General features: G+C 44.7%; 1 protein-coding gene across 1 annotated transcript; it reads left to right on the top strand.

Annotated features, from left to right (window-relative positions):
* Window positions 1–15557: 15557 nt before the first annotated feature.
* Window positions 15558–64421, top strand: LOC118794931 (xylosyltransferase 1-like). The gene is made up of 11 exons (XM_036553224.1): window positions 15558–15849; window positions 42067–42556; window positions 45361–45533; window positions 46467–46669; window positions 49829–49909; window positions 50819–51035; window positions 51655–51831; window positions 55048–55310; window positions 58802–58997; window positions 60426–60759; window positions 64099–64421. Exons 1-11 carry the CDS (start codon window positions 15574–15576, stop codon window positions 64419–64421), a joined length of 2733 nt encoding a protein of 910 aa, XP_036409117.1. The 5' UTR covers window positions 15558–15573.
* The last annotated feature ends 7668 nt before the right edge of the window (window positions 64422–72089 follow it).

The following is a 72089-nucleotide window of genomic DNA, read 5'->3' as shown; positions in this document are numbered from 1 at the left end:
CCCCACAATATTCGGTTCAGGGTAATTGCGCGTTTGTCCGAAAATGAAGCGACAAAATTCTCATATGGCAGCCATATTGAAGGACATCGCCGTCTTTGCATTGCTAGTGACCCATTACCTATGCCCAAGGGAGAGGGAATTCCAAGCTCCTTGTGCTTTTAAGGAGTGTTCTGTGGATTCAGCCAATCAGTGTCTTACACATTACTTATACCTTGTATATCACTCACCATGATTATAGTTAAGTTCCTACAGTTTTGCCTCTGTACCAAAAGTGTGAAGAAAAAATGAACTTATTACTGTTGAAGGAGGCTGAAATATTGACAGGAAATCAGAGCAAAGGCCAGACTGTGAGGATTTTTAGGGTAGCTCTCCTTTGTCCCACAACATCCATCACCAGGCCAGAGCACCAAGCACACAGTCACGAAAGAACCCGTGGGTGAAGACAAACAGAACAGGAGACAAGGGCCAGGTCTTGAACCGTTGGAATTTGCCCTTCAGACTTGCTTCAGCCCATCTCGCTGACCCATTATGTAAGAGGACACCCAATGGATGCCAGACTCCTAATAGACCAGCTTCAGGACAAGGAGCCTTTAAGATGTGATTGTAAACAGGAAGCAGGAAGACACCACTCTGTTCTCTGCGCAGCATAATAGCATAGCTGTGAGGTTTCAGCTGAGGTTATGATTATTAGTCCTGCACCAGCTGTGCTGAAAGACAGACGCCTCTGCTTTGCGCAGCCATTCACCGCCACATGTTCTTCCTGCTGAGGGGGAAACAGTCGCGGGTGAGTTAAGCCCACACTGATGAGATTTTAACAGTGCGCTTCAAAGCCACTTGCAGTTGACGGGTTGCACAGATTCTGCACTAAGGATTATTTCGGCCTTACAGGAGGAATAAGAAAAGCACTTATTCCACTACAGATTTTGTCCTGGATAAGCAAAAATCCAAATCATTCATACATTGATTCATCATTTTTTAAAAAAAGAAGCACAAGACACACCAACAGCTATCTTTCTGAAAAAAAGAAAAAAAAAACAACTGACATTTCCTGGAACAACACTGAAAATCAGGATGTTCTATTCCTTGGTCACCATTGATGTGGGATATCTATTAGAACACAGCAGTTGGATTCATTCTACTTCTTCAGTTTTGTTAGACACACATACCACATAGGCACAGACACTTTGGCCCCTTCTTGGAGGAAAGAGGCAGAGGTATAGGCTATGCATGTGGTAGGAAATTAGTTGCTCACACTTTGATCAGAACTAAAAGGGCATTCCCTCTAAGCAGAGGATTGTATAGTGATGCCTACTTTGTAACATCCTGATTCTGGGCAGTGATTGGGTGAGAGGTCTGGGTTGAATGATGAGCTCATCTGCGAATAGGTGACGTAATCCAGCTAGACACTCCAGTTGCCTCTTTTTCACAAATAGCACACCACTTTGTAATGGCAGGAAACTGATTAACCATCAGGCTTCATTGTTCTGGGATTCTATGAAAAATAAAACTCAGGGAAAGTGCTTGGTTGGACATGTCATGCATTTATTTATGCAAGTCAGCCCTGTGAGGGCTGCTGACATGCTCTTGTTCTTGCTGCTCTACACTCAAGCTAAACTTACCACCCTCCCAAGGGTTGATATTCAAACACCTCAACATTTTTTTCCAGGAAACTCAAATGAATTTAAGCACTAATTAGATGTGCTTGTGGAATGATAACTGCACAGTCAGCTGTGTGTAATTTTACAGAGGCCTGCCCGAGGTGCGCTTTAAGTGAGTCATTGCTGAGGTCGTGACTTGGGTAGGGGTCACAGACGGGCATTGGGGCAGATGTGTGACCAAACACAGGACTCAAGGATGGCCTATTACTGGAACTGTCACTGTCCCCTAACATTCCGTCCCTTCCAGGCTTTTTCTTAGTAGTAAAAAAAAAGTTTCGGGAGAGGGGCTTCCAAGTAGCAAGGTTAAGCCCCATTACCTGACATTGGTTTACAGTGAGTAGGGACTCATGGCAGAAGATTAGACTGTCTGTGCTCCACTGAAGATAGGGTTGCGTTTGTGGGAAGGGTGTTCTCGTGTCTTTGCTCTATGCATAGGTTCCCTGTGACTCATCAGTTGCCTATAGACTGCTCAGATGACTTCAGTGGAGCAGTGCAGTGCCCATCCTCCACTGTTGTACAGTGTGGGACTTGTGGTTTGAATGATAGCTATCAGCTGCATACAAAATTATTGGAGTATTGCATTTGCCTCGCTTCTGCACAAGTGTAGAAACTGTTGTGGTGAAACATGTAAACATGCCCCAATATGCAATTTCTGATTCCAAACTGGGGCTGCAAAAACAGGGGGAGAAAATCATCGAAAATGGTCCTGCCCCTTGTGTCTCCCTTACTTTACAAATCAACCCCAACCACAAGGGCTGCCGAGCTTGGACTTCCACTCTCCCACGTGGCAGAATCCCTGTCTGTCTGTTGGCGGACCTGTCGCAAACAGGCCAGTTCCCCTTGCGGCCCCCTCTCTTGGCTCTCAGCCAAACGACGTGCTGAGGCAACAGAGTGCACCGGCAGAGTCTACTCTGTGCCTCCTCAAATTCCAGGCCCTTATGCGTCCCAGTGGTTTAAAGCCGGCCACCTGCTGGTCCCTGACCCACCTCTTTGCCCTGGACAGATAAGGAGCTGCAACCCAATTTGAGCACTGCAAAACGACTAAATTGTATGTCCACAGCCCCCCAGCCACCCACCCCCTGCTCTGACAACAGAGCCTCAATCTATAGCTGCCAAATTACCCACAATCTACTGTATCTATTTTAGCTCAGAGCATAGAATCAGAGAGAGGCTGTGAGCACCACTGTTAAATGCTTTGCTATGACTGCACTGGGGATTTAACTCACAAGCTCCTGGGGTTAAGGCAGACACCCTCATTATAAAACAGCAGGAGTTCCATTTTCCTCAATCCCGGGCGTCTTTTTGGAAAAAACACTGAGAGGTATTATTGCAGCCTTTACTCACTGCACATTCACCCAGATCCAGTCAGAGTCAGAACGGCCTCACTGCACGCTTCCACTGGAACACTGGTGGACCACATTGTCTCCCTCTCCGATTCTAAGCAGGTGTTTAGCAAGTGGCCCTGTGCCTCAGTATACATCACAGGGCACATCCGTCTTTGATCAGGGGTCCTCTGTTTGCCCGTTTGCCACACCTTCACCTTGATCTCCTTTTACCTGTTCACCTGGTTGGGTGAGGATAACTCAACAGTCCAGAGTCTTAAGGAGGAAAGCTTTGGTATGTGAAAACAGATCTCTCTATATCCCCTGAAATCCACGGGACAGGATCTTATTGTGAACAGTGGGCTTATGGACAAAACCCTGAGTGGGGATATTATTCTCCTCATTATTTTTCATATTTTATTAGCAGACATCCTTTTTCAGAGAACTTAACAGGGCCTCAACACCATAGCAAAAAAGCAGCATCAATATTGACACTTGAGGTATATTATGCGCATACATTGAAATACGAGTTCCTCATTGTTTGGAAACTCCTATTTCACCCTGTCTTAAAGTGCGTCCCTTTTCCATGAGGGATCAGAGACAGCTGGAGGCAGTTTTGGAGGAGAATGAGGCATGATGAGTCAGTACAGAGTGGCTCTTGCTGAAGCTTGTACCCCCTGCCCCCCACTCCCCCGAACACCACTGCCTGTCCCAATTTCCACTGCACTGCTCAGTAGGCAGGATGTGCACGCAGCCTCTCTCATCAGGCACAACCTGTGTGTGTGTGTGTGTGTATGTGTGTGTGTGTGGATAGAAGATAGCAAATTGTGTCTCTGTGCCTCCAAACACATAAGATATCCCCTCTACACTTATATTGCAGCCCAGACAGTTATATTGCAGCAAGGTATCGTGGGAAGAGACCTCTGCCCCCGATACCTTCCCCTCTTTCCTTCTCCACGCCTTGCTCTGACCCTTACCCTGCCCTCGCTATACCTCCTCCCACTAATATAATACTTACTTGCCCCTGCTTTAACACCCCCTCCTAATATAATACCCACCCTACCTGCTGCTCTAGACTCCACCTCCTATGTCTTTAGAACTACCCTTCTTCAGGTTCACACCATAGTCACTGAGGCCTCGTTATAATTATTCAAAGTACAATCAATTTGAAACTACAACATTTCTGTAAGGCACTTTCTCCTTACTCCTCTCTAAGTTGCCAGGCAGGCTCCTGTTTGGAATTTTCATGCGTATCCTCTTCATCATAAGTGTGTGAAAATTGTTATCCAAAACACATATCCCTCACAAAAACAGCTTTCAGTCTCAGCCTGAAACTGGGAAAGGAAAATGGCTCAGTTCCAGCATTTCAGCTTTTCTTTTGCAATATACAAGAATATTTTCAGTGCCTCTGGGAAAACCATAACAAATGCAGGGGGTGAACCACAGAGAGGGGGTGTGTCTGGATATTAAAGAATTCATACTCTGTGTTCATAAATTAAAAATACAGTGCATCTGAGGTGCGGATATGTGCGAGTCTGTCTGAATTAAAATCAATGATGCATACTGAATGCAGTGTACATCTATAGTAGTATATAGAACCTGTACTAGTACCTGTAACTACACCACAATCAAAGGGGGGAAAATCGTTCATTAAAGGGGCAAGAATATACCGTCACTTTCATTGGTAATACACATTCTCTCACTGGGGGCATAGTGATTCTCAACCTTGTTCTGTCATTTTTTACGCTGCTCACAGTCAGAAAGTGAGGTTTATGGATTGACAGAGGGCTCTGATTGGCAGGACGAGTGCAGGCATCATGCAGTGCATATTTAATAAGAGTCCCACAAGTCTGTACTACATTGTTTGATGCCATGTGAGTCCTATTATATAAGAATATAGCTGTATGCAGTACATTGTTACTAGACTCTGTTATTATGTTAGGATTATGTGGGTACGTTCCCTCTCAGGTTCGCTGCTAGGCACTGTATATATATACTGCTAAAATAATTATGGGTACCTGCATTACAATAAATGGCCCTAACACCTGCATATTTAAATCATACCTTCTTTGACACTGTTGTGTACCTACATGGTAGGTACAGAATGCATACATCATACGGCTCTTATTCATATCAATGCAGATGCAGCGATGTAATAATTGAATAGGAAGGAGAATAAAATGCAGGTTTATGCTATAATCCTACGAAGGTGTGAAATGAGTAAAATCGATGTGAAAGAGTGGCTACTGGCAAGCCGCCACACAGTCAGTGACTGGAGTGTTGCATGGTGTGGATATGCGGCGAGTCTCTCATAAGTACAACGTACATACACACTGGTAATGGCCAATTAATGTAAAGTGGTACCCGATTATTATTGTTTCAGCACTGTGTTAGATTTATGCTCAATCACTGTGTTGCTGATTGATCTTTTCTCGTGATGTTCCAGCCACATGCATTTACCGGATGATGTATCTCAGCCTAGGGGGCCTTGTAAATTGTTTTGGGCGAGCGCGTCTGCCAAGCAAATAAACGATAATGATATCTACAAGTATCGAGCAATGTGGCTCGGTGATCAGAAACAATTCGGTCTTTTCTCGTTTTTTATTTTTTTAAATTTTGGAACAATTGAAAAGCGTCATCGTTAAGTTCTTCCAGATGAGAGAGGCGCCGCGTTTCCCTCCACCCCCTCCCAACCCCAACCGCCCCGTGGGCTCCGGTGTCATTCAGCTTCCCGTTCCTCGGTGCTCTGGCTGCTCAGCGACAACAGGGCTGTCTGTGTCCGCCAGAATCGCGCAGATCACGCAGACGGTTCCAGCTCCGCGCTGGTCGTCCCCCACACGCGCGCGGGAGGTGACGTGAAACGCGAAACAGCCCGCAGCGCCATCTGTTCCGCAGGTGAGAGAGAGAGAGAGTTAGGGAGAGGGAGGGAGACAAAGTGAGTCATTCAGATTTGCGTTTGACCGTTGACATTTTTTGACCAAATCTAATTGCCATTACACGTTTGATGTAAATTTTAAAATAGTTTTGAAACGATAACATGCACTGTTTGTGTCACACACGCACGCACAGAGACAAGCCCCCCGCCACACACACAGAAAAAGATGTTTTGGTTTCAAAGATGTTATGTTATTTGAAAGTTGTTAACATTTTTCTTATGCATGTGTGTGTAACCATAAGGATGTTCTTCTATGTTACAACATCCCATTTCATTCATTTTCCACCTTCTCTCACAGTACTTTAACAACTAAACAAAACATAGTAGCCTAATTGGAAGAAAGGTGTTTCTAGAACATGTGGGTGATTGAAGGATAATCAGATATCCCAGTACTATAATTACTGGTGTTTGTGTTTGGCAACTATTTTGTTGAATGAATGCTTGAAATCTGTATATTTGCTCAGAATTGCTAAGCATAAGATATCTTTAAAATGGAATCTTTCTTGTGTCTGTCGTTTTCACCCAAGTGGATAATAATTTTCATCTGATGTGAGGATCCTGATGGATGCCATTAAGCTGTCATGTTAGGTGATGTTCCATCGAACCACAGGTCCTAAATAATGTCCTCCTAATTCTTTGCACCTGTGCGGCAAGCCCTAGTCTTTCTGTAACACTGAAAAGATATTTGTAATATTTATATCTTTACTACATGCTAATCTACTGTCTGTCTCTATTAATGTTACTTTCACATGGAGTTTTTAATATCTATGTACATGTTACACCATTTGTGTATTGTATACTTTATACAATGTAGTTTATGGCACTGGTGCACATAAAAGCTAATGTATTACATAAATAAATGTAAACTCAATTTGCTGATTGAATGTAGTCAGAAATGTTTCTACCCACTCAAACAGAAATGTCTTTGTGTGAATATGGTGATATTCGTGGTGATATGTGAGGGGGGTGCTGGTGTGGCACGGAGGCACTTGTTTTGATGGAGTTTGGGGTAAAAGCTGCTGCTGGTAAACCCCTCTCCTGAAAGCTGGAGTGGTTGGTTCCCCTCACATTGCATCAGTCAGCGCTCTTCACTAGGCTACAACAAGGATGGAGTCTCCTGTAAACATATCTATGCCAAAATGCCTCCCCTCGGAGAGGAGGTAAACACACGGTCCCAAGCAACAACAACCCAAAAAATGTGAAAACAAGGAGAGGAAGCTAACTGAGCCAGTCAGAGAGAGCTGAGCCCAGAGGACAAAGCAGAGTTGGATATACAAACTACATGGAGTCCATGCATGTCAATGAATCTGTACAGCGGGAAGAGAAGCCTACACTATATGGCTCTGCTCTATCACACAAAGGGTTTCCTATACAGGTGTCATCCTTCTCACCTCTCGCATTTTGTCCCCCCGCAACTCCTTTCTAATTTGAATTGTTGATCCAGACAATGGCAGAACCCATGCATAATTTTTTGTTTCTCTGTTTTTGTCCACATACTGTATTCCACATGAATCTTTGTCCACAGGAATTCAACCTCCTCTTGAAATCCCTGGTGTGTCACGCAATGTGAGCAGCAGTGCTTTCTCATTTGCCTTTATCTGGTTTGTTTGGGAAATCCTTTTTTACCTTTACCTGACAATTTTAACTGCATGGGTATAAAATTCTGTTTGTGAAGTTTGTTTCTTTCAAATTAAACATTGTGTGATGAACACCATGGAAGCAATCATCACGGGAATGCCTGTCCATCAAACTCTCATTTAAATCATGATTGGCCAGTGGCTCTTCCTCCTCACTGGCCAGCACCTGCAGCCTCTATCCATTGCCACACAGACACTGACTTCAAAGAAAAATGGCACTGATCTGTGATTTGTAGATAAAGTGGATGCACCTGGAGCTGTGGAGTGTGTACAGGAACATACATAACTACTAAGTGGTGGGAAGGAGTGGGAGTGTAGGAGACATTGACTGCCAGATGGCCTTCCCTACTCCTTCATTACCATCCACAACACAGTGGGTCTGTATACAGCAATCCTGTCCATGGCCATAAGGAGACAGTTATTGACTCGTCTACAAAGAAGTCTCGTTGCTGGATGGAGCCAGCTTTTACTGAGGGCATCGATCTGGTTTTTTTTCCTCCCAAACAACATGGCCTAATAAAAAGTGTAATTACTTCCACCTGGTAAACTTATCCCACCTCCCCCATACACAGCACGGCAATGGCAGGAAGCGAACCGGAGGTCTTTCCGCCGTGAGGGCACACCGTGCCTGGACCCCTTCCAGTGGCAGTTGCCGCCATCCTGCCAAAAGGGAAAACGCACAAGTGCCTCAGTCCTGCTGGGTTTAAAGACTGAGGGCTGAGCACGGCCAAAACTTTACTACATCGTGTACTTTCTTAGCAGACCCACTTATCCGAGGCATTATACAGTTATGCACTGCTGAACGTTCAGAACTCCGTTTATGTAGTTATATTCTTTACTGCCACTATCAAGGTTATGTACCTTGGCTACCTACATCTTAGTGCATATATGCATATATTGCATTATTTATTATACCATTTATGATTAGTCATTTATATTGATGCAACTGAGGTAAAGTATTGTACCTTCCACAAGTGCTCAGCAGCAAATGGCCCATCTGGGACTCCTGTCCACAATGTAAAAACTTACCAGCACTGAGGCAACATTTTCTCAATCCATTTCTACCTCATCCACCAGCTGTTCTAGCCTACTCAAGAGGCAATAACTGGGAGGCAATTAACCCCAAAGGGTTGCCATTTTTCTTGAATTTTACCCATGCACACACTAAGTGTAACATGCTGTGGTGACAAGCTGTCACCCCTAGAGAACGCAGAGGTGTCCCCTGCGTGCTCCAGCAGCATGGTGCAAGCTACTGCCGGCAAGCTACAGAAATGGGAGAGGGTTTACCCTTATTTCAAAGTTTCTCAGGAGCTGTTCTTGATGTTTTGCATAAGTAACAAGCATACAGGCACATTAACAATATGGCAGTTTGAATCACAATCTCTCATTAGCAGTTGATTCATTATTCTTCCCCTTGATGGTATCTGCAATAGATTTCCCAGAAAGGTACTGTAATTCTACTCCATTAGACACAATTACATAGACAGGAATCAGCTGCTGAAAGAGAATTCATACTTAAACTGGCAAGCTTGTTAATTATGAAAAATAATCAACAAAAAAGGTTCACAATAAATAACACATTTAAACAGAGCTCTCTGTCTCCCCTGAATTTTGCTAATGTGCCACCACAGCATAGTGTCCATTGCTGGCACGGGTCAACAGCCCCACAGCCAGCTCCACGGACACCTGAAATGTTCTCAGACACTGCCACCTCTTGGTGTGGAGGCCAGAGACATGAATATGATGGTCAACTGAAGAAATCTGATGACTGGTTTTGAAGACAAAAAAATTGAACATGACAACAGAAAGTGAAATAAATTGCTTACAAAAAAATAAATGCATAAACAATGTGGCTCCAACATGTTCATAATGTGAAGACAAGAAGCACCATGAGATAAAAAGCATGCATAATTACTGCCCCTAGAGGCCTTTGAGAGTCATCAGCAGAGATAGTTCATGGTTTCTTAATTGGTCTAATCTGCTTTGTTGAAGTGCGTACTTGGCTGACAAAGTGGCTTTGTCCCAGACCCCCCCTTCCCTCCCCTCGAACCCCACACTATGTTCCACGCTTCCATTTTTGTGCATTTAACGAGGGTCGGTCACGGGCTCCGTGAAGCGGGGCGATGAGGCTGTGGTTGCAAAAAACATTTAAAAATTCCTTTGTGAAAGAATATAGATTATATATGTTCAGAAATGTGTGACCACCCTCATGCATGTAATTATATGCACACAATGCTTGTTTACGCTGTTTGGAGCCATTTGAACCCCATGATATAACCATGTTGCTATGTACAGTGCAACATGTATATGTTGCTGAATGCATGAATATGAATATATGAATGCTAAACTGTATTTAAACACACACACACACACACACACACACACACACACACACACACACACACACATATATGTGTGGGAGCAACAAGTGGTCTCTTCTCTTGCACGGACTGAGCCTCTTTGAAGGGAGCAGGCCAGCCAGGAAATGATGAAAGGCTCCAATCCAATTTCTATCTTACATAAACTATATGTAAGATAGAAACACCTTTTTCTAATTACATAACAGGATTCACATGTTGTACAGTGTAATATACATATATATACATATATATGTGTATTACACTGTATGTGTATTACACTGCTGTTACCTTGAATAGAGAAAACAAATAATAATAAAAACAGAGTGAGATAAATGTTGATATTGGTCTCTTAGAGGGCCATTATGGAACACACTATGACTTTAATTCCATGATCACTACAAAATCTAATGACTTAAGTGTTACACCCACCCCTAGAGGAGATGGCAGGGCAGAATCTGTCAGCTGGTACTCTGCTAACTTTCTCTTTTTTGTTGTTCTTGGTTTTACGGCTTAGATTTCAAAGAAACTCTACCGGTAATCGTAGCGCTTAAGTGACATTGAACAGAAGCCATGTCCTTGTTGTCATGCAAACTACGTTTGTGTATGATGGTGTACATAGTACATTCACACACATGTCTGACTTCGTCTGAGTCCCCACACGTGTCACACAGCAACACACCATTTCTTTTAAACTTGACTGTAAGCACTAATGAGGAAAAACTTGTACGAGGGTGGCGTCATCACGGCGAGCACAGAGAAAGGTCGCCCGGGTAGGCCCTGGGCCCAGCGTCCCCACTGTGATGTGGAACCCTACTACTCCACATATTCCTTCAGACAGCAGGTACTGAGGCCTGCTTTCCACTCTTTTAGTGCTAACGTTATTGTCAGCAACAATGTGTGTTTGACATATTTCTACTGCTATTGGTTCTGCTGTTTGAAGTAGGGCTTATAGAGAGAAGAATGGGTTGTTTCAGTATTTGGGAGGATGGGGGTGTTTTGTAGGGGGATGCAGGGGAAGGTCTGTTATTAACCCTGGTTAGGCTGAGTGGTGACTGTTACATAAGGAGCAAAGGAACATTTCAGAAAAAATCAGAAGTTCTCTTTCTTATACCACTGAGGAAGTTCTGTTTCTTTTTGCTGCCATGAGCAGAAACAGCAGTGCTGTCAACACAGTTTTATGTGCGGGGGGGCTGGTATTGTCACTTTCACTCAAGGACTTGAGGGGATGTGACAGAAAAGCTGTCTCCTGGAAAAAAAATCACTCAAAGGTCACCAATGGTGAATAATATGTGAAAAAATAAAACCCTGGGAAAGTACACTGTGTATTTGCTTCGTAGAGTATGTTTGTCTAAACACTTTCCCTGGGGTTCATTGTCAAACACCACAGCGGCTGACTATTTCCAGAACACTGTAAATCAATTTCAAGGTGGAAATGTTAAATGGTAGTTGCAAAGTAAGCTTTTATTTTATTTATTTATTTAAAAAAAAATAGAATTCACTCCTCAGTTCTTGTATCAACACTCTGATTGGATTGTTACATTACCTTACATTTGTTTGGTGGATGCTCTTATCCAGAGCTTTTCATTTTTACCTTCTCTGTTTATACGGCTGGGGAGTTTCTTGAGGCAATTCAGGTTAAGTAGCTTGCACACAATGGCCGCCCTGAGAATTGCCCCAGCGCTGTTTGAGTTTAAGGCCGTACTCCTTACCACTAAACTGCTGCCCACGTTGAAGTGTGGGATTGTACTACCTGCTTCCATGTAGACTACAATTGAGGTGAACTTGAATGGGTGTAAGTCTGCCCTCCATTTTTGGAGAAACTTGAGGGGATATTTGCCCTTGGGGCCCCCCACCCCCTACAGCCTGTGGCCTAGTGCAGTGAGGCAGCTGTGTGGTATCATGGCTGTGGAGCTTTGCTTGTGACCTGAAGGTTGCCCAGATCCACTCCAACCCAGAGCAGTGCCATCACATCCTGTAGCACCGGATTCGTCTCAAATTACTGAGGTAGAATATGCAGCTGTATAAATGGAGAATATTTGGAAGTGCACGTAGCATAAGATGCTGTGGTTAAGAACATCTGCTTAACAATAATAATAATACCAGCAAAAATATCTAAACAGTATCTAAAAAATTCTGTCCAAACCTGTCACCATTTACCCCCACATGGCCCCCATAATGGAGTCTGTTATCCAAAACAGAGGATTCAACTGGTGAACAGTGTTTTATCGCAGCACAACACAGAACCAACACTGGCAGGCAAGGTGAGCTCTCTTGTTCAGTCTGATTGTTGGATCTTAGTGCACAGCTCTGAACAGTGACAAACAATGGCAGCAAGGCTGCTTTGTGTTTAATGGGGCCAGTGCTGAGGACAAAGTGATATGAGAGCATAACTTCACCTGAAATATCGCCAGTAACACCGAGTGCTGCTTCCTGATTACTTATCTTAATTAACTTTAACTTATCTAGGAATCTTTCCTGAATCAATGGGTGTCAGAAATAAATTAAGACTCAAGTCAATCAATTGATCAAACTTCATTAATTATAGTACTCATTAAAATGTAAATTACTGCAGAGCACCTCACATTTGGTATCAAATTTAACTTCTAAAATAGTGGGGTGTTTAAAATGACAAAACAGCATGTATGTTAGCTCCATGGAAGTAATCACATTGACAGGATTTAGGTCATACTTTCTAAAAAAAAATGTACAGACTCATGAACATGTTTACACGTTAAACTATCTGGTAATTAAACTCAGATTAAATGACTAAATGCAATGCAACAATGTGATGTAATAATTAAATGCACTAATGTAACACCCCTCATGAACAGAGTGTGTAGTTTGCCCAAAAAGGAATTAAAGTACATATAAATCTTACCCCCGAAAACTGAAATCCACAACAGAGGCGCTCCTCTGTGAGTCCTGCAACAGTTCTGGTCCTTATGTGTCATCAGGCTTGCTTGGAGGAACATATTCAATTACATTCACCTACTGTATATTCATTAGCTTCATTACACTCTAAGAGATGAGCTACTGCTGAGGGCTACTCAGGACATCTGTGTGCAAGGCATGCTGGGGGAATAATTAGGACCTGTATATGCTGTTAGAATATGGTTAGTAAATAGGCTATCACTTGGTAACTGAATACAAATTCTTCTCTAAACTTTCCTCTACTGTGACATACAAGGAGATGCAATTAGCTTGAACTCAAATTGAAATGAAGGCCTCACGAGAGCAGTTCATACTCGTCATGGCCCTGGCAGGTGATGTCACCTTTCGTAGCGGATGTTCATAAGCGATAGAGGCACTGTAAACTTTTGATGGGTGGAGCTACCACATCCTATTAATGACTCCCTGATTTGAGTCAATCATGATGTTTTGCTTTAGTGGATAGAATCTTTTGATTGGAGCATTCTGCATTATTGGAAGCAAGCATAACTGTCACTCTCAGTGGTAGCAGGCCGTCACAAATTTGCTGATGATAATGAAGTCGGCCTCATGAGGTACAGTATTTATTAAGCTCAGATAGCAAGATTTCCATTTTCATTCTTTGTTGAATACATAAGTGGTAGATTAATTCATTCCTAACTATAATTAAGCATAGCATTACATAAGTCTGACTAGAGCATGTTACTTGTTACTACTGTCGCTAGAACTACTTCTGTGTCACATACAATACATACATGTGCACGTAAACTGTATGTAAATGTCTTTAGAATGTCTTAGAATGTAATTTAAATAGAGCAATGTCCTCTGTACAAAATATTCCGGACAGGCAAGCCTTAAAGCCGGCCCCGGAGGATGGAAGAGAATAAGCCGCTGTGTTTGTCAGCCGGGATATCGCCTTACTAACTGCAGTAATGTCTAATATGAAGCGGCGTGAAACTTTTCTGAATCGGGCCCGCGCAGCGATTAAAAAAAAAACATAGAGGTTTTCCGAAAAAGCGAGGGCCCTCGGTTCCCGAACAGTCCCTTGCGGAGCATTTTGTAAACCAAGGCGTCTTTATGAAATCACCCCTGCTGCGCCCAAACAGCATTCAACACACTACACACCACAGGAAGGCTTGTCAAATGAACTAGAAAGCATTGTCATCTGTGCCGCTGACCCACACTAATCTAATACAGCCGTCCTCTGCGCGGAATTCAAAACTTTGTTGAGTTTTGATTAAAAGCTTCATTCACGCACCAGAAAAAAGTTTATGTTTTTTTTTAAACCCAAATCAACAAACATTGCAGACATCCGGAACGTCGAAGATGTCTTGCAGGAAGTATTTTGAAAACTAAAAGTCTGTCGTTTTAATGTTACCATTACGTTGTCTTTTACAGTGTTCTGCCTTGTCAACAGTAGATTTGTTTGTGATGCTTACAAAGCCTGCTAAATTTCCATTTGGATTAGCTCCCTCGATATACACTAGAAACATGCGAATTCTTTTTTATATTATCGTTATTATTTTACTCTGATTATTACTGAAGTTCGCTTTCTCACAGTACTTTCCATTCGCTAACAAGTTGCGAAATTCCCTCAACTAACCTCCCCAAAGCGCTGACCAAACCAGAATACTGGGGAGTGTTTCTTTCATGCAGCTCTTACTCTTGGTCCAGTAATGCACATGTGCCTTGTGCAGGCAATAAACAAATGAAGCAGACTGGCCTCTGTTAATATTTTATGTCGAAAGCGTGTAGAGTTTCTGGGTCTGTATTTTGTTACACAAGTTGTTTAAACTGATCGAAAAGAAATACAATTTGTGCCAAAAGATGAAATTCAAAATGCATTTGGCAAAACCCCAGAGTCAATCGTTGCGTTTTAGTTTGAATATGAAAGTGTACAGTATCAGGATGTCTTGCGACATTAATTACGGAAACTAAAGATTATATGCAAAAATATGTGTAAATACAACAATGATGTCAGGTTTAGCTATCATTTGCGTGAGGAGAAGTCTGGCTCGCGCTGAAAGATAGCGGCACTGATGGAGCCGATCAATGACAGACGTTTAAAGAGGCTGGAGATTCAGAACATTTTAATTGCCAAAAGAAGTAACAAGAGGAGCAAATTGGGTCAAGAGCAAACAGGTTTCAGTTTCAAGGTTGACAAATACGTCTACGGAATAGGGGTAGGAAGGGGGGTCACAGATATCGTTCCGTCCAGACGCGGAAGGCAAGAGTAAAGTGGCCTGGAGTATGTCTGAGAACACAATTTAAACCAGCCAGAACTGAAAATAAATTTGGTTCAGTTTGACAGCTTTGTTCATTGCACTAGGTCTACTGAACTGTGCTGTTTGGTACTGCGCAATAATTTTGGTTTGTCTAACAGGACGTCAAGATGACACGTTGGAGAAGGTCTTCGACTTTTAAATTCCCAACATTTAACGTTTAAGAGTAGAACTACATATTATTTTTAAATTGCAATTTACGAAATGCGATAATCCATCATATTGGGTCAGGTGCGTTGATTAGAGGTTTGTGGCGTTACAGTTTACAGGAGTCATCCTCAGCTTTTCCGAGCGTCACCACAGGGGGGCTCTGTACCCTACTCGCTCCTGCTCTGCTGTGGTTTCTGCGAGCTCTCAGCAGCCACCCCTCTCAACGACACACTCCTATCGCAGAGCCACCAAGCCAAATGTAGAGACTCGACAGTGGCTCTTCGCAGCTGCAGTGTGAAAGATGGTTGGCGGTCCGTGCGCCCGCAAGCTGGCTCGCCGCTCACGGTCCGCCTTGATAGCGGCGCTCACCGTCTTGCTGGTGCAAACGCTCATCGTGTGGAACTTCAGCAGCCTAGACACGGGAGAGGAGAGGGGGAACGTCGGTTCCAATAGCAGAGAAAAGAGAGACAGGATAGGTTTCCTCAAAGCCGACAGAGGGTATCCGAAAAACGGGCTGCGGAGGCAACATCATCAGCCTCCAGTTGAAAAGGGGGCCGTTTGGCAGAAACAGCAGCCGGTAAGACTACTGTAACTGTCTGTCATTTAAGCACTTAAAGATCACAAGATTTTTAATACCGTTATACAGGGGCTGTATGTTAAAGAGAGGACGTTGACTGTTTTCTTCTTATTATTTTAATGACAGATTTTGATGCATTTTTTTCTTTACTGGGAGCGAGCGGTCTGTCAAATCAGTGAATCGATGGCAATGCACATAGCTAGCCTACTACCTTAATGAGCGATGCGTTTACAGCATAAAGCATTTACCTCTTTTAACGGTGAGGCGCACAAGTAACTAAGCCTTAATTATACATGATGCTGTGCATCTTGTGTAAGCAATTCACCACTCACTCTCCATGTGACTGCTGCTGGCCGTGTTTTAATGCTTGTCTCTACAACATTTAGCCCGCTGTCTTTGACGGTAGTTGCCCGAAACATGGACACCCTAGCAAACTTTAAAGATACTGCACACATATTAACACATAGGAATTTTTACAGTTATGTGTCACTGTAACAGTCGAAAATGTTATGCGGGATTAGACAAATAAGGAACCTATGCATGCCAACGTAAACCACCCCTGAATCGTATTGGTCTGATTTGCTGATTGGCTAAATGTTTTCTCATACTGGGTCAGGGCTGAGTAGCTGTGCGTGTGGTAATTGGTTGCATTTTAACGCCAGCCACACTACAAGTAGCTAATGAGTTTTACATGTAAATGCCTCCCTTTGCTACCTGCTCTGAGAAGACTGTTTATTGGTGTAAGGGTGTGGTTTAGAAATGTTTAAAATATGAAATAGGCTAATTCTCCCCGGGAAAGCCACATTAACTGGCTTTAGCAGAAACGTGTACAGAACTCTTGGGTGTTTTATAAGGCTGTTGTAATTTAACCTAGAAATTTATGTCTGAAAGAGTAAAATTAGCGTTTTTGTTATAGTTAGGTTGCACATCTTCCATAAATTTGTTTAAATTTCTGTGGTAAGATCTTGAAATGGCTCTGTGAGGAGACAGATTTTTTTCCTATCGATTGTGTATACGTGAGTATTTGATTTTTTCTTTGGCGTTCATTTGAAAACATTCACATCACATGGATATATGGTGGGAGTGTGCAGCATAAGACTTGCCAAGCAAAATGCCAAGGATGGGAAAGCTTATGACAGAACAGGATTGTCGTTACTGCAGAAACATTTTTGCAGTGACTTTGAACTGAACCGGGGGCAACAGACAGGATCAATAAGAATGTCCAGGCTTGCTTCCATGCCTAAGGCCAATTACACGGGCAGCTTGTACTGGCCACATTTAATTCTCTCTTTGGAACTGGCAGGACCGCCTGACTAGTGATGACAGAGTGAGGCTTCATGAACTTAAGAATCTGCAGAGCTGTCATTTTAGGACCGATCACAGTGATCTGCTGTGAAGAGCAGAGTGATTTTATTGATTGAAATAAGTCAGTGGTGGACAGTACCTGGTAGTTCCAGCCCACTTTTGTGGTTCAGATGGTAGTAATCTTCTGCTGTTGACATAATGAGCTTGGAAGACTGGCAAAATGCTAATATATGCTGGATATAAACTACTGGTCAAAAGTTTTAGAAAACCTCCATTTTTCCAATTTATTGAAATTTAAGCAGTAAGTCCAGTGAATGACCTGAAATGGAACAAAAGGAAGCGGTAAATTGCCAGAAGTTAAAAAAAGTTTAGGTTACCAAAAACCGAAAAATAATGTAAATTTCAGCGTTATAAAAAAATCTTTTTTCAGGGAACAAGTAATGGGTTAACAACTAACACCTTTTCTGCAGCAATGGAAGTAAATTAAGCCTTGAAAGTTGATGCAAACAATTTATACAGGTGTCCCGACTTTTGTTGATTACTTACAAACTCTCTGTCTGTATAAAAGCAGTGTTAGACCAGACTGTGTTACTACACCTTCTGAGGCATTTTTTGGACAATATTGCACTGCAGGAAGTAGTATATTGCTTATCATAATGGTGAGAAAAATGCAATTAACAAAGGAAGACAGACAGACCATTATAACCCTTAAAAGTGTAGGTCTTTCCCTTACAGAAATGGGGAGTGTTCTAAAACTTTTGACCGGTAGTGTCATTACATTATTTATTACAATTATAAAATGATTTATTCATGCAGCAGACACTCTTACCCTGGGTGACCTGAACAGCTCTGCGCATAAAAGATTGCATGCAATCCCCCTGGACATCAAACCTAATGTAGCTACTGTGATGTTACTGACTGCTGTGCAGGATTGTTCTAATGTAGACAACTGTTCACTTGCAGTTTCACAGTGCTGCTCAAATGCAATGAAAATTGCCCCGCTGAAAGTTCAATACAATATTTAGCACCTCTGCCTTAATCTGTATCAACATCACTTTTTGAACCATGTTCTATATGTATATTTGGTGAGTGTGGAGCAGCAGGCTAACACTTCTCACAAGAAACAAACTGAAAGCAAAAACTTACTAAAAAACAATAATTTATTAAAAAAAAAAATCAGTTAACAAACTACTCCTGCTCTCTGGCCACATGCCTGTATTTAATATGCCTTCAAGTAGGGTGTGGCTAGTTAACTAATGGTTGTCTGACAGACACAGTCAATGAAATATTTACAATTACCTGATTTAGATGCCATTGATCAGCTCAATCATCAATAAAGTTGTAAATTGAATGTTAAGGATCCTTACACACGTTTAATTAAAGTTTTGTGGGGACAGGTGAAGGTTGTCCTCATAATGAGCAATTCATCTTCATCCTCCACATTTTTGTTATGTCATAAAATGGTCATAATTATATTGTATTCAATGGAAGTGTGGTGTGTGGAGGTGTGTGATTGAGTTTGACTTTTGTGAGTGGTTTCAGACAAGTGCTTGCACATGGATCATTACTCTACTAAATTTTATTATTATTTAGCAGATGCTCTTATCCATCTAATACATCTAATAAAGTGGTATGAAAAGTTGCACAAACAGGACACCACTGACCACACTTGAAGGAGCACCAGCCAGTGCCAGACACAGTGCTAAGATCACAAATATGTGCCTTGATTGGCATGTAAGTGCAAAGCAATATGTACAACTTAATGACTATACCATTACAAGTATACCACATACCACATGCATGCAAGTAAACCTCCACATATCCAATGCCATAAAAGTCATAACTTCATATAATTACACATAGGAGGGACAAAAGATCATGATTGGGTAGGGGGGGGTTAAGATGTAAGCTGAAGAGGGGGGTCTTCAGTGTGCAAAGCAAGATGGCCAGTGTTTCAGCTGTTCTGAGCAAAACAAGAGGCTTGTTCCACCGTATAGGTACCAAGACAGCCAGTGATCACATCCCTGGTGCTGTATTTCTTAGGCAAATGTTCTTGAATGTGTCTTCACTGTGGATTGAAGCAGATATTCCATGGTGGGGTTGATGAGGTTTGGTAAGGATTTGGTGGATCAGATCTGGCAAAGTGGTTTGTGTTGGATGGTGGCTGTGTGGAGTAGTAGCTAAGGGGCTGGGTTTGTAGCTGGAAGTGTATGGGTCATGAATAAGACATTGCTGTTTTGCTTGAAGAATTCAGTGAAATGTCTTAGTGGATACATGGATAACGTGCTAAAAAAGAAGAAAGCTGTACTTGTCTCCCTGGCTCAGGGCATTTATGAAGGCTACAGTGTCTACTCCTGGACTTGGAGATGCATGGTCCAAGAGATGCTCCCCCTATAGAGATGCTTTATAACCAGCAGCTTGTTGACATTGGTAAGAATAGATTCAAGTGACCAAGCCCTGACTCCAGTCAAGCAGCACTAGTGATCCATGTGTGAGGCTATCCGGGCTATCAGTGACTGTCTTGTCTGAGGTGAGGCCACAGTGCTTTGCTGCCGTGATAAAAAGACTTTTGGTTGATTCGTATGACCCAGCTCTATATGGTGGCTCCACCCATTGTGTTATTTACATAATATGTCACTACTGCTCTGGGCGGAATTGGATTTCACTCCTTTCTATGTTGGGGGCCCTGTAATGGTAGGCAGTCCTAGGTGCAGTAACCCCCCCCCAACAGGAAGCTGAGCACTATGGGGGACCCCTGGATATCACAGCCGTGACATGAAATCGGATCCATGATCCACCAACCCCCCCCCCCCCCCCCCCATTTCCACGGCGGGCATTTTGTGCCTGGCTGCTGCAGACACTCCCCTCACCCCGTTTTGGTGTGTGTGTTGCTTTTGTGGGTCATTGCTACGGCAAAGGGGGATGACGACAGATCAAAGGAGGCCTGCAGCTATGCAGTCTCGCTGTCTCTCTCACTGTTTCTCTATCTGTCTGCATCTCTCCTTTTCTCTCTCCCTCTCTCTCTCTCTCTTTCTGTCTTTCTCTTGTTCTCTCTTTCTGTTTCTACAGTATGTCTCTTTCTTTCTCTCTCACTCTCTTTCTTACTGTCTTCTTTTGTTCTGTCTCTCTCTGTCTCTCTCCATCCCCCTTTCTCTCTCTCTCCCTCTCACTCTCTCTCTGTCTCCCTCCATATCTCTCTCTGTCTCTCTCCATCTCTCTCCCTCCATCTCCCTTTCTCTCCGTATCCCTCTCTCTCTCTGTCTGTCTCTCTCTCTCTTCCTCTCACTCTTTCTGTCTCACTCCATATCTCTCTCTCTCTCCATCTCTCTCTCTCTTTCTCTCCGTGCCCCCCCCCCCCTCTCTCTCTCTCTCTCTCTCTCTCTCTCTCTCTCTCACTGTTGCAGTGCTGAGGAGCTCAGGAGGTAGGGACTCTCGAGCGGAGGAGGTGAGACATAGACCTGGGAGGCAGCGGTGTGTCCTGCTGGTTAAGGAGCAGGGCTGGTAATCCTATGAGACACGGTGGCTGATAATTACAAGGTTTCAGGCCTGATTCCTGGGTGGGGCACTGAAGTTGACCCTGTAATCAAAGCACTTAATTTAAATCAAGCCATTTAACCTGATCAGCTTCCTTCACTGTCCAGCTGCATAAATGAGCAGCATGCTTAGTATAATCTTTGTGTGTTGCCTCTGGACAAAGGCATCTCAAATGCAGTTAAACACCTCAGTGAAGGAGAATTTTATTCAAACTTGTAGTTAGGCAGCCCCTGCTCCTGATATCGCTCCCGTTAGTGAAATCCCAAGCACTTTCTGCGCACCGTCACTGTGAACTTGTTTAGTGTCAATAATTGATCAAATTACGTAATGAGGATCTTGGGTGGAGTGGAATCCAGAAACATCTCCAGCCCATGAGGACCAGGGGCTCAGTCTCTGCCCTCGCTGAGGCTAAAGAGGCCAGTTTAGCAGAGGGTAGAAAAGGAGGCAATTGAAGTGTGTGCTGTTTCTGACTGGGGGTGCAAAAAAACCCCAAACATACAAGAACAGTATTTTTCCAAGATGCTCACAGCCCGATGCTCGAAGGAGTTATTTAGTCAAAATGAGAAAAAAGAGCAGAGAGAGAAAAAAACAACCAGTCCTGAGTGTGCCTGTGCCATGAGTGTTGTTGCCGAGCAGATTAAAGGAAATGTCGGCCTTTGATGTTTAACCTCAACGTGTTGCCACACGTCGTATTTTCTGCTGCTTAAAAACTTGGCCCAGAATCAGCCTCAGTGCAGTGTGGCATACCTCTCCTTCGAATAATGAAGGGGGTCTATTTCATACATATAAGTGCACATTTCACCTTCTGTGTGACCTTTTTTTGAAAACATTATTTGTAATAAAAGTTCAGGTTGAGTTTCTAAATTGGCATGAAGTAGGCTTATTTTAGAGGTACAAATTTGCTGTAATTGCAGTCAAAGCTGAATAATTTTTTTCTGTTTTGGTGTACTGGCAACACATGTCCAAAGGGGAATCTCAGTCTCAGCTAAAGCACATTTCAGTCAGATCTCTCTCCAGCTGCCAGCTGAGTATGTCCTGTGCAGGCTTTCAAACCTGTAGGATATACCTACCACCCACCCACAGTGTTGCATCACAGCCAACCAGATGTGGCTGTTTGAATGCAGCACGTATAGTAGGCAGCGCTGATATTCTGACGATCAGATGCTTGTCTTTTCATCCTTATCTTCTGTAGGAGAGTAGAGACACTCATAAACATGAGTTAAAAAAGTAATGTTAGTCAGGAGGAGTTTGTCAGTAAGGAAGAGTACGAAGTCCAAAACAGAGGAATACACTTTATACAGGATGTCAAGGTACCACAGCCTGCTGCATGTTACATTTAAATTTTTGTCCATTCCATGTATGAATTTTCATGCATGCATTGTAGAGTATACTTTGCAGTAGATATCATTTTAACCATGTATTCCAGAATGTATGCATACCTTCACAAATATGAAATTGGTGTTTTTGTCATTTGTATTAAAATGACATTTGGCTTTCATATTTTAACCTAACACACTAATTTATAAGGGATTTGAAACGCTGAGATGCCTGGTGTGTGGTGAAATAGCCACTGTGTCTCATAGGAGTACAGCGCCCCCTGTGTCCCGTGCAGTGCCACTGCATCATGTAGATGGGGTGCTTGCACTCATGTGATCAGGACCAGAGGCAGTTGCTCTGACTGATGTGTGTGTGTGTGTGTGTGTGTTTGTATGTGTGAGCAGGGGCCTTTGTGGTACACACTAGCAGCATTCCTCAGACTGGGCTCCACCCCCTCATAGCCCTGCCCCCTTATCCTCCTCCCCTCTCTGCCAGTCCAACAGCAGTGTGATTCATGCCACTTACCCCCCCACAGAGCCCGTGCTGACTCACTCTCTGCAAGAGCGCGCGCAGTCTGCCCTGGTTTCCAGCACTGAAAGGGGGCCCTCAGAAGCAAAATTTTAAAAGCACCAAACAGTCATTATTCATGATGGCTGCAACTCCTCCTCTGGTCTCTCTGCTCTCTGGTACCTCTGGTGGTGAAATATTGTTACTGTGGTAGCTGCCGATGCCTTTGTTAATTGGGTGAGTGAGTTAAACTGCAGTTTGTAGTCACAGTTGATAAAACCCGTCCAACTGTCGTTAGTGTATTTAGGTGCTCTCAGGAGTCCCCCAGACTTGCTGAAAGTTTAATAAGGCAAAGTAGCAGTGAGTTTCAGCACAAGAAGTGGTAAAATGTGCACACTTGTGTTAAAATCAGTTTGATTTGGAGCCTTAAAGAGAACAGCACAGGCTTGGGGTCCTGTGAGATTCAGTCTTTTATTTAAGGGCTCTGAGGGAGCAAACAGCTTCACCCTGGTGATAAGCTTTGGACACCTCAGGCTGTTCTGTCATTAATGTTTTGTCATTACAGGAAATAGTGTAAAGCACGTGGTGCTGTTCCCTAAAAAATTATCAGTCACTCCTGGTAGACTAGAGGATATCTAATTGCTGCTCTGTTAGTCGATCTGGTCAAACAAAAAACTAATAATTGCAACTGGAATTTAACTGAGAGTTTTCTTGAAAAAATATCAGGGAATCAATATTTGAAAATAAGCCCCAGGGAAAGAGTTCAGCTGCATGTAACAAGGAAGAAAACCATGCCAACAGACCTTTGTGAAGGTGATTTAGGAATGCTTGGGTCTGCCAGCCAGATGCTATCCCTGCGCTGAGCTGTCTCTTGTGGAGCTGTCCCAGCTTCATCCACCATTTTGTTGGCTTTGTTGGCTTTGCCACACTTGCCAGCAGGCAGCATGAGGGTGCATGACAGCACACCGAATCCACCCTAAATAACTGAAGTCACACCCCAGGTTTTCCAGATGTGCCCTGGAGCTCTGTGAGAAAGGAAGCTCTCAGTTGGACTTACAGTGCCAAGAGTATGCAGTTGATCCTGATGGGGGCTGCTGGCCTGTTGTGGAACCTGCTGAGTGCGTCCGACAAAACTGACCTGGGGGGGGTTGTTCACTTTCAAGTACTAAACGACATTTTGCAGACCTCTTCTAAAAGACTGATTCATACACTTGTGGCTTAAAAAAAGATTGATAAGAGTTGGGTAAACGTTGACCTATGTTGCTTTTTTGGAGGAAGAGGCTGAACCTGAAGTGATTTGTGGATAACAACCAGTTCTTCTGCTCCAAGGCAGAATGTGACTCTTTCATGATGTGGTACATGAACCAAACTGGCCCCCAAAGATTTACTAGCCTCTTGGCTTATCCTATAGGTTAAAGATGGCTCATCAGCATGAATTAAAGAGACAGAGCATAGCCCTTTCGTCACAGCATGGCTGTGTCATGCCACATGACCCAAACTAACACCCATTGATCCAATCATGTGGTGGTTTCCCTTGTGCGCACTGTAGCCCTCAGCGCTTACGTGTCAAATAAACCTCTCCGTGATGTGGAACCCGCAATCGATGTGTCACGCTGAGTATCTTCTGTGTTTGTGCGCTTATGTAACGTTGTCTGGGTGGACCATGTGTGGGCACGACCCTTTGTGGACCACTGACAACCTTGGCCACATCAAGTTTGCTTTGTTGTCTTTGTCACTGTACATTTCTGGTAGGCCAACATCCGACATCCATCTGAAACAGACTGGATCTGCTCATGGCTGCATGTGTGACTGTGTTGGCACAATTAGTGAGCTGTGGCTCTAAGGAAGCAGATTAGGTGTATGTTCATTAACTTTTTTTTAGCTGTCAGTACACAGAGTCGAAGGAGTATTCAAAGAGACGGACATAATTTAGCATTGATTGACACTTAATGATTACGTAAGTCAAAAATAAGTGCACAGTATTTTCAATGACCAGTGTGTGTGGTTGTGTGTGTGTGTATGTGATGGCTGTGAGATGTCAGTGATTGTTGTGTGTACACACATGTACACGTGTGTGTGTGTGTGTGTGTGTGTGTGCACACAGCATTGAAGCATCAGTCAGTTTTTGCAGACTGGAGCTGCATGAGGGGGGTTGACCTTTGACCTTTGAAGTCACTGTTGACATACTCTCGCAGTTGCAGTTGGTGCTGACAGACAGGGTTACTCTGTGTGTGTATGTGTGTGTGTGTGTGTGTGTGTGTGTGTGTGCACATTTGTGTGTATGTGTGTGTGTATGTGTGCGTGTGTCTGTGTGTCTGCATGTATGTGTGTGTGAGAGAGAGAGGGATTGAGTGTAGATGTGTGTGTGGATGTGGGTGAGTAAGTGTGTGTGTGAAAACGTGTGTGTGCATGCTCACCCCCCACCCCCAGGATATCCTGGGATATAGACATAAGCAGAGACAGGTGTTCTGCAGTGTGATTTATCCTGCTGCCCGAACCTATTACATCTCCATTAAAGGGCTGCTGTCTCACCTTCACTCAGCAGTGCTTTACGGCCAGAGCTGACTGAAGGAACGCTGGTGCGTGCACTTACATTTGTGCCCTGCTCCAGACTCAACTGTGCCCAGTCCTATAGCTACAGTTACTATACAAACAGGCCCATATTCTCTATTACTGTATATGCACGCATGTGTGCACATACAAAATATACAGTGTGGTCATTTATTTTCTTCCATGACACATTCGTGTTTTGAGTTAAATTTGCCTCTAGAGATATAGGAAGGAATGCATGGAAAGGCAATATATCAGTACTGTACATTTCTGTGTTCTTTTTTACTTTATTTAATGTGAACACAGAGGAAACTTCAGGGCTTAAACGTGGACTTGGCTGTGAATTGAGCCATAGAGGATAGAGTCAGGCACTGTAAATAGCTCTTTGGAGCCCTTTATGTAACCTAGCAGAGGCCATTGGTTCACAGGCTCGAAAAAGGCAAAGGCCCAAGCTGAAAGCCAGCTCTGTGAAGGGCTAGAGCTGTCCACCTCAGTCTGCGTCCGGGAGGATGCCCTGTGATACAGACCTAGAGTAGTGTGAAAGGACCCTGCTGTTCATTCCCTGGCCAGTCAGAAATGCTGAACGCAAACAAACCCGCCGGTGTCATCCAATCATAGAGCCCAAACCGCGTTGTGTGCGTGTGGCTGGTTCCCCAGAGCCGGTCGGTGTAATCTAAACACCTTCACCACACTGCAAAAAAAATCACATTTGAAACATCCAATAAGGAAGATATTTGTCATTGTGTGAAACACCCATTAAAGATATTAATCAGTGGAATGGAATGCAATTCCGAAGGGGCCGTTGAGAACAACCTGCTGGTTTATATTAAAACCAATTACCAGTCAGTTAGCCAGGTGTGTAACACCTCTGTGTCTACCCAGAACCCACTGCAGTAAAGTACTTTTTGAGTACAGGACACAAGTGTGATAAATCAGGCAATGGATCTTTAAGATATGATGTGCCATGTATGAAAAGCAAAACTACATATGGAATGCTTAATTAATTAAGAACAGAGCCGGGATTAAAATGTGTATTTGTATCAACCCTGCAGAAGATGAGCGTTACCCCTCCCCCTCCCCCCCTATAATCTGTGGGGGATCAGTGTCTGATTAGGCAGTTATCTTGCTCATTTTCCCATCATGGGGTCTTAATTACTTAATTGGAGCCACAGGTTTGACACTTAATTGGACAACCATCCACCCATTTTGGGGATGATGATGGATTACTGTTCTCGCACTTAGTGTCAACTAGACATCCACCTATTCCTGCTCTCTTTTTCTTTATTATCAACCTGAGGTCAGTGAATGAATGTTAGCTTTGATCCCCATACTATTTGAAGTTACTGGTGGAAAGGTGTGTCTAAAACACTCTCCCAGTGTGTATGCTTAGCATGATTAGTTAAGTGTTGTCCCTTGGGAACCTTTCTAAATCCTCTTACTTTTTTTTAGAAATCTTCTGACTTCATACACATGTTTAATGACAATTGAAGGGTAAACTGGTCATCTATATTCAGAAACCACTATTAAGTATTCTTTATCAAGCTTTATCTGCACCCATTGCCAGGAAATAAAATTGAGATTGTTTATTCACCAAGATTGTAGCTTACATCTGTTGGAGTTTTGTAATCACACAAACCACAGGGGGGCAGAGGTCACCTGAAGCCATTTCACACCTATTGTCATGGCACAAATTATCATTACTTCCATTTTTGTGAGAAAAAATGAAAATGAAAATGGCAATTGCAGGTGTAGCAGTGTTATGAGAAGCTCCTGCTGTGTTGTTGATGAATGTTCTTCACACCCTGGTCAGGGTTTACCATAACAGCCCCTTCCCAGTATCTCCAGTATCAGATGTACTGGATATTCTTCATGAATTCTCTCTCTGATAAGGAGTTTTCATAAGGGACGGGGGGGGGGGGGGGGGGGGGGGGGGGGGGGGGGGGTGGTGGTGGGGTAAATAGAGAGGGAAGGTGCTGGGATAAGAGGGCTGGTCTGTTGGGGCTGGGGTGGCCAGTGTGGTTTGGTGTTAATTCAGAATGTGTAGGTCTGGTTTCTCATGCTTTCACTGTGATTTGTTGCAGCAGGAGGCCGTTCTGTGATGGCGGTAAAAGAGAGCGATTACAGCTCTTGATGGCGAGTGTGTGAACATGTGTTTGGCTGTGCCAAGCTGGTAAACAAGTGGCCTGGCTCCCTTGGGAGGTGGCCTGGCACTAAACCAAATCAATGGTAGCTTAACACCCCCGGGCAGTGTGGTTCGCAGTTTCACACTTTGACGGTGGACCAGACTGAATGTCCCTTTCCCCTTCTGGAGATCAAAAATGCCTTGTCTAAGCATGTCACAGGCTGCAAACCTTTCTCCTTCAGAAGTTTGTCCCCAGGATGTTGCCTCTATGCAGTCTGAATGGGAAAAATCAGAGCCGTAGTCTCTACTCGCGAGTGAGAGTGCACTGACATTTGTAAGGAATCGGTGGATCGGATCTTTCTAAGTCCCTAAATCCAAAATCTACTCAAATCCTTGGTGTAATCTCCTGCAGTCCCACTAGGTTTGAGGCTGTTTAGGGCAACACTGGTGAGCCTTGCTTTAACTCTTTGTCACTGTGGCACATATCAGGTAAAAGCAGAGGTACAGAGATCAGTGGGGAGGTCTCTCATATGGCCTTGTCTAATGTAGTTTCAGTTCACCAAGATGGAATGGCAGAGTTTAGTTCATAAATTGTTTGGTTTTACTAAACATAGTAAAGGGTTAAAGGGTTGTCTATAAGAGGGTGAAACCCAGGGCAGGTTTTTGGTGGGGTGCAATTAGAGTTATGATTTAGCCAGCTGTTCAGAAATTAGCAGGTGACTGTAAGATGAAGTACTGAGCACTTTTAAAAGAACAGGCCTAGGTGCTTCTAATTTCTTTGCTTTTCATTTTTCCACTCAACATCGTCCTTAGCTGTCACTGCCTTTCTGCCGGTAGAGTCCCTGCTGTCCTGTGACTGCATGAGAGATCTTTATAACATACTGTATAATGGGTGGGTTAGGTCAATGGGACATGCCCAATGCTGTCTGCCACTGGCCCCACCCTGTACCTCCATTAATGCCTCGCTCTACCATCACCAGTAGAGATTTAATAATTTGATTAAAATATCATTTTAATTACATATTATAATTACTTTCCTCTAAAATTGTGTCACAGTAAAAGTAATGTATTCCAAAATGTGTCCATCATGGATGCAATTCTCTGTACATATTGTAGAAATGTATATTATTTATTAAAACAAATTTTACAACCCATGTACAGAAAAAAAATTATACCAGTGTGTATTAGTAATATGTGCAGGTATTCCTCTTTTTGGCATTGCATATTTAAATTTATATTTATATACAGTATGTCCAGCTTGGTTTTCATATGGTTTCATCACCCTAATTTTATTCATCCTATTCTTGCTTCTGAGGTTCCAGTATGATGATTCCCTCTGGCCCTCTATAGTGAACCAGCCTGTGGCTTAGGACTTGGGTAATGAGTCTTGAAGAGGTTTGCTGGGTTAGAATTACATGCCATTACATCGTACTTCAGCTACAGGATAATGATAGATACTGTGCCCCCATTTCCTTTTTTTAAACGTACTTGTGAATCACCAGACCTCTCTGTGATGTCATTTCCCTTTTGGGAAGCGTCGGTCCTTTGGAAAAATGTTGCCATAAGATAATGGCGTGGTATTAAAGATATAAATGGAGTTAAACATACTGTATATGTAAAAATGTCAGGCAGTTGGTCCATATAAGACACAGAGAGAAGGGAATTACCCAATGTATGATTTTTTCCTGCTGCTGGCACAAGCAGTTATTTAACAAAGAGCGCTCACTGTAAGATCGTTGTCGTCAGTGAAACTGGCAATAACCTGGGACAGGTGGTCATTACTATAGAGCCAGCACCATAGCGTTTCAATCCCTTAGATGGAGGCTCATACTCCAGAGTTATTGGGAAAATCACTGACTTCCGATATCCTTGGTTTTTGTAGGTTGTGTTATGATAACGTTGATCTTTTACTCTGTAATGTTTTACACTTTGTCACCTATTAATTTGTCGTAACTTTTCGAACTTTTATTTCCTTAAATTTATTCAGTAATTCAAAATAGCAAACGCAATGTAAGTCCTCCCAAAAATGACATGCGTGTATTATCAGTTAATTTGTATTTATGTGTTTATTTTCGTCTTGCAGTAAAAGTAAAATGAGACTGAGGAGGGAAAGTGACACGCGATGTTAATAACGCTGACGACGAGTGTAAAGATCCGGGCTGTCTGCCCGGTGGTTCATGGGACTGGTCGTGAGCGGATGTAAGTCGGCCGTCGGAGTTATATTCGGGTTATTTTTTGAGCCCGTGAGCAGTCACAGTTGCTGTTTGCTGCAGGTATTTATGAGTCATGGTTGCACGGTCTGTAAAACCCCAGCGCTCTCCAGCTGCGCTGCTAATCGTGCCGGTCTTGTTCCTGTCCACGGAGTTTTTTTTTTTTCTGGCGAGCTCGCACGTTGTGAGGTTTCTGTTGTCGCTGGGACTCACGCCGACGTGGTTTCGCAAACGCGGGGGTGTGAAATGCGTTAACAACGGAACCCTGACTCTTTTAAAGTGCTCTTAGTGCTGTTCACCGGGAGAACGATACCCACTTTAGACTGGTAATCATATTGCAATATGTTTATCTTATATAAATTCCAGATTAACTTGACGTTTGCTGGAAGAAGCTCATGACGGTTCCAAAGGGAAAACCACAGGGAAAGTGCTTAGTTGGACACAAGAAGTAATGGCTGAATGTTTCTTAATGTTTGTCGTTGTCCAGATGGACACCTTTCCTGGATTAAAATCTCATAGAAACACGAGAGTTTCTCTAATAAAGATGAGAGTAGTTCTTTTTTTTTTTAACATATTTTCAGGAGAAATTACACAGCTCACACATTACCCCTTTATTCAGCCTGATATTGACTGAAGCCGTTCAGGTATCTAGCTTCAGTGTGAGCTGGTTATACGCCCAGATTGGTAAACCTTATGCCATACTGCTGCTGTTTTGCTGTACCCAGGGGCCTGATTTTGAGCCCTGTGTGAGACTGTGCCCGCTTCAACAAAGCTGGGGCTCCTCTTGTAACCCAGCTTCACCCACATGCCCATCCCTCCCAGCCCTTCACCTAGCCCCGCCCCTAGGCTCTCCCAGAAGGCTGGTCCAGTTACATGTGAGGAATTGCTAACAGAATGCGGGGCTTTGGCTGCAGGGTGGAGGCCTATGTTTGCAGGTATTGCTGCAGCACTGTTGTGCATGTGGCTGATTCTTACAACTAAGTGTTGTCGTGTGTCCCCTCCCACAGCATCTTGATCTGGCAGGAACGCGATGATGTTGTTTACAAAAACAGTATGCACCAAAGCCTCTGGCTCTGGCTTCGTACAATGAGAGCTCAGTCTCACCCCTCAGATAGGCATTCCTATGCGACAAATTACCAATCGATGGCACCGGGCCGACAAACTGCAGGAGGTGTGCCATTGGAGCCCCCAGCTGAAGGCAGAATCCTTCTCAAATGCTGGATTACCTCCCTCCGCCTCCCTTACTACAACCCTTTTTTGACAGAGTACTGTCACTACAGTTGAGTATGCGCTCTGACTGCCATATCAATGAGCTTGGCTCTTTGGCGTTGCGGTCAAAGCTGCAGTTTGGTACCCCGTAGACCCAGGTTTGAGGCTGGATGGGGTGACTGCGATCACCCTTCGCTACACCTTTACATCCCAACAGAGGAACAGTTGGAACAGGACATCCAGAAGTGCGGCAATTTATATTTTAGAACCTAACATTCTTTGGGTAGATTTAAGCTTGGGAAGAGGCTTGCTTTTGGAAGTGCCTGAAAACACCTGTTTTGGCAAGTTCTTGCCAACCTTCTATTTGAATGTTTAAGCAGTGTTAACACAAGCTTGATGTGGTACAGAACTTAAAGAGAACAGGACAGCCTTGGGGTCCTGTGAGATTCAATCATTGATTTAAAGGGTCTGTGACACAGCAAACACCTTGACACTAAGCTTTGGACACCTTGGCTGCTCTTTGAAAAATCAATGCTTTTGCATTGCAGTTGTCATTTAGCATGTATACACAGTTGACTTTCAAAATTAACATTCCGTTTTGGGGTGAGAAGGTGTTAGCGAATGTTGGAAAAAATGTTGGGGGAAGGTGTTTATTTACATGCACTAAACACACCTCAAGACCTTGGCAGTTGTTAAGGATGCTTTTTGTTATGTCCAACCAAAAAGAGTTCCCTGGGTCTCCTCACAGAGTCCCCCTCTGAAGTCCCCCTCTTAAGTGCCAATAGGATGAGGATCGTTGAATGGAGGCCCAAACTCAAACCCCTCCTTCCAAGCTACGAAGCTGATGCCAGAATCCTTGGTACCAAACAACATTGCGTTCCAAGCTGAGAAGCAGGCAGACATGGCGGTAATGGAGGAGAGCTATGGGGTGGGGTGGGAGTGCGGCCGGCAGAGTCCTGAAAACATTGTCCGATAACGTGCTCCACCGCCATTCATCATTCCCGTATCTCTGGCGGCTCCTTTGTTCCATGGGTGTGAGAAACACAGAGCTGCTCTTTCCCAGAGGTCGGAACGATCTCTCTCTCTTTTGTTCTTCATTAGGGCCGGGCGCCTGGTTCCTCATTAAACGCGAGAAACGCACACTTTTAATCTCACTCTCCCTTTCTCTTTCTCCGCCGGCAATTGTGCACTTAATACATTTCACATTTCGATAATGACTGCAGGAGCAGAGGCACCATGAAAGTGCATTTCTCCACAATGGGCTTTTGTCGTAAGTGGAATGAATCCACACTCCTGCTCTGTGTCTTTGTGCTTTAGCTGTGAGAATCTGAGTCTGTCGTCAGTAACTTTTCTCCATTGTGAGCCCTCAGTACAAGTGTCCTGTTCGTGCTGATTGTGCTAGGAGCAGGTGTTCCTCCAGCAGAGGAGAGGAGTGTGGTAAGCAGCGCTCTGTGTGTACAGTAACACAGCATCAGACCTTTGTGCTACAGAATGTTCAGTATCTATAGAGCTCTGAGCTGCTGTGTATTCATCAGTAACTCTACAAGGCATCTGACGTGCTGGCTGAGCTGTGTTCAGTAACTGTACAGAGCATCATAGTTTTCAGGTTTTCATAGGCTTCAGTATCTTTACATAGTGCTAGAGCTCTGAACTGCGGTGTATTCAGAGCCTTGAGTGTGTTCATTGACTCAGCAGAGCATCTGAACTCCTAGCAGAACTGTATTCAGCAACTGTACAGAGCACCAGTTTGGTATGTGTTTGCAGTTTTTGCAATAAGCAGTTTAACGGCTGCATGTAAACCATGAGGAGACATCACATGAGATTGTCAGTGCCACGAGCGGAAGAACAAGAGCGTGTGCCAAACGCACACCTAGGAAGCGCTGGTGTGGCGTTTTTCACCTGTTGGCTCACCTGCACCCCACACAGGAAGCACAGGTGCCGACGGGTGAGGCACTTCCTTGGAGAAGCTCAACTTTCCGGAACAGACAGCACTCATGACAGCTCCTGCCCAAATCACAGGCCATTTCAAGCTCCCTCAACAGATAATTTTATCTTACAGCTATCATCTTTAACACGTGGATCTAATTTCAGCTGGGAACAGTGGATATGTATTTGAAAGCGGACCCTATGGGAGAGCGTGATGTTGTAAGTCGCTGTTGATAGAGATTTTGCTAAATAAATGACTAACGGATGTACCAAGCATGCAGCACGTAATTGTCCTTTATGAGGCCAATTTATAAATGCATGGTACCAGGGGCGTAGGAACCGGGGGGGACACGGAGGACTCGTCCGTCCGTCCATCCGTCCCCCCATATTTGTGTGCCCTATTGCGGGCTACTCACCACATGCTATTTTTGGTATCAGATTCTCTATAGCTTACTACTGAACAGTATTCTGTGTGAGTATGTCATAAATTTTCATATATAACGTTAGCTTGTTACTTATTTCGCTGATTGTTAATGAACAAGTTAACGTTAGCTAGCCAGCTGTTTTGTCACTAGTAATACCAGTGGGAGAATTTTGCGTTTATGTAACCTGAACATTCAAAGTTTAACAGCCCAGTAAGCTAAGCAGTGTAGTAAGCTACACTGACAACCAGGGACCAATTTCTGTGTCAACTTTTGTGTTAGCTTGCTGCAATGGATACATAAATGTTTAGACCGACTAACCCATAGTCATAGACATAGCTATTTATTCTTGCACAACAAAATCTGAAACTGATGAAGCTGTGGTGTTAAGACAGGTCAGCCATCTGGACAGTAAACAGTTGCGTAGATTTGTAAAAATGTTTTGTACAATAAAATTGAACCTTCTTGTTTCAAGCCATCCTGATATTGTTTTATTTTTCAATCAAGATACAGTGCTGGCCAAAAGTATTGGCACCCCTGCAATTCTGTCAGATAATGCTCAATTTCTCCCAGAAAATGATTGCAATTACAAATGTTTTGGTAGTAATATCTTCATTTATTTTGCTTGCAATAAAAAAACACAAAAGAGAAAGAAAAAAAAGTCAAATCAAGTATCAATTTACACAAAACTCCAAAAATGGGCCGGACAAAAGTATTGGCACCCTTTGAAAAATCATGTGATGCTTCTCTAATTTGTGTAATTAACAGCACCTGTTACTTACCTGTGACACATAACAGGTGGTGGCAATCACTAAATCACACTTGCAGCCAGTTAAAATGGATTAAAGTTGACTCAACCTCTGTCCTGTGTCCTTGTGTGTACCACATTGAGTATGGAGAAAAGAAAGAAGACCAAAGAACTGTCTGAGGACTTGAGAAGCAAAATTGTGAGGAAGCATGGGCAATCTCAAGGCTACAAGTCCATCTCCAAAGACCTGAATGTTCCTGTGTCTACCGTGCGCAGTGTCATCAATAGGTTTAAAGCCCATGGCACTGTGGCTAACCTCCCTAGATGTGGACGGAAAAGAAAAATTGACGAGAGATTTCAACGAAAGATTGTGCGGATGGTGGATAAAGAACCTCGACTAACATCCAGACAAGTTCAAGCTGTCCTGCAGTCCGAGGGTACAACAGTGTCAACCCGTACTATCCGTCGGTGTCTGAATGAAAAGGGATTCTATGGTAGGATACCCAGGAAGACTCCACTTCTGACCCAGAGACATAAAAAAGCTAGGCTGGAGTTTGCTAAAACTTACCTGAGAAAGCCAAAAACATTTTGGAAGAATGTTCTCTGGTCAGATGAGACAAAAGTAGAGCTTTTTGGGAAAAGGCATCAACATAGAGTTTACAGGAAAAAAAACGAGGCCTTCAAAGAAAAGAACACGGTCCCCACAGTCAAACATGGCGGAGGTTCCCTGATGTTTTGGGGTTGCTTTGCTGCCTCTGGCACTGGACTGCTTGACCGTGTGCATGGCATTATGAAGTCTGAAGACTACCAACAAATTTTGCAGCGTAATGTAGGGCCCAGTGTGAGAAAGCTGGGTCTCCCTCAGAGGTCATGGGTCTTCCAGCAGGACAATGACCCAAAGCACACTTCAAAAAGCACTAGAAAATGGTTTGAGGGAAAGCACTGGAGACTTCTAAAGTGGCCAGCAATGAGTCCAGACCTGAATCCCATAGAACACTTGTGGAGAGATCTGAAAATGGCAGTTTGGAGAAGGCACCCTTCAAATCTCAGGGAGCTGGAGCAGTTTGCCAAAGAAGAATGGTCTAAAATTCCAGCAGAGCATTGTAAGAAACTCATTGATGGATACCGGAAGCGGTTGTTCGCAGTTATTTTGTCCAAAGGTTGTGCTACCAAGTATTAGGCTGAGGGTGCCAATACTTTTGTCCGGTCCATTTTTGGAGTTTTGTGTAAAATGATAATTGATTTAATTTTTTTTTTCATTGTCTTTTGTGTTTTTTCATTGCAAGCAAAATAAATGAAGATATTACTACCAAAACATTTGTAATTGCAATCATTTTCTGGGAGAAATTGAGCATTATCTGACAGAATTGCAGGGGTGCCAATACTTTTGGCCAGCACTGTATATGCTCCTATAAAGACTGGGATTATGTATATAGATATAAAATTCATGGCAAGTTGTGTCCCCCCCCCCACAATATCAAACTCTCTCCTACGCCCTTGCATGGTACGTCCAACCGTCAGATTCTCTGGGTTTCTGGGTTTTTGCTTAGTCCCTGAACCACCCGACTGTACTAGCCTCGATTCATTCAGTCAGGTCTCCCCTCCTGTCTTCTGAGAGGGTATCTGGTTTATTGACAGCCAGACCATCTTTGGGATCACAAATATTTGATTTAAATTGTTCTGGCCTGTAGTCAATGGCTAGTTTGCCACAAAGCATTCTTCAGAGGGGCTGTTGGATGTTGAAGTTTACAGGTTGTGAAATTGTGCTTAAGGCTCTGAACTTCATCTCCCACCTAGGCCAGGGTTATAGTCAACTCAGAGGGCCCTGAGAGAGATGCTTGGAGTAGCTTGTTTAGCTTCCTTCCTCAGCATCAGAAGAATGTGACAATAAATACCACAGAGAACTCGAACAGGAGCACTGGTGGGAAATGGAATGGGTAGCCCACGAGCACAGGGCGATACCATTTCTTTCAAAATCAGACATTTGATTAGTGGGGGGGAGTGACTTTTTTTTTTTTTACTTAATTACAATGTTAGAATCCAAAAGGGATAAATTAAGAAAATGTCAGTTGTAGTCAGCTGATGGTTGTTAGATCAGAGGAAAAACTAGTGCTGGTTATGGCACAAGTATTATGGTTTTGTTTTTTTTTTTGTTTGTTCATTTTTTGCCAAAATATTTTACAGAGAGGAATGAACTGGTGCAATGTAGAGACTGAGAGGAAAATCTGCTATACACATGTTTAATTTGGAGGATGATAGCTGTCTATTAAAAGCTGTTTCATTCGGTATGCTTTGAGCACTGTGATTTACTAGAGTTTTATTCACACAATTAAGCACAAAATTGCAAATGTTTAAAACGTCATCTCCCTAATAAATTAGCGAAATTCGAGTTGAGTAATGTGTTGTCATCAGTTCCCAGGACTTAACGAAAATGGAAAAGTTAATTGTCAGTTTCTTTTCCATTTGTGCAGGATCACAATTATTCAAATTTGGATTGAAACGAGGGTCCGCACTTCAGCTGAGTGGTATTGTAAGCATCCAGTTTGATTTAACGATCAGGTCCACAGATTTTTTTACCCCTGACACGAATCCTGTTGGAGATATGTTGGGGGGTTGCTAGGTACTGTCGTAGCAGAGGAAATGAATTATGTCACGGGAGACAGAATGAATCGTTTCACGGCAGACGAAATGGATACCGCTGTAGCGAGAGGAACTGGATGGCATTGCGGTGGAGGAATGCATCAATCAGCCCGCGAGCCCTTGGAGATGTGGGATGGGAGAGAGAGTTGCTTTTTAAAGACTGGTTAGTGAAGTGGAGCCAAACGAGAACATGTTACTGTCAGAACGGTCTCACTACGAGGCCTCACCCAATAGGCATGGCAGGCTGAATTATCAGGAGACGGCTTTCTCAGAGACTAACTGGTTCAGCAGATTTCACCATTTGTGGGTCAATTGATGTTATAATAATAAAGGATTGCATTTGTATAGGATCTTGAAGTGCTTTATAGTAGAGGCTGTAGGAGCTCACATTGTCCTCCAGGCTCCCACCTGGACATTTAAATGCCTAGATTGGAACAGTCTGTTTGGGAATTTGGCCAGGACACAAGGGAAGTCTAAACTCGTTGCTGTTATTGAGTTGCATGGGTCTTCAGTGACCACAGGGAGTCAAGACTTCGGTTTAACCACTTAAACCTCCACAACCAATGCATCAGAGACAATTGCATATGCTGTACTGTGCTTAATCCCAGTTTCTTGCTTCAGATATATGTAAATGACAGCTTGCAGTGTGGGACTGTGGGTATGGAACTGGACTGGCTGTGGGGTTGCAGATTCAATTCCCAAGTGTGGCACTGCTGCTGTGCCCTCAAGCAAAGTATGTGACCTTAATTACTTTCCTGGATGAGGGCATCTATGGGCTAATAATTCAGATACACTAAGGCTGTGACTCGCATACTTAGCACTCATTCCCACCTGTAAATTGAGATGATGCTAAGGGGGATGCAGCCTGGTGAGTACTCAGATGGGAGACCTCCAGGTTCCAGCTGGAAGCGGTGTTGGAGGTTGGCTGGGCGATGTAATACTCTGAACCAAACAGAAGACCAGCGCTCCACTGGACTGATGGGGACACTGTACAGTAGGAGACATCATCTTTCTGACAAGACTTTATATCGCTGGCTGGGGAGTGGGGAGAGAGACAGTGTTGATTGGCTGTGAAATCTGTGGAATTAGCGCTGTGTGTAGCAGGCCGTCGGCCACAGATGGGGGTTATCTGTGAGCCAGTAGGGCTGGCCTTTCAGAGGGACCTGCCGCCAGTGCAGAAAGGGATCGTGAGAGCCTCAGCGTCAGTCACAGCACTTTCTTGAGAGGAGGAGTGAGAGAAAGATAGCTTTGGGAATTTGTCTCTCCTGCTGTTCTTTATTGTACTTTCTCTACCTTTCTCCATCTGTGTTCCTCTTCTTTCTCATCTTTCTCTCTCTCCCTCTTCCCTGTCTTCTTAAGCTTGCTGTTTCTGTTTCTGTCTCTTTCTCTGTACTTTGTTCCACTCTCTGTCTTCCTGTGTCCCTGTCTCTATCTGCCCTCTCTTACCTCTGTCTTTCTTTCTCCCCCTGTCTTTCTTTCTTATACCTCTCTAGCTCTCCTCTCATCTGTTCATTTGTCTTTGTCTCCCACTGCCTGGTACCCTCTAATCTCTCTCCCTCCCTCCATCTCACCCTTTACCTTCCTATCTTCCCCCTCCTTCTCTCCCTCTCTTCCTCTCTCTCTCTCCTGTCTTTCTTTCTCTCTCTCTCTCTCTCTCTCTCTTCCTCTCTCTCTCCCCCATCTTTCTTTCCCTCTCTCTCTCTCTTTCTCTCTCCCCCGCTCGTGGTCCCCGCTACCTGCTCCCGGACTTGTGGCTCTATGTCCTCTGCTCGTCTTTGTCTGTCGGAGAGGACACGCATCTGTCCAGGTGGCATTTCCGTGGCAGCTGTGACTAATGGCAGGCGGTGGGGAGGCGTTTATTCCCTGCAGTGAGTTTAATTGGCCTATCAGCCACGCTTGGCGTGAGGGGGACTTTCAGGACTGGTGAGGGTGACACCAGCGGTGAGGCTAATGGGGGAACATAATGGCACCCCCCGAGCCGTCTCATTTTTTACCCAGTCTATAAAGCGGTGCCCTTAGCGAGGGCTGGCCCCTGCCCTTTCCTCCTCTCATTATGGGTGAGTTCGTTTGCAGATTCTCGACAATTTCTTGTAATTGGAGGGGTGCTGGCCTTAAGTGACATGCCACACCAGCAGGCGCGTGAATGCAGAGTGGAGAAATGGTGCAGGGCCATGATTCCAGCATGAGCTGCAGAGGGAGAGAGAGGGAACAGATGAGCCAGAAAAGTGTGAGAGTGTGTGTGTGTGTTTGTGTGTGTGTGTGTGAGAGTGTGTGTTTGTGTGTGTGTGCGCGCGTGCATGTGTGTGTGCACTTGTCTACATCTCCGCATGTCTGTGTGTGTGTCTGCACTTATGTATGTCTCTGCACAGGTGTGTGTGCACACTGGCACGGAGCCCCACATTCCCAGCTCCTAAGAGGGTGAGGTGGTGGGCAGGTTGGGCAGTGGTCAGGGATCTGTAGCAGGGCCAGAAGCACACGTTCACTCGCACCGACAGCACACCAACTCCCAGGCTGCAAACAGAGCTCCCCCTTCCCCTGGACTGGCTGAATCCAGGCCACCTCAACCACATCGTCAGTAGCCGCTGCCCTGATCGCTGCTCACCGACAAAAGTATAGGGCTGAGTGTGTGCCCTGCTGCCTCCGGCCGGGCGGGGCCTCAGCTGCAGCTCGCCGTTAGCTTCCTCCTTCCTGTAAAAGAGATTGCTGTACTGCAGTGCCAGCCTGTTTGTGACACCGTGTGGCCCGGAGGGACCGCCGCCAGGAGTGGGCGGGTCCCGTGGGGCACAGAGCCGCGGTCCCGCGTGCAGGCGCTGCTCGGGGGAACCTCCGTGGACTCTGGAAACGAGCCGACACACAGGAGGGTTTCTTTCTTGAAAACCTCCACTTATCCTTGGCAGAACCTTATTTTAGAACAGGAAATGCTTTCCCAGCACTCAGATGTTGTAAAACCAGCTCCTCCCTGGAAAAGCCTGACATTAGAACAGGGAGAGCTTTCCGCAGCGCTCAGATGCACTTCATTTCAAATTGTGGTCGCCGACTTTCATAAGTCTGTCCATTCTGGTCATCCTCTATCACATTCACACACACACACAAAGTCTTAGGCCATCTTAGGCCAGATGCTGTTAGAGAGCAGGAGGTAAAGGGTTAGCTCTGGTTAACTCTGAAGGGTCTATACAAAGTAACGCAGCACCTGCACTCAGCTATTTCCTGTTTTATATGTGTCACTGCTTCTCTGTCTGGGAGAGCAACAGGAGGAAGTGAGTATGTAAAATGCACAGAGGGGGCTGTTAATAGAAAAAGGGGATGATTCTGAAAGCTCAGAAAGTTCAGGTGCATGCGTGTGTGCAAAGCACCCTGGGAAACAGCAGATCCCAGTAACAATGGTGCGTGCTTTGGCAAGCGCTCACATCCGTAGCAGCCTCGCCAGATAATAATTCCAGGCCCTCTAATTTACAATGATAAATCGTAAGGGAGCGAAGTTTAGATAGCAGAGAGGGGAAAAACGGGGAGAAGAAGGGAGGGGAGGGAGGGTTGGAGGGGGCAAGCCAGTGTCCAGCAGTGGCCCTCTCTCCTCACCTGTCACTCTTTGTCTGCGCCCATTTGTCCTCCCACTGTGACATAAAGGTCACCTTGGGGTGCACCCTGGAAATACATCCTAACTGTACCTTAAAGTCGGTTTAAATGCAGAGGAAGTTCAGTTTAAGTTCAGAGGAAAAAGGAAGTGATTTTTGTTTTCAGTTAACCCTAAGGTGAGCATTCAGTTGGCTGCACCTAGCACACACACAGTTTGCAATCTTATGAGGGCGGTTGGTGAACACCCCAGCCTGTCCAACTGAAGGCTTTCCCTTGGTTTGGCAGTATGTGCCCACAGATCCAGTGTCGGCATGCTGTAGCAGGCTGGTTTACTGGATTTAGAGGAGGTCTGGTCTAAGGAAAGGAGCCTAGGCCCAGCGGCAGCACTGAGGTACACGATAACCTGGCTGTGGTGAGAGGGGAGGTGGGGTGTGTGAGGGGGGCTGTCCTGGGACTGGTATCCAGAGGGCAGGAGCACCAGGTGGCATCAGCCTCACTGTAACTGGCATGCGGGGGGTGAGGATGTGTGCTGGAGTGTGTGTGGGTACAGTTGGTGCATTGGGTAAATACACTGCAAAAAATAGCCCTTCAAAAATAAGAAATAAAAAATCTGCCAATGGAACTAGTGGAAATACACTTGTTAAGATTTCTTGAAAGGGATCTTAAAATTAGGTGGAAAAAAACTAATTTTGATCCATTTTTAACTGGTAGGAAGTGTTTTTGTGTCATGCAGTTTAAAAACCTTCTGACTTGTCAAAAAGGCTTGCTTAATTTGATGCACCACTCAAAGTAAGATGTTTTCAACACAGTTTCACCAAACAAGATATTCAAGATGCACTGTCTAAAAACAAGTCCTTGTAGCTCAAGGAAATTTTGCTTGTTTGGTGACTGTGTCTTATATTAAGTGTAAAGAGATATTTTGACTTAAAAAGAGACGAATATGCTTCGTGAGATTTGGATTTTTTGCAGTGTAGTGTATACACTCACACACACACACACACACACACACACACACACACACACACAGACACACTGCCCCCTCCCTCTGCCTATAAGCTGCAGTTTTCTGCTGGTGAAACGAGGGAAGAGGCTGTCTCTGTTCTGCGCTGAGATCGTTTTCAGGTGACACCCCCTGCTTTACTGCCCGTCTGTGCTGCCAGCCTCTAGGGAGCTCTCCAGCAGCGGGCACGAGTGATAGGAGGGGAGAGGCGCATCAGTAACGGGGCGGAATTCACACTTGCATCTCTCTGTCTGTCGCTCCTTTTCTCCCTACTACTCCCCCCCCCAATATCTCTTGCTATCTCCCTTCTCTTGTCTGTCTCTCTCCTTCTTACTCTCTTTACCACTCCCCCCCCCCTCGCCTCCACCCTCTCTCCGTCTTTCTCTTGTTCTCCCACCTGTGCTGGTGGAATTTTACGATGATCACCATGCTGATCTGGGCTCTAAGTGCCTCCTCCCACCTGCAGCAGGCCGTTGTGTATCTCAGGCACGCATCAGGTGTCCTGGAGACGAGATCTGGTCGGAATCCCGCCCCTGACCGCTGCACTTCCCCGGTCTGATAGTCTTGCGCAGCCAGGGAAAGATAACAGCGATCTGTTTCATCTGTGGAGCCGGAGCAGAACTCCGGGCCCGAGTCACATTTCAGCTGGCTGGGCAGGATTTTCATTTTAATTTCATGCCTCATGCCTCACTGTCTCGATTCAGATACGGCATCGTAATTTTAAAGAGCACCTGGGGCTGTTCTCTGAAAATAAATGATTATCAGTTTTACTTACAGTTGTAATTTAACATTTGTATCTGATCAGAGCTTGAAATTAGCTTCACATTCCCTAGTAAAAGTCCATTAGTTTTTTTCAAAGTAGCCCCAGGGCAAGTGGAAAGTTGGACCTAGTCTACCAAGCGCACAGACACACACTAATGCATGCACAAGGCACATAACACACACACCCCTACACATGCGCGCACACACGCACACACACACACACACACACACACACACACACACAGTACACACAAACAAAATTAATGGCCACTGTGTTGTTGATTTATGAATGCTCAGAAAAGCCAAACAAACACCTTCCAAGAGATTTAATTTCCATAGTTCAGCTGAAAGGGCCTTTTAGACCATTAATTCCAAGCATGTTCGTCTTGCAGGACAACTACCGCTCCCATCGGCCGAAGGAGAAACCGCGTCTGGACAGTAACAACAACGAGAACTCGGTGCCCAAGGACTTTGAGAACATTGACAACAGCAACTTCGGGGCCCGCTCGCAGGCCCAGAGGCCGACGCCGGGAGAGGCCCGCGACGGGCAAGGGGAGAAGGGCCAGAGTGCGCCGATCGCCGGCAAAGGCTCCAATGAGGTAGTCCAGTATGGCCGCGCCCCGGCCCCTCGCGGCCTAGACCGCACCCCCCTCCCGCCTCGCCCCCGGCGACCCCACCCCCCTGCAACCCCGACGCCGACCGCCAGCCCCCAGCTCCGCTACGCCCAGTCGCCCAAGTGCGAGATCAGTGGCAAGGAGGTGATCTCCTCACTGTCACGCGCCAGGACCAGCGAGTGCCGCCAGCAGATCGCCGAAGTGTACTGCCGCCACAAGGCACGGCAGCTCATGCCCGAGCAGGTGACCCGCTACTGCCCCCTGGAGGGTGAGTGTGGCTTACTTTCAATGTCCGTTCTTACATGAGGATTTTGTGGGGGGTGGGGGGATGTGGTCCAGCGGTCAAGAGCACTTGGAGAGGAGGCGTTTCAATGTCATAAATAATAATAAAATAAGTTCTCAATTTTATCAGCTGGTAAGCTCTTGATGATGCACATCTTTAAAAAAACATAATGCTTTCTTTCATTTATTGCCCAGCAATAATGACAAAACTCAGCAGCAGATAGATTGAACACATCCCTTTGTCTGCATGAATCCTGCCAGTCTAACTGTCCCACCAGACTCTCAGATTGGTGTTCATTAAAGACAGTATTATTTAAACTGTCATTTCGAGAGCACTGAGAGTCCTATTGGACTGTGGTCTCTCCAGCAGGTCTGTGTGGATAATGAAAGAGCATTGGATAATCATGCTGAAGCTTGCCGATATGAGCAGGCATTATTGGAGGAGCCATGCAAGGAGTAGTGTGAATAACCACAGGAATAATGATTATTTCCTCTCATAAATTATAGCCATATCTGGAATTACATAGTGGGTGAGAGAAGCTCCTGGTACTTGTGATCGAAATCGATCGATTTCCGTTGAGGGGTTTATCAGAGGTAATTGCTTTGTTGTGGTTTTTTTTTTTTCTTTGTTCTGTCCACCCGATCGGCATTCAGCTAAATTTCCCTTAACTGCTTCGTCTGAGCGGGAAGACATGTTAGCGAAGCCACGCTGTCGTGAAAATGGAGTGCCAACACCCTTGCAAGTGATAGGTGCCCGGTAATACAGAAGGTCAAAGCTCAAGTCGGAGGGCTTTTAATTGCATCCCGAGATGGAGCGTGTCTCCATGTTGTGTCTCTGAGGTGGAGATGGAGGTACAGAAAAAAGAGAAGCCAAAAAAATACCTGCTTTTTGTAATTGGTATGGAATCTAACCAAATTACATGGTGTGTTTTGAGGTGCAGCAGAGGACTGATAGTGACTATTGGTGAACTCTGAAGTAGAAATCACTAGGATTATCTTTTATGGCTAATGCGTTTCGATGCTAAGTTACTGTGTTCCAGCAGTGCATCAACACTCAGTATCTCTTATTTTTGATCCTTTTGAGTCATTATTTTTTCTTAGTTTTTGCCCCCTGCTAACCACAGCAGAACCAGTCCCAAGGTGTTCCAGCCAGAGAACATCACTCCTAAACCGTTTCGCACCAAAGGTGCCTGCCCCACACAAACCCGCTGTGATTATCCTGAATTGTGCACACACAAACACACACAAATACACACACAATCACATAACACAAGCACATATACACAAACACACACTCATGCACACATATGAGATCAAATAAAATAATTTGTTTTGAATCCGAACAGTGGACAATGCAGAGTACAGTACACTACACATCAGTAGTTACAAAGGCATTATATGCAGTACAAAGCCTTACACACCACAGTTAAAATACTCACCCTCAACTGTCATGGTACGAAATTGCATTGATGTACGTACACATACACTCACACACATACACATACACTCACGGAAACATACCCCACACACACACAGACACACAATCACAACCACACATACACACATACATTCTTCCTGAGGAATGTTCCTTGACAGGGTTCAGCACATGCCCACTTTGCGGTGCGGACATGCCCTCCGCATCTGATTGGCTGAGGTTAGGTCTTGATGCTGATGCGTTGGCGGGGTCATGTGCGCGGACGCAGCCCTTGGCAGACACGTCCCAGCTGGTGCGGAGCTGGACGGCTTCCAGTGTCAAAGGGCGAGAAATTCACTCCCCATCCTCCACGCTGGCTGTCCATTAATAGGGGAACTGCCCCTGCCGTCAGCCCTAAAAATAAAGAGAGGAAGGATTCAAGGCCCTGCTAGTTACAGACCCCCCTTCCCCCATGGAGGTGTCAGCGACAGACAGAGGCAGTGACCTCAGAGGCAGAAGTGGCCTCCAGTGGCCTGTAGAATCATGGGGTGAGATTTGGGGTGGGGGCGTGCCACACCCAGAGCTCTCTCCCAGATTGCTGTCATCATCCCGCCCATGCCACGGGCCACTGCCCTGACAGCAAAATGTAGCATTCTCAATGTCAGCTCACACAGTGTCTTAAAACTACCCCTAGGCCAATAATAAGGGGCCAGCTTGGCACTCCCCAGGAGCAGCAGACGACGGCATGCCAGACACATGGGTGGCCATTTATATATATGTATATATATCTACACACATGCACACACATATATATTTATATATTTATGCATTTGCACCACATACTTAGAAAGCCACAAGTGGTTATGTGAGATTCTTCTCTTCCTCCTACCCCAGGCTATTTATGCTTTATGCACGTCTTCTGGATGTGTGGGGGGGGTAATGCACCTTATTTTTGGGGGTGGTGGCAGGGGTTGATGAATTAAGCTTGCCAGGTGAAGATAGATGCTTGTATCCAGGAATACTGAGAAATAGGCTTTGTGGTATTTAAGTTGGATGCCATGAGCAAGTTAATTTTTTGGTTGATGTTGAATTCCATGCATTTTTCCCAAAGGTGTAATCTTGTCTTTAAAACATTCCTGAGAGGGACAGGTTCAGCTTTGGAAATTATGTGAATCGAACACACTTTGAAGACAGCTGGCCGACTCTGTGAGATACTACAGTCAACAGCAACAGGGTGGCATTGCGGTCAAAGACCTTAGCTTGTAACCCTTAGGGTTGAGGGTTCAAATCCATAGCTGCTCACTGCTTCTTCACCCGTGACCAAGGCTCTTTACCTGCTTACCAGCTTAATCTCAGTTCCTGTATCCCCTGTCCAGGGAAAGCTAACGTGAACATCCAGTGGGGGGACGATTCGACGGAGGGCACCCCGGCCTCGCCCGTGAGGATTGCCTTCGTCCTGGTGGTGCACGGCCGGGCCGCCCGTCAGGTCCAGCGCCTCTTCAAAGCCATTTACCACTCTGCCCACTTCTACTACATCCACGTGGACAAGGTGCGCCCACCCAATCACATCACAGGCCTTCCTGAAGCCCCAGAATGGGTGGAGCTATCGCACCATGTGATCAAATCCCATGCAGTACTTTCTCAAACTTGGGATGGTTCTGTGGAGAAATGAAGCCCAGGAAGACTGTTTGGTTGGATGTTCTGCTAATCTGATGTGTGATCTCTAGAGTGGATTTTCAAATATTTATTGACTTTTTTACTTAAAATTTAAGGTAAATCCCATGCTCAAATTATATGTGAATATAAAAGGTACAAATTTAAAAAACACCAGCAATAGTGATTCTTATTTTCCAATGAAGAGCATTAGGAGCCTTTATTTTTAAGTCATCTGTACATATTAGATATTAAGGAGGGAGGAAGCAGGAGTTTGTGTTGGAGGGGCAGATTAAGAGATCTTCCCCTGCACGTTGGTCATGCTCTGTGGGATGCGGTGCCCAGCGGGGTTTGACAGATAAGCACTCATTTGGGGATTCTCACAGACTGAGGTCACACTTCAGTAGATCAGTTGTGAGGGAAGCCTTCTGCCTGGAGAGGCTTTGAGTCTAAATTTGAAAAGGTATTTGTGGTCACTCTCATGCACTTACACACAAACTTACAACACATACGCACATGTAAGTGTACACACACAAGCTCACACAAAAACACACACACACACACAGACCTCTCCCCAACTGAATTTCACACCTCTACATATGCACTCATAAGGAGTCCTGTGCTTGAGCAGGCATGAGTTAGTGAAGATGACAGAGCTTGCTTTCTGTCTTATAATTTTCCAAGAACGCAACAAACAGCACCTTTTTGATCTGTCGTCCAACAGCAGGAAGGCACGCTATGACAGCTTTTTTCATTCCTGTTACTTAACCTTGTCATCCTTTGAATACTGACATACCCCCCCATCCCCCATCCACCTCTCCCCCCACAGCGCTCCAACTACCTACACAGACAGATGGTGGCGCTGGCGAGCCAGTACCCCAATGTGCGGGTGACCCCCTGGCGCATGGCCACTATCTGGGGCGGAGCCAGCCTGCTCACCATGTACCTGCAGAGTATGAAGGACCTGCTGGCCATGAGGGACTGGAGCTGGGACTTCTTCATCAACCTCAGTGCTGCCGACTACCCAATCAGGTGAGGCCCGGGACGTATAGGCAGAGAGCTGATTGGCGGAGGGGGCTGAGAGCAAAGCTGACAACAAATAAAAACAGAATAGATGCCCTGTGCATATTTTACTGCTGATTCCACTGATGAAGGTACAGAACAGTAATCGCCTTCTTTATACTAGATTTTTTTTACCCTCAGCAGAGAGCAGTCTAGTCTCATATAAAATGTTGACAGTTAGGAAAAAACTGGTTAAGAGAAGTTTGAGGCTGACAAAGCAAATAGCTAATTACCTTTCCTTGGAGACCATTGTGTTTAGCTTTGCATGTCTGTATGTCTGTCTGAATGAAAGGGGCACAGTAATACTATTTTACCAGCAGAGGTCGAGGCGGAATCAAATGGCAATCCCTGATTGCACTCATTTTAGCATTTCGCTCTGTGTTGTTTGTGAAGGAAATGCAGAGCAGAGGACCAGCAGACCTGTGTCAATGGGAGGGTGGGAACACTTCAGCATTTCTGATAGGGCAGAAATGAAAGGCCAATATTAAAGAAAATGTGTAACAACAGATCTGACTGAATGGAAGGTGTAGCTGAGGCTGGATGCCTTTACGCTGAAAATGCGGTCCATTAATCTGTTACCGGTCACCAAAACTCCAGTGCTTTCAGGGTGATGCATTGAACGGCCTTTGCTGACACCGCTTTTGGTTTATGTGGTGGAGCGGGGTGTGGAGGGGCTTCGGCATACATGCTTTAGCTGCCTGGGAGGAAGCTGGAAGCCAGCGAGTGTGCTTTATTCGACAGTACATTTGCATCCGAGGCGTGCCAGGGAGAGAATGGGCTGACTGTGATGATTTTTCCACCCCGTCGGCTGAGATGGAGAGAGAGAGAGGGTGAGAGAGGGCTCGAGATGGACAGAAACAGTCGACGGACTCAGCTTCAGTCATGGTTGCAATGCAGCATCACCTAAACGGAAAGTGGGATAAGGAGCTCTGACAGCTGTTGGTTCCTTTGACATGGCAGTGGTGTCAGGTGACATTCATCCAAGTGGCTATGGGAGGAGTGTTGAGAATAGTGTGACAGTGGCTTGTTTTTTTCTGTCATGTACAAACCTATCATGCATTACTGATTTGCTTTCTGTAACCAGGGTGACTTGCATTAATCAACTCCTCCATTTATATAGACACATATATAGACACATATCATGTCTCGCTCAAGGTAATGGCATTATGGTATTATGGTAAGTGCCCCATGTGAGAATCTAACCTGCAGCTTTGGGAATACAAGCCCAAGGCCTGTAAGGCCTGCACACCAGTACTGTGTTCCTGATGCACATGGTAGAAGGTAGAGATTGGGCAGACAGGAGACAGGGATGGGGTGTACACATTTCATCACTGAGTGCGTGGCTCCTCCCACACACTTAGTGAGTGAGTACATGGCTCCTCCCACACACTTAGTGAGTGAGTACATAGCTCCTCCCACATACTTAGTTTGTGAGTACATGGCTCCTCCCACACACTTAGTGAGTGCATAGCTCCTCCCACACACTTAGTTTGTGAATACAAGGCTCCTCCCAGCTTTAGTCCTCATCTTCCTGTTCAGTGCTGCTGTTTTACCCAAAACATTCAGATGATGTAATCAGAGTAACAACTATGCTCTAATGAGTGTCCGTTCCACTATAGTGTGCTGTGTTAATTGCAACGCAAAAAATAGCCGTTGCAGTGGTAGTCATAATGAGATGAGCTGAGTATACGATTGGTGATACCAAAATGGGGTAAGACAGCATTAAGAAAACATTTCTGTTCCTTGGCCACAAAAATCCACAGCTCCCATTGGCTCTCAGACACAGTTAAGCGTGCGTCAGCATGTCTTGCCACAGCTGTGTGGAACAGGGCAGTGAGTGTCCATCTTGTTTCAAACTGCCCTACTCTGTTGAGCTCTGCAGATTTCTGCGGGGTGTGCTCTGGCAGTGTGCTGCGATGGCTGTCACATACAGTCAGTGGGGAGGTGTTTGAGGTGCAGGAGAAGCGGAGAGCCCGGTGGAGTGGGTGCTGCGATCTGGCTCGTAGCCACACAACAGAGTGACAGAGGGGAGGAGGGTGGGATGCAGGAGGTTACATACAGAGCTCACCCTGTGTGTGTGCTCCTTCGGGGAGCAGGACCACTCCTCTGTTAGGGCACTTTCCCCAGAAGCCCAGCATTGCTCTGGACCAATGTCATTTCACAAAGAAAAATCAATGAACAGTTCAGTCAGTTCAACTTTTCTTCCAACTGCCTTTCTGTACCTCAGGATCCTATATTGCCAGTTTTTTTCTGGATGACTCTCCAATTTCTGGCTCTGATAATACACTAATGTGTGGAGCAGTGGTTTGGTAAGAGAACTCCATAACCATGGTGATCTGAATTGTTGTAGCCAGTATCCATCCATATGAATGGGTGAAATGGAGGCTATATGAGTCTCCCCAAATAAGCACATGAATAATGTAGTGAGGTAATGCAATAAATGCACACTGTAGGTGTTTGTGGCCCGTTCTACAGCCTCAAATGGCGGAATTTCTTGCTGTATGCAGACATTCTTGGTGACATTTTATTACTTAACAGGCATTCTTATCCAGAGCAACTGAGGCATTTCTGGGTTAGGTTCCTAGCCCAAGGGTACAACAGCAGTGCCCCTGTGGGGAATCACGCCAGTGGCCTTTGGGTTACGAGACCAGCTCCTTACAATTACGGATATAGTGCTGAATTTTGAAAACAATGCAGTGAAAGTTCAGTACTGTTCTGCTTCTACAACTGGGATCCTATACGTAAGCCTGGGTTCAAGTGTTTATAGTTTTATACAAAAATATAAATACTTAAGTTTGGTATTATTATTTTAATGCCGTTGCTGTCAAACTCTTGGAGGAGGCTTCAGCATTTTGCTTCAACCAATCACTCTGTTGTAGTTAATTATAGCAGAAAATATATTGAGAGGCACGCTGTTTAAGATGGCAGACACATTCCTTGGTATGTCGAACCAAGCACTTTCCTTTGGTTTATTCACTCTAAGTGGCCTTTAAAAGAGACTGTTGCAGGACTGAATGCAGGACTGTTTCTGGTTAGTTGTTCCGCATACATATCCACTGGTTTAATCTGCCATACCAGGACACCTAGAGTAATAGCCAGACTGACTTACTCTTGTGTCAATTCTTGTAGGACCAATGACCAGCTGGTGTCCTTCCTGTCGAGACACCGTGGCATGAACTTCATCAAGTCCCATGGCAGAGACAACGCCCGGTGAGTGTCAAGCCCCCCCCCCCTTCCCGATCCTGCACCACCATTGGCCAACTCTGTCACCAGTTTTGACTGCATGTCTGACCTGGAGCTCGACTCCCCTCTCCCCCTTCCACCAAGTCCGAAATGCAGGTTGCACCCTTGCGCCCCACACACGCCCTCCCATACCATTCCCTCCCTCATCAGCCCGATGCTCTTCTGGCTCACCGTCAGTTGTGAAATCGCAGGCAGAGGGAGCCCAGCGAGACGCCTGGGGCTGAGCAGATGGCCCCGGGACTGAGGCGTAATCCAATTAACTCCCCCTCCATGCCTAATTAATTAATTAACCTTCCCCGTGTCACCGGCGTGTCCCTGTTTTGCGGCGCCGTCGGGGGTGACTCTCGCACCGCAGCCGTGGGGATAGAGCTGGCGCGCCTCCGCTGGGCTGGCAGTCTGGGGGCCTGCTTTAAGAGGAGCACCGAGTTCCGACACTGGAGCGCAGTAACGGCACAGCCTGCTATCCAGGCCAGGCATATGGCATGACAAAGCCCCAGAGATCAGCGGTGTCGCCTGATTAAGAATTAGGCCTCACGAGCATGGCCTCGAGAGAGAGAGCCATGGAGTTAACCACCCCGCACCGAGTCGAAGCAGAGTCACGGGAGAGAAGCAGCTTCCAGCAGAACCTTCCACTGATTATACAGCAAAGCCCAATGGTAGTGCCAGTCGAGGAATACAGGGAGGTGCTCTGCACAAAGGAAAAATACAGAGAAGCTTTAAACCTTTAAAGTGTGTTGTTTGAAAACGTCGGCCAAGAGGCACCGAAGGGTATACACAAATAAAATACTTCAGTGAGACATGTTAGGCTTTCACGCTGGGACTGGTGCTAATGGTATTAATATGTGTTTGTGTGTGTGTTTGTGTATGTGTGTCCAGTTTCATCCGTAAACAGGGCCTGGACCGGCTCTTCTATGAGTGCGACACCCACATGTGGCGTCTGGGCGACCGCAAGATCCCGGAGGGCGTGTCCGTGGATGGCGGCTCTGATTGGTTCCTGCTGAGCCATACTTTCGTCGACTATGTGGTCAACTCCCAGGATGACCTGGTCACAAGCATGAAGCGCTTCTATGCGTACACCCTGCTGCCGGCTGAGGTGAGGCCCAGAGACCCAGCTCACAAGCCAAACAGGGACAGACAGGAGGGCTTGTAGCCAGGAAACTGTAGGTTCAAATCTCTGGGTACATTGGAGCAAGGTGCTTGGCCTGAGTTACTTATCCAGCCATGTAAATGGAGTAAAGTCAGCTGCAAAGTGCAATATTGCTCAGCATTAATTGCAAAAAGATTTGTGGTCTAGCTGCATTGCAGTGAAATGGGTAATCTCTGTTTCAGCAGTCAGATGCAGGGCGTTGGCTAATGTATGAAGTATTCCACTCTAACTCTAATATTAGTGAAATGTCCCAGGTGTACAGATGACCTCAATCCATAGGACATCCATCTTCATTTTACCAGATGTCATTAGTCTGTCCCTGCCTCCCTCTCTATCTCTCTCTCGCCCCCTCTCTATCACTCTCTCTCACTCCTACACTAATGCAGAGATGATCATTACCAATTTACTGTTATTCTGCAACTAGTAAATAATCATTCCTTTGTACTTTGAAATAAAGTTGGCCTCAATGTCATTTGACTTTCTCCCTCTCCTTCTTTCTCTCTCTCTCTCCTCACTCCCTCTCTCTTTTTCTCTCTCCCTCCCTCACTTTTTCTCTCTCTCTCAGTCGTTCTTCCACACGGTGCTGGGGAATAGCCCCCACTGTGAACAGACCGTGGACAACAACCTGCGCATCACCAACTGGAACCGCAAGCTGGGCTGCAAGTGCCAGTACAAGCACATCGTGGACTGGTGCGGCTGCTCGCCCAACGACTTCAAGCCACCCGACTTCCCTCGTTTCCAGGTAAGCCGGTGACCAGTACAATGCGAACAGAGCTCTCTCTCCTCACCTCTCCGTCCCCATCGTGTTTTAGCAAAATATAGGGAAAAAGAGTTAACAGTCAACACCGGCATTTAGACTTATAAAAAAGAAATATTTGACAATATTTGGTTACGTACAAAATCCATAAAATCAAGATATAATTCATGCTTTAATATACTTGGAAATAAAAAGCAATCAGTATTACTATAGCGCAATACTACATGACAAGCACAGCATTACAAGACAAGCAGAGCATTACAAGTACAAGTACACAGGAAAGGATCACGCAGGGGATGGTCGTTCATCAAAAGGATTCTAGTGGTGTGATGCCGTGAGGCCTGAAAGGTGATGGGAGGGACGACCGTTACGTTTGCGTTGTGCCTGTGTTAGCCTGTCATTAAGGCCAGCCTTTCATCAGCCTCCAGGACAGGACCCTGTCATAAACGTCAGAACCCGCCCCTTTGACTCACCGCTTAAATGAGGACTCCCGATCCAAAAACGGAATCGGCTCTAAATATAGGATCTGGGGTCATTCCCGAACCCGTCGTTTTTCCTGGCCTGGGCCCCACACCATCACCAGTGCCCCTGGTTGTCATCATAGCAGCCATCCTCAGAATAGGACCAGAATAGGACCATGAGCAGCATCACAGGCTCCGGGGAGTGCTAAAATAAAACATTAAAACATCAAAAGAACGTTAATAGTTTGGGCGAACTCAGCAGTTCCCCTCAGACCTCCTGGGTGAGTGTACTGTATTTACAGCCCTGTCATTATATGTATAGAAGTTAGCATATGATTCTGCTGTGGTTTCATGTCTCAGCTGCAGCTCTTACAGTACAGCAGCCAGAGAGTCTGTCCAATCTGCTTTCAAGTGCATAGATCAACTGTGGGATCCAGGACACTTTCTGCCATTCACAGCTGCTGTGATGTATCAGGATGTTATTGGTGTTGTTGGATACTAAGCTACTGTGTTGTGCTTGTTTTTGGAAGTATTTTATTGGTACGTTGCAGTGAATAATTTGACAGTGATGAGCATAAAGGTAGTAGCCTTAACAGAAGTGGCAGTGGACAATAACCAATGTTACTTGAATTTCCCCCAGACTTGGCTTGTGAATTTCATTCCCTCCCTCCCTGATTCTCCGACCGCTCAGTGTGAAGTTGCGTCTTACTTGAGGGTGCAGGAGGGGGGAAATATCCTGGAGTAACATACTCAAAAGTGAAACCTTGGAGGCAGAGTGTAGTTGGAGGACACATTAAGCAGGTGGCGTCTGCAAAGGGGAGAGAGAAGCAGACACTAGTGCCGAAATCATGTGAGCTAGCGGAGACGACCCAATACGCTGGCCAATAAGATCGAGACATGCCTGACACAGCCAGTTGGCAGCGGAAGCATGTCCGTGATTTGAGCAAGGTCGAAGACGGTGTGGTTTAACCTTGAAGCTGGCCAGTGAAGTCCTCTGAGAAGTGGAAAAATACTCAGGCAAAAGTAACAGCCCATTGTGTACAAACACAACAGAAAGAGTCGAGGAGTGTTTAGATTTGTAAGATTTGCGTTAGTTAGCGTATTTCCCCTTTTGTGCCCGCTCCTTAAGCAGCTACATCATGTCCTGACAGGTGTCCAGTGAGTCTCTTCCCCTTCAGAGGGAGAGAATCCATTAGAAGCCCACCACCACCAACAAAACTTTCCTCGAGCTCTGGTTATTTTGGAGGATGCCTCTGTTTCTTCAGCATGCTGCACAAGGAATCACTGTTGGCATTTTTTCCATGTTTAAAAGTGAGCATTTATAAATGGAAATGTACAGGCAGCCCATGTTGCTGTGGTCAGCTACCAGCTTTTGGCCAGAAGGTGGACAGAAGTTTATTATCCTCCGTGTCAGGGATTTACAGAAGGGCGCCCATCACAAAATAGCCTGCAGTAAGTCACCCCCCACCCCCCAGCTCCCCCCACGCTCCAGGCTAAAAACTTTCTGCCACACAAGAGCTGTCTTGTTTGTGTACCCGGTAAAAGAAACTAACAGACGTTCTCTTAAGCTGATGTGGAGAGAGTCACGGCTCTGCTTGAAAAATACAGGGCACAGAGACAGCCTTATTCATCAAATCCACACACAACCCCTCCCCACACTCCACTCCTGCACACACAAACAGAGCCGGATGCTGTTACTGAGTCATTAGGTATCAAGCCATTAATAACTGGGTCATTAGTAATGTTCCCTTTTGCACTGTGTGCAAAGAAATGTGACAGAAACACTTCTCAGTCTCAGGTGCCCATTGCATTGGTAAGCCAGACATCATATTTAACAGGGAGGGAAAATCCATAAATAGTGAAACATCTTACTGGACAAGGTGCTCAAAATCCTTCTACCTTCCTTCTTTACCTCTTCATCTCCTGTTCTCCTTTTCTTTGCAACCGACATGTTTGAAGTAACCTAATCGTGGGAATTGACGTTAATCTTTTGTTGTTTTGAGCGTTTTTGATCTCTATTGGCTGGTCTGCCAACACCTATTTATGGTTCCAGAACTATTTTAGGTAAGAAGGCTTTATCCCTTCCCCCAATGAACTGACTCAACAACAGACATAAACCTTTGCTTTTGCCAGCCTTCTTCCTGTCACTTGGCACTAGTAGAGAGAAAAAGAGACACCTTTGGAGGTTGAAGCTCATAAATATGGGCCCCGCTGTGAATTTTTGTGGGGATAGCACAACTTTGATTTCAGTTGTTATCTCTGCTTGCATGCATCTGTTGTCTGTTCCAGAGCAGCTGTTAAAATGAGAGTGTACGGTCAGTCTCGCTGCGTACTTCACAGTAGCTGTCTCATAGATCTGTGAAGTGACTTCTCTCATCTCTCCAAGCACACTGTCAACCTGGCAGGCACAATTTCTACCTCCATTTCTCTTTCTCCTTCTCTTTCTGTCTCTCCCTGTCTCCCTCTGTTAGACTGTCTTTATTTATTAGCAAGACAGAAGTGCAGTGTTGCTGTAGTTTTTAGGGCAGGTACATGTAAGGTCCTCTTTCAGAAAAAAAACAGCATAAATGGGGAAAGTCGTAACAAAAGAAAAAACTTATTTTTTCCCTTAAAAAAAGCTACTTTTTCCTCCCTCTCATATGGTTCCTCTCTTCCTCTCTGTTTGTCCCTCTTTCTTTCTTTCCCTCTCTTTCACCATTGCTTACTCCCTCTCTGTATCTCTCCCTCACTCTGCCAACAGCAAGCCGCCCGGCCCACCTTCTTTGCACGCAAGTTTGAGGCCGTGGTCAACCAAGAGGTGATCAACCAGCTGGACTCCTTCCTGTTCGGCAGCATTCCCCCGAGCACGCCGGGCCTGGCCGCTTACTGGGAGAATGTGTTCGACGAGCCCGATGGTGTCCAGGCCCTGTCCGACACCCAGCTGACCCACTACCACGCTTTTGCCCGCATGGGGCTAGTGCATGCCACTGCCAGCTCGCCTGGGGGTGACCCTGATGCCTGCAGGTGAGCACACCAGGGGAACACCTCACCACATCTGCCATACGACCCATACCAAGGGCTGCTCGCATAGTAGTGAGGGCTTGTAACTAGTTTTCACCACCCAGAAGCCAGTTTGATTCCCAGGTGGGTCATTGCTGTCGTTCCCTTGGTCAAGGTACTTAACCTGAATTGCCTCAGTAAATAGCTGTGTAAATGGATAACATGTAAAAACTGTAACGTGTAAATTGCCATGGATAAGAGCGTATGATAAGCAAAATGTAACATATAACCATCCGTTCCCTGTAAATGCATTCTGCCACAGCAAGCTTCAGCCAGATGCAAGCCATTCAAATGTACGAAATGGTACCAAGCCTGACTTCTATAATACATTTTACATGAGTAACTGCATAATGCAATCCACTAGACATGCAAATGTGCACTATATCTCCAAAGCATATGCTCCAGACAGCGCAATTACACAGAGCCAGCTGTACCAAGGCTTTTTGTAAAACTGTAAGCACTGTGAGCAATGTGTTTTACCATTATAGAAAAAATCAACTATAGGGTTCTGGGAAGTAATTTTTTGTGTGTTGATGCACTCCAGTGTCATTACACAGAACATTACATATTTTGGCCCATGTAAGCAGTACATTATCATGGTTGGTTAAGTGCTTAGAACTTGCATGCAGTGTGGTGTGGTTTTTAGGGGACTTCAGTGCTATGGGTTAAGTTCCCAGACAGGTTTTGTACCCTACTTGCAGTCATATCCTTGACCATCAGTAACAGTATGTCTAATAATATGTTAAACAGAAAGTGTATTAGTTACTGCAGAAAGAGCCACCTGCTAAACAGTAAAGAAAATAAACTCTTTGCAATATGAATGACAGTTGTCACTCACAAGTGTTGGCTCTTGAAAAGAGTTGCCAATGATCAGGGTTATTTATATTGCTATTTATATCGCTAGTTAAAATGTTCCAGGAATGACCTGATGAAGTATAGGGACATGCTCCTTTGTGGCTTGATGTAAAATTGGCTCTGAGGCTGGTGCATTGGGTGCTGGGATTGTGTCATTTTTGGCCAGATGAGGAGAAGTGAAGAGAAACCACAGGACCACTGCAGTTCCCAGATACAGCCTTTCCCACTAGCCTGTGTCTGGGGAGAGGTGCTTATATGTACAAGAGTGTGTGTCTGTGTTTATCTTGTGTGCATGCGTGCACATTGTATATGTGTGTTTGGGAGCAGGTATGTGAGTGTGAGAACCTGTGTGTGTGTGTGAGAGAGAGAGAGAGAGAGAGAGAGAGAAAGAGTGTGTGTGTAAGAGAATGTGTGTTTGTATATGCATATGGAAGTGTGTGTGCACACCGGCATGTCTGTGTGAGCGCGCCAGTGTGTGTGTGCGTGTGTGTGTGTGTGTGTGTGTGTGTGTGGGTGAGCGTGCCAGTGTGTGAGTGTGTGTGGGTGAGCGTGCCAGTGTGTGCAAGAGTGTGTGTGTATGTGTGCCAGTGTATGTGTCTTTGGGAAAGCTAATCCCAGCAGTTGATGCGTAATTAAAGGTGTACACATTAAGACACAGGTAGCCCTCAGTCTCTGCTGCAGACGGTCTGTGTTCTGGGTGGGGGGATCACATGGAGGGGAGTGTTGTTTGTTTAGGAGTGAGAGGGATGGGGTCCCGCCGGCAGAGGGGGACAGGGAGATGCCTGTTCTGTAGCCCCCCTTTGCTATCAGCAGGGGGAGCTTCAGGGTTTTGGGGATGAATGGAGTCTCTGTGGGGCCTGTGAGCCTCTTGCTTCCTGAGGGCTTTGCTGGGGGTAGGGAGTGGAGCCCCAGCTGCACAGGGGTAAATATTTGCCATTCTGCTTGTCAGGGTGAATGTGCAGGGATGGCACAGCTCCAGTATCACACTCCTTAGCAGCCTTCTGTCTGTGTTAGGCCTCTGACTGTTTGCAAACTGTCCGTCTGTTAAAGGGACTTGCCTACACTCGCCTACTTTGTGGTGTTTACATGCATTTGGGGGAACTGTGGCTCTTTCAAACTGCTGCTCGTAATCAGGGCTTCGTTAGAATCCGATGAATAACTCTGCAAAAGTGACTAAGTGTTCCTGGCAGTTCCCGGATGTCAAAGATATGCTAAAGTTTGAAGGCAGATATAGTCTCAAAAGTCAAGGGAGGCAGCTAACTTAAATGGTGCTGAGTATGATTCTATGAGAAACTCTGTGAAAGTGTTTGGTCGGATGTACCAATGACTTAGTTTATAAGTCAGTCTTGTGAGGGTCATTGACTTGCCGCATGGTTTGTATGCACAACTAACTCCTGTCCGTAATTTTCACATATTTGTTATTTACAGAAAACTCAACAAATTACAAATGCTGAGTACATATACATGATGAATGAGTACTGTAGAGTGAACTACTGATCACTAGATAGCCTTCAACAGATGTCTGACGTTGTAGCTGTGTCTTTTTTTTGATGATTCGCTTCGCACGCACATGTTGATTTCATGTCAAAATTTCAACTACGCAGGAAAAAAGATGCAGGAGTTTTGCAGGCGCTCCGAAGGAAGGCGGCAGTTTTGTGCAGCGCTTGGCTCAAAGATAAATGAATTGTGGCAACGCTGCGGGGTCAGGAAGCCGACACTGTCCACCTGCAGGGAAAATCGCCGCCGCTGCCGCGCTGGTAATTTAATCAAACGGGACCGCGACGGCCAGCTGTTTGTCCACCCGGTGTCTCTGTTTGCTCGTTACACGAGCTCATGCGGTGTAGCTCCACGCGACTGTGTCAGCTTTCGTCTTAATTTCCTCAGTGGCTTATAAGACCGCGGCAATTTTTCTTCCCTTAAATGGCTTCAATTTTGTCTTCTTTCTTATTAATGGTTGTACTTAAGGGTTTTGTCTGGATTCTTTTTCTTTTTTACTTGAAATTTTGTTAAAAGAAGACATTTGGCAGGTCCGGTTTTGCGGTTGGATTGGGGTAAAGCAGTCTTCTTGGCATTGTCATTGTCAAAGTTGACAGATTCTTCTCTAGATTTGAATCCACGTGGCTTTCTTCATCATGTCTGTTGGAGGGGAGAAGTTTAGGTTGTATAGTTTTTCCTGAGCTAGCAGCACCATCTTATCCTTTACATTCCTGTGAAAAAGCTGGCAGAATACTTCTTACATGGAAGGTTTCTGTTAAAAACATTGGGATGGAGATATGGAGAACATAAAAAAGCATACATCATAAAACAGGACAGGTGAAAACAGGACAAGCTAATGCCTGTCAAGCCAAATACACACGCATTTTCATGTTTCTACGCTGACAAAGGTGAAGCCGATAATAAAAGGCTTCTCTATTTCAGGGTGTGAATCATTGAAAGCACAGGGCCCTGACCACAGATCCACATTCATACGCTAAAACCAGGAAAAATCTGCTTTTTCATCATCAACCCTTATATGATACTAGAAAGTCACATTGAGACTAAAGACAAAAGAGTAAAAAATACATCATATCAAAAATCATGAATGCTTTTGTCTCCCCAAGGTATTTCCCCACGGGGCACCCAGCATCAGTCCATCTCTACTTCCTGTCCGACCAGTTCCAAGGCTATCTAGTGAGACACCGTGCCACCAACTTTGCCACTAACAAGCTGGAAATGCTGGAGACCTGGGTCACTCCCAAGAGGGTCTTCAAACTCGCTGACCCGCCCAGCAGTTTTACCCGCCTGGAGTTTGCAGAGGTACGGCAGCATGGCGTTACTAAACTTGCCAAATGCAGGAATGACGTAGCCGACAGTGACACAAATGACACACTTCTGAGTGACCGCAGTCCAAGAATGTGCAAGAATAGTTTCCATTACCTGATCCACCAGGGAGTATTCAGAGCATGTACTAAAGCTACATTATAATGCCATTATCGTTTAGAGTTCTGCCACCTTTAGCATATACTGCCATCAGCGTGAATACTGACCTTGGGTCAGTGACGAGGCCATTCATCTTGTAATACAGTATTTGGTTTTTGCCTAATCCCATCCTCTCTTGCATGGGGAGCTGCCCTGCTTTGCATTTCATGTTTTTTGAGAAGTGACAAACTCCCAGCTGTTAAATCATCTTTTCTCTCTCGTCTTAGTGGGGTTTCAGTTTTGCATTTCTTGTTTTGCGCTTATGAAAAGCTTCGTAGTAAGGCCCCCAACTGTGTTGCCGCCAAAACACCCAGAGGGACCAGTCAATTTATCAGAGGCTCTCTCTGTTTAAAGGGCACCTCGGACTGTTTGGACTCTTTGATAAATGTTTGGACTTGGATTGGAGTGTGCAATGTGTAATTCAGTAGATATGAATTTCCATACAATCAAAGTGTAAAAGTTGTCTGAAAGTTTTCCTCTCGAATCTTCTTTTGGGACTTCAGGCTGGGAGTCTGCAATGTGTAATTGGTGTATGCAACAAGTTTGTAATCAATTTCAAGTGCTTGAAAATCAAACCCGAGGGACAGTGTTTAGCTGGATAGGAAGTATCAAATCCAAACAATGTTACAGCCCTTTTAAGGGGGTTTTCTGAAATTTCCTGTCAGTCCCTGTTGGTGTGATTTTGCACAAATTTTGTCCATGGCCAATGACAATGTGTGTTTGATGATCCATAAACTCCTTAATGGGTGGGGCCTCCATTTGCTGCCAATCACTTCTAAGAACCTGCTATCAAAAGTCTTTGCTCTCTGTAACATAAAACCATCCTAGATTCCTTTCTAGATTAAAACTACATTAATACTTAAGCAAATTCCAGTTTAGTTCTTGCCAAAGAATGTTGTATATAGTAACAATAAATACAAAATAACATCTTGTTCGTCACTCAGGATAACAGAATGTAAATGTTAATCTTGAACTCACTCATTACATTACATTTATTTAGCAGACACTCTTGTCCAGAGTGGCTTCCTGCACAAGAGAACAGAAGTGTATCCATCCAAGTTGTATGAGCAACAGTGTTTGACCAGGCTAACAACGCTCCCAGACTTTGTGTACTCAACTTCACTCAACATCACTCTAACAAAATGTAAATGTGATGTCAAATGTACTTGTCTTGGACGTCACACAGAATTTTATTGGTAATGTTAAATGTACTCACCTTGTACTTCTCTCTAACAAATTATAAATGTATGTAACTATCTCACTCAGATTGGTTCAGATTGGGATGGTAAGGAGCGGATCTTCCGAAACTTCGGGAACCTGCTGGGGCCAATGGATGAGCCGGTGGCCATGCAGAAGTGGGGCAAGGGGACCAACGTCACCATGACGGTGGTGTGGATCGACCCCACCAATGTCATCGCTGCCACCTACGACATCCTGATCGACGGCAACGCCGAGTTCACGCACTACCGACCGCCACTGAACCTGCCGCTGCGGCCGGGCATGTGGACGGTGCGCACGCTGCACCACTGGAGCCACGTGGCCGAGACGCGCTTTCTGGTCACGCCGCAGGCCTACAGCAAGCAGCAGCCGCTGCGGCAGGGTGAGCCGCATGCCCGCACAGCTCAGCATGCAACAGAGCCAAGCTCACCACACTCACACAACCTCACCACACAGCCTCACCACACGCCTCACAACACACGTAAGAACCTGACCACAAACCGCACATTGCACACATGTAACTTGAGGAGACACTCATACCATACACACACAGCTTCACCATACACCACATTCCAACAGCACACACATGCTGCACATACACACACACCCACTCTCCCCACACACATGACTCCCCCCCCCCCCCCCCCCCCCCCGTTGGTATATGCCTGTGCCACAGCTAATCCACTTGCAGTTTTTACTCCTTATAAAGTACAGCTGTGGGCAAACAGGAGTCATTTCAGAAGCCAGGTCAACTAGTACAGCAAAGGAGTCCCCTGAATGTAAAAATAATCAATTCCCTATTCAGTTTTTATGCAGTTTTGGGAAATTAAGGACTTCCTGGTCCTGTCACAGGAAGTGAAATTCTTCAGTTTCTTCAAAGTCTTCAGTTTTAGGGATTTTATAAAGAGAGACCCTCACCAAAATAAATCCACTGAGTAAATCCCTTAGCAGAACCACATGCTTCCAGATACCTCTCACAGGCAACTCTACACAATGCCAGAAAAACACTATTGCAAGATCTTCAAGGCTCAGCTGTTTTTTTAATTAAATCAGAGATAACAAAGTTATTGCTCTCATGAATTTCATGAGAGTGGTAATGTGACATATTTGGTGATTGATTCATAAGGGAGAGTTTTGTTGATTTTTAATGTCTTTCTATGAACACTGAAAGGCACTTGAATGAATCTGATTGTGATTACAGTTTGTTGTATAGTGGAAAACAACAAAGAAACATCACCGGAAGCTCCATGAATTAAAATTACATATTAAATACTGTAACAAATTACAAAATTAATAATTAATATACTGAATGTTCTGCCCAGTGCCGGCCAGAAGCAGATGGGCTCCCCCTCTGAGCTGGGTTCTGCTCAAGATTTCTTCCTGTTAATTGGGGAGTTTCCTGTTAATTGGGGAGTTTTTCCTTGCCACCATTGCCTTAGGCTTGCTCTCAGGGGGTCTCAAGCCTGGAATCAATGTAAAGCTGCTTTGTGACAACTTGTGTTGTAAAAAGCGCTATACAAATAAAATTGAATTGAATTGAATTGAATTGAATTGAATGCACGAGAAGAGATATGAAAGAGAAAAAGAGAATTGAAATGTTGTGTGATTGACACTGATTGGTGAGTTTTTTTTTGTTTTGCTTTCGTTAAATTCCTCAGCACATCTCACATGTCCCCTCTAACTCTCCTTTGCTGGCTGACCTGTCTCTGGCTGGATCCTTGGTCCTCACCCCTCAGCCCCTCACCCAGAAGAAACATCATTCCAGTCCCTTGCTTGTTATACGCAGTCCCAGCTGACATGCTATGAGTTTCCTGTCAGGGCTCAGTGGCTAATGACTGCGGTGCTAACTCTCTTGGCAGCCATCCCTGTGTGTAAATGCAGTCAGTCCATAAAGTTTTATTACAGGAGCATGTAGCAGAGTCATCCTCAGGAGGGGAGGGATGAGCAAGGCCGATCCCAAAATCACAGCCAGTCCACCTTACGCTAGATCCAATTTGCTGTAATGACAGGGGTTTTAATCCCAGCGTCATGCTGTGATGGTTCTGGCCGGAATGACTCCTCTGTCTTTCGCCACGGCATCTGATAGGACATGTAATCTGTTCTTAACAGTTGCCAGCTGTTCAGAAGCCCGTTTGCTCTCACCTGTGCTGTGCGTAACTGCTGTTGCTGGGCTCCTCCTCTGTCTCCACCTGTTGTTCTTGGCTCAGCTTACCGGGGACAACAGGTTCCCACTCATTACAGCTTTATTACTTTATAAATAAGTAGTTATCCCTAAATTAATTGAGCTCCGGTTTATAGTGAGGAAAGGCAGCCAATGACAGCTAGGTTTTGACTTAAGGTACAGTTGACACCGGAGACAGGTAACCAGTCATTGCCAAGTCTGGACCTGAGATCCACTTTATACTTAGGGCAGGGAACCAATCAGGATCGGCCCCGCCACCTGGCAGGATTTACGGTGGCAGGTGGTATGTGTCCCTCCCGAGGATGACTCTGCTACATGCTCCTGTAATAAAACTTTATGGACTGACTGCGTTTACACAGAGGGGCGGCTGCCAGGAGAATTAGCACCGTGGTCGTTGAGCCCTGACAGGAAACCCAGAGCGTGTCAGCTGGAACTGCGTGTAACAAGCGAGGAACTGAAATAATGTTTCTTCTGGGTAGGGAGGGGTATGGGGTGGGAGGTGCGGGTGAAAAGGGGAGTTAGAGGGAAAGTGTGAGACATGCAATGGAGTCTGCATCTGTACCATCATGTCACCGACCAGAGGATTCTGGCACCAAATATAACTGTGCCATGAAGATATATTTCAGGGAAATGTGCCATAATTTCAGTCAGAAGGAAGCAAGCCAGCAAATGCACAGAAAGATGAACTAACTAATGCTTGTTGCCAAGCAGCAATTGCTTCAGCATGCAAGTTCTGACATTAGCTCCTCCTCTCCTCTCACCTCTTCAAAAATTGCTATTAAATTTCATTTGATGAATACTGATAGCGAGACGGGAAAGAATCTAAATATCCTCTGAGCTGATGCAGAAAGCGGCCAACCAACATCAGTCGATGGGAGTCAAGCTCCTCTACAAACCTCCAGCTGATTTTCTTCTGGTTTCAAAATACCTCATCATGAGATTAGATTATAGAGCATTCATACAGCCAGTTACTCTCTAATGAAGAGACTCTCCTATGCACCATCCACGTGGCTCTAATTCATTTGAAAATCCCCCCTAGTACACACCTATGACAAATATTTTAGGGCAACTAAATGCATGTATTCATTTGTACAGCAGACACCCGTCTCTGGGGAGAATTACAGAGCTTAAATTTTTCCATTAGTACAGCTGGATGTAGAGCCAGCTTGTTTAAGGACCTTGTTGAAGGATGTAGCAGTACGCCATCTGGGGTTTGAACCAGTACCCTTCCTGCACTGCTGTATCAAGTCACATGGTGTTTTATGGAGGCTGATTTACAGGTTAGTGGATGAGGACTGTGTGCCAGGACATCACTTAGAACTTAAGGTCTCTATGAGGGTGACACAGGGTGATGTAGGAGTTAACAAACCTGCTACATTCTTCCCATTTATACCTTTGGATATTTACCAAAGCCTTTCAGATTACTTCAATTTAAGTACCTTTTTCCAGGGCATGGCAGCAAATCCCCATCTGGGATTTGAACCTGACATTCTGGTTGTAGGACCACTTGTTGTGACAGCTCTCTGTGTTTCTCTGCAGAGGATGCCCTGAGGCTGCACAGCGGGCCAGCCAAGAACAGCTACATGGAGCAGAGTTTCCACGGCTTGAACCCCATCCTGAAGATCCCGGTGCACCTGCGCCAGGTGGAGGCGGCGGAACGCAATGCCAGGCTGACAGGGCTGGAGCTGGAGCAGTGGGTGGACAGTCTGGTGGCCGAGATGTGGTCAGCAGTGGACGTCTGCGCCGTGGGGCCCAGTGCCTGTGGTGCCCTACAGTCCTGCGGGAAGGCTTCCTGGAGTTCCCTCAGTCCTGACCCCAAGTCCCAACTGGGGCCAGTCAAAGCCAATGGCTATATCAGGTAGCACCCTCTGCTGGCCCGGAGGCTATACTGTGACATTTTTTGATAATATAGTAATTTATTTCCTGGCACTTCTGAAGAAGAAAAAAAATTCCCATCCTCTTTAAAGTAAGGGAACATCAAAGACAAAATGCACACTGAGATTGACAAGAAATACCTGAGAAGGTCAGGGAGAGAGGCTGGGTTTTTTGGATTCGGCTGACTCCCCTTTGGCCTCAACAGTTTTATACACCTTTTTTGCTGTTTCGTTTGATTTAATTTATTTGCTGGCTTTACTGTGATTGTCTATTCCCCTTTTTTTGGAAGGGGGCAGAGGGGGGCATGCCCCCACTGCTGAACAAAAAGATGAGGCGCTGCAAAATCAGGATGTTCCCATCTTGAATAGGGGAACAGGAATTTCAACACTGGCACCGTGACAGAAATAAAATGGAATCTCATCCAGCAAGACTTTCCGACATGTTCGCGGTCCAGAGATGCTTAGACGATCCTCAAACAGCAGCAAAGGCTGACTTTGAAAGCTCAAATATTTGCTACAGTCCATTTGGCCGTATTGGTGAGTTGCAGGATTGTAGTATGGCTAGGGGAGCATGAGGAGGATGGAGTTTCAAAATGGTAGGGTTAAGGGGTCTGTCTGACCTGCAGTTTGATCTTTGGGCCTCCTTAAAGGGAACTTCACCCAAAATCTAAAATATGCTAAGTTACCCTTACCAAGTAGCAGGGAAGATATGCATGTGGAATAGCAAGAAACAGAAACCTTTACTTCCTTCTTCAGTTGTTTTGGGTTGATCTCAAATGATCTAATGAGCGAAGAATGGACTCTCGATTTTGAACAAAAACCTGGTTTGCATAGAGAAGATGTGAAGCAATTAATTCTGGGATATTTACAATACTACAGAATGCTTTCATCTTAGCTCCCTCTTCTTAGCTACTAAAACGCAAGTCGACCTTAAAGAAGAACATATTAAAGTTCAGACTTTTGGTGAAGTCACCTTTTGAGGCCCATCCAAACTTGAAGTGTGCAACTGAGAAAAATTCAGGAGCCTTTTTTTGTTGGCAGTGTACTGCGAGCCATGCGTTATGGTACATTTTTATTTATACATTAATATGTTATCAGATATTCTTAGTCAATGACTAATGGCTGCATGCTGCTTTGTCAGCTTGGTGAATATTTTTAATGTCAACAACTGCCTTTATTCACAAAGGCCATGGCCTCAGATCTGTACATGTCGCCTTATAGCTGGGTGTTAGCAGAGCCCGATCCAGTCTTGTCTAGAGCTGACATCCTTAAAGAGCAGCAAAAATGTTAACTCTGTAAATGCATCATGACGTATATAAAAAGTTCTAGTTCAGCAAAGGCCATTAGGCCATGATTTTCCACCTTAGTTTTTATTGGTACAAAAAAATGTTGTTTTGTCATTCATAATTGCTGAATGTTGGTCCAGAAATGTGAGCTCATTTGTTGTGTCACAAAATATCACAAAAATATTTTTGTTTTGTTTCAGTGTGAAAAAGACAATGCTGGGGCAGATTTCACATTAGTCTTTTCAACACAAGATGAGTGCAGTTGACAATGAAGTTTTATAGTAATGCTGATTGGTAGAAGGCCAAAGCCAGGGGTTAATGAGTCAATTTAAAATAGATCTGGACTCCATTTCCCTTAACCACATCTGCTACGTAAGCTGCTTTCAATTTCAAACAAAAGTCTCAGAGTCTTGGTTTGTCATTCCAGCTCAGCAGCTTAATTTAAGTATCAGAGGAATGAAAGTAACTTATCAGTAGGCATTCAGATTGTTATTTTATTGTTTTATTTCATTCCTTTTGGGGGGGGCTGCATTACTTAAAAACATACAATGTTGGGGTTGTCAGGTAAAAAGGAAGCCATCATCTTGTGTTTACCTCCAGTATACTCTACCTGTAATGCTGTATATGAGTGCACCAGAACATCGGCCTCACCTGGTCACTTTAAAAAGACTCTTTCCTTTCTGTGGTTTAGTTTTTCTCACTTCCTGATCAAAGTAGTTTTTATGTTACTACAATATCCTCCTGAAATGGGTAAAGGGAATCTTTGTGCAATATAACATCTCCTTACCTTTGCAAATCTTGGCTGAGAAGCTGCCCTATTGGGGCTCTCTAAAGGAGGTGTGCTTTGGATATTGTGAATGCTGAGTGTGTTGAATCTTCTGACATTTTGGTCGATCCACAACTGGGAGACAGTGGCAGCCAGGAGGCACCCAGGCCCTGTTTAGTAGTGGTTCCCATTTGTTTTTTGTACCTCAGAACAAATCTGTTAATGATATGTGTACCCCTATCAGCACACACTGTCATAACATGACACAAGCACTTAATGAATTAATGTATGGATATGTGTGTATGGTGTTCTCAGTGGTCAGTACACATTGTTCTAAAACCTTTAAAACCATTAATTGAAAAACAGCATACTTATGAATTAAGTTTTTTATAACATCAAATATCATACAAGTTTGTATCTCCAAGAGACATCACAGTTACTATGAGGAGAAACTGTATTACTCCAGTTTCGGAACCAGTGCTGTGCTGTGTCTTGTGTGCTTTCAGTTGGAGAGGAACCATGAGCTGTGAAAAGGGTGTCAGATTCAGTCCCTTGAGGTAGTGTATGTGTTGTTTATATTTGGTCCGATCAGTTAATTGACACCTCTTCACTTGTCAACTACAGGGCACAGGTATAGTAATGCAGTCTGTATCTTGATACAGTATGTGATGTGTGATGTAACAAAAATTAAACCAACCAGTGTACTGACAAGGAGTGGCACTTTAATGGTCTTTTCACTCTCTAGTGGTAAAATGCTGTTACTGCAGGAGCAAGTGACACTAACATTGCTTGGACTACCACTATAAGTCAGAGCCAGAAAAAGCAGCATGCACACTGAATTCAAAGAACTGAATTTGACACCATGACCCTAAAGGAAGAGTGTATGGTCACAGTGCACAACTGCGCTTTGTACTTTAATCCAGAAGTACTTGGAAAACAGATCCAGTCCATCTGAGTGATCTGTCTACATTGGCTCTCCATAGTCACAAGATTATATTTTCATTTTATTTTTAAAAACATAAGATTATTTGAAAAAAAAAATTGTGTGCTTTAAGAAAAAGTAATATATGTTGAAGTACAGAATCCAAATCTAAGGAATATATTTTGAATATATATCCTCATATACAGCATATATTACAATATACATCGGTTATTACCAATTTCATGTCGCTTAGTGCATATATTGCAAACGATGTACATGTAAAAATCAGTTGAAATAGGCCATTACTGATATGTTTTGTAATGTAGTCTGTATATTTTTGACATATTGTTGTATGTGAAATAACTATTTTGTTACATGTAACATACACAAGGAAATGTACAGAAGTATTTTTAATGGAAAGATTTTTAAATGTTATAAATATCAATCTTAATTTAAAAGAAAAGTCACATGAAACAGGTGGGAAAGTAAGGCTCCAAATACCTGGAAGAAGGATGGCGTATATGTTTGTTATTTGAAATGAACATTAGAAAGGTCTGAGAATAGGCCACCGCCATGAATGCAAGTGTGATGTGTCTTAAGCCTAGAACACACAGCCTCCCTGATTCAAGCTCCACAATAGCCCTGAAATCTTGTACTGACTAATGGTGTAGTTTTCTTTTCATAATTTGATGGCTGAAGAGCTATGATAATTGCTCTTCTGAGCAGCTCCAATAAAATTTCTGGCAGGTCAGTATATTCTCACCAGAATCTCATTTGGTGTTAGGTTTCCTGAGTGGAAGATGTGGAGGGAGCTAATGAGATCCGACTAATCAAAACTGTCATGTAGAAACTGGAGCTACTGTAACAGGAAGTGGAACCACTATAACAGGAAGCGGTGCGACAACAACCGACAAAGTAAGACACAGTGGTAAGGAGATGGCAGGCGAGTTTACTTGTCCTCGTGATATCTTCTATACTTTCATACCTGTGAGTGAGCTAATAAGGAATTAGCATGCTAGGCTAATACCAGTTGTAACAATTGTACATACTTGGGCTTCTAAGGAACATTGAGCCCAACTCCACCAATTACATACTCCTGACTGCTCACACAGTGTGGTAGGCAGGCCAGAAGTACTCAGTTTTCAAAGAACTCATGTTGTGTGTTCCAGGCTTTTGTGGTTGTGGGCCTTGCCACAGAGGTCCATGACAAATCATTTCACTCTGTGCTGGAATGTCTTATTGGGGCAACAGTTGCCACGTTTTCTCTGAATCCCACCTTCCCTCTGATAGGGGAGGATGTCTGTGCCTTAGCTGTTGTGCTGACGAAGGAAATGTTCTCTTCACTTTCTGTCTGCAAAAAACAAATGTACTTTTTTTTAAACATACCAAAAATTTCTGTCATTGTCTAAAACCTTCCATTTTACAGTTTATTTATTGTTTGTTTTCTGTGTTTTTTTTTAATTTTTGGAAATAAACTTTTTTAAAAATGAAAAGTACTTTTGTTGTGACTAATTATTCTTTTGTTTCAGATGAGGCTCCCTTTAAGAACAGTTCCTATTGCAGGAGAACATTGTGCTGTTTTGTTCCAAAGAATAGACTGCCAAAGCCAATGGGACAACATTGCATTAATCTGGGTAAACCTGGTATCCAGTTAACATGAAAGATTCAAATTCAGTGACACCATGTGGTTTGCACCACTGAAAGATGTGAATCCAACCATACCTTTCTGCCATTAGATTTGTGACTGGGCCCCTTTTTAAACTCCCCACTGTCAAAGCAAGATATTCTTTAATTAACTGGCAGTCATTGCACAAAAGACGCCTCATTCATCGGCTTATGTCAATTTATAGTTCCCTGTTGGTTAAGACGCCCTGTTATTTGTCAAGAAAAGTGGCATGTTTCCTTTTAGTACTTATAATTTGAGGTCAGTCCAGCGCACTACGATGGTGATTCCAAAGGCCTCTGCAATCTTTGGCGGTTACTCATTTCAGCTGACAGCAGATAATAACTTGGCTACACCAAGACTTAAACTGTGTCATTTTATGACAGTTTTTTCTACTTATTTTTATGCATCTGATGAACTGGTCTGCTTACCTGTATTTATCTGGTCTTTCTGTTGTGTTTCCAGCCTCTTTGGCCATTTTCTTTATGGAAAATGAGACCTGACTCTCAGTACACCTGCTCAAGTGAAGGTCAAACACAGACAAAATGAGTCCCGTCTAAAGCATAATAAGAGGGTTAAGGGCGGGCAAGTTACCAGGTCTGATCATTGTATAATATACCGGCTCGCGACTTGGAAACATTTAAAACCTTCAAAGAGACGCACTGCCAGAAATGCGGCAGCTGTTCGTTAATTTAGCCGCCTTGTCCGCCGTGCCCTGTAATGCTAATGCTGCGGGTTTGTTCCGCCAGGAAAGCTGGGCGTAAGCGTTTTCTGCACGCATCCTTCCCTGCCGCTGATTACAGGCGGCCCGTTTAGCGGACCGCGTGCTCATTCCAACAGGCAGCATTACAGTGCGAGCCACTAAAGCGCTAGCCGCTAATCTCCACCTCCAGTTCGCTCGCGCTACTCAGAATAGAGTATTGAATTGAATTCGTCGAATGCAGAACTCGTAATTAACCTCACCAGATAATGGCGCACCAAACCTCTGTAGCGAGCTGGTTCTTAGAGGCTGAACAGACGGTGTTTCTCCTAATCCACTGGCAATAAAACACCTAGGCTTAATAAATCTTCAATGTCATTTTTTCATTTGCTAGCAAGGTTCAATTTGCTTGCAAGGTAGATTATGCGTTGCAGTCAGACTATTCTAAGCAATACTAGCTACCTAACTACCTTCACATCTGTAGAAAGATTATAAAATAACTATAGTTTGTACAATTTCCATGTTCCACCACATCTCAGTTAAGTAGTATTTTCATTGATTAAAACAAAAACAACAAACACCGGTAGCATTTAATGATAATACATTTTGGCAAGTGGAGGGTTTGAAAACAAGAGAACATCTTACTTGCTGAAGCTTGGAACCCTGGTCTGGGCCTCACTGCCAGACTGGAATGTCCTGAGACAAGTCTCTCCCTAGTACTTTTACCCTACCTTCTCTTTTAACTCAGAGCATCTCTGCCCTCCTGACTTAGCTGGGTCTGTCTGCTCTACTGAACATCAGTGTGGTCAGTGGGAAGATCTAATTCACAAGAGGTGGGCCCCCAAATTTTGGTTTGCAGCTCCACACCGCAACAATGTAACCATGCAGCCAGAAGGCCAGGCCCACTAGCAAGGCTGGAATGTCCTGCCACTAGTCTCATCTAAGTAATGTCACCCATGCATAATCATTATGGTGCTTTCTGACAGGATAACTTCACCTTTATATCTCAAACTTATTTGGTGGAGAGGGAGTGGCCTCTGCTCGCCATTCATCACTTCTTGTCTTACAATACTGCCACGGGCAGAATTGTATGGGCTCAGAACAACACATCTGTCACGCAGCACCTTTGGCATGACATCTGGGTACAGTCACGCAGTCTGTAAAATTTGCATTTCCATTTTCAAGTGGCAATGCTTCAGTGCATGTCTCCCAGGGTCATGAGTGGAACTGTTTTGGTGACAAATTCCAATACAGACCACCGACCTCTGATCACTGATTGGTGGGGCTTCCTGGCCTATCTGAAGCATAGAGGGAGGGCTCAAGAGCATGCCTGTTTTTTTTTGCAAGCCTAGTCAAAGTGAGGTCTGGCTCCAACATGGCAGGTGCTTCTAGCTACTGCGCTGAGCTCCCATTGGAAATCAATGGCTAAATGCTGCTGCTCAGCCCCAGGCAGACTGACTCCAGCTTGTAGAGGGCCACCCAGGAAATCCACATTTGGTGACACATCCAGGAAGTGGGTAACACATGTCACTCTCCATACAGCCAGCATTTCCTGTGCATTAAGTCCAAACATAGTCACAGTGGTAAATATAGGTTGTATGTTCCAGTTCTTTTCAGAATGTACATATGCGTCTATAATACAACCGGCAGCAGCGTTTCAAAGATCAGAGTGCTTCCTTTTGATCAGGTTCCATGCTCTGCTTTGTTACCCTTTTATCATTTTTTATGAAGCGTAACATAATTAAACATAAATGAGACTCAGCCCTGCTTCTGTGCTGTCCTCGCTGACTGTGCGCTCGCATGGAATCAGCAATTAGTCTTAAACTGGCCTCAGTTACTCCATCTGCTGAGAAATGCCTGATAAATACAGGCACACGCTGAGTTTCTGTTCCAAGCTCTGCATTCTGCTTTACAGAAACATTACGCAGTGTTTGCAGCCTGTGCGATCGAATTACTGTTAAGGGGCCATTTCCGTGGTTTACTAAACAATCATCTTAGCCAATCATCATGGCACTTCTAATTGGAGCTTGAAATCAATATGAAATGTTCTGGAAATATATTTTGGAAAATAGATCCCCCCTAGGCTAAGTGTTTGGTCGGACATCTCAGGAACACACCAAACTCAATGTCTAACAGCCCTTTACACAGATGGTTTTAAACTGGTCCATATACCCTAGCAATAGCTTTTCCCAGATTTCATTTTCTCACAGAACCACCACAGGTTCACACGGAACACAATGAGAGCCCTGAGACTGGCTCTTAGGCTTGTCAAAAAAGGCTCTTAAAACCTTTTGAGGATTTTGATCTGACCGCGCAAAC

Source organism: Megalops cyprinoides, chromosome 19 (genome assembly GCF_013368585.1).
Source record: "Megalops cyprinoides isolate fMegCyp1 chromosome 19, fMegCyp1.pri, whole genome shotgun sequence".
In the NCBI taxonomy this organism is placed as follows: domain Eukaryota; kingdom Metazoa; phylum Chordata; class Actinopteri; order Elopiformes; family Megalopidae; genus Megalops; species Megalops cyprinoides.
The sequence above is the reverse complement of the archived record's forward strand: the minus strand, read 5'-3'. Positions and strand labels throughout refer to the sequence as shown.

Coding starts and splice junctions, on each gene's coding strand:
- LOC118794931 (XM_036553224.1), top strand. CDS start 15,574: ATGGTTGGCGGTCCGTGCGCCCGCAAGCTGGCTCGCCGCTCACGGTCC. Junction 55,311..58,801: donor GGTGACCCTGATGCCTGCAG/GTGAGCACACCA, acceptor TGTCTCCCCAAG/GTATTTCCCCACGGGGCACC. Junction 60,760..64,098: donor GCAGCAGCCGCTGCGGCAGG/GTGAGCCGCATG, acceptor GTTTCTCTGCAG/AGGATGCCCTGAGGCTGCAC.